The following is a 72089-nucleotide window of genomic DNA, read 5'->3' as shown; positions in this document are numbered from 1 at the left end:
CAATGTAAGATTCCTAATTGCAGATTCTGTCTTGGATTCAGCTGATACCAACTTGGAGTCATTCTTGTTTATTTCTAATAATGACCCACACTAGGAAAGAAATTGTCCAATTCTCTGTTTCTTGTGATAATAAAAGACATTTCCTGAGGCTGTTCAGATTTCAAGTGTACTTTGAAGGACACAGATGTCAACATGACCAGTATGTTCCCAGTTTGTCAGGCAGAACAAAAGCTGCTTCTTCTGATAAGGTGTTGAGGTCCTCTTTCAGGATGGTGACAACTGCAAAGAATTTAAACTCAGAAGCTGAGGCTGCCAGAAAGAGCAAAATCTTAGGGGCTGATTCATTAAAAATCACCAGAACTGAGAACAAAACAAAAGGGCACAATTTACATAGGAATATAAAACTTTTGTCCTGCTGAAACATTTTTAGTGCAATCTGATGGAGAGGGGTAATTAAGTGTGCACATGGTTAGTGGAGAGAAGGAACTGGTTCGGTCATGGCTGTGTGCTTCTGCTGGAGACAGAGGCCAAAAGCCAGTGGAAAAACTATAAAACCAAAACATAACAAATCTGAAAAGCTATGACACTGCTGTATTGGCACTTTTGGCACAAACAGAGGGAAACACCACATGGAAGGGAGAGGCTTCTTGATTTTGTTCCTGCAATGTTGTCATAAAGAGGGTTGTCTGGAATTTCTATAAATTCACAGGGCTCCATTCAAAAACAGCTACTTCTGCTCAGAATTATTTCATCCTCATGGAAATATTCCCTGAGCCCCTGAATTCTGTTAGAATTATAGGATCAAAGAAGGTAAATTACACAGACTTTCATACACTTCATATTTGTTGAAATGGCTACATTTTAGCTGTAATGTATTTTATTCTATAACTTAAGAAATGCAACAGATAATAGGATTTCTGAATCATTTCCTCTGTAAAAATTACTGTTACTTTTTAAAGCACAGTGAGGTCCAGGGCACTGTACTGTAACCTTTAAATTTCTTTAACACATTCAGATGGGAATTGGAAATGCTTTCATAGCTATGCATCCTATTAAACACTGACCTAATATTACATACAAGTAGCAAGAGTAGAGAGAATAAATTTTGACATGCTTTTTTCACAAGCACATGAGAGTAAGAAATAATTTGTTGTTTAGGTGCAGGCTTCATATTTTCAAAGTAGATTTGCTCAGATATTTATTTAGATCTCTTAAGAATAAAAATGCAATGTTGCATTATTCCCAGTTTACTATTTCTACAATTACACTATTTTACTTAGCCTTTCTTTAAAGTACTCTGAAGTAAGCAGATTCACAAACAGACACATATGCAGCAACATCTGGTTAGTTATTGCCCTTTTTTAATCTGGTACTGGTTAAAGGCCAAGATGAATGTTTTTTAAGCAGTTTAGTACAAATACACAGGCAAAAGCATCAAATTATATATTATGAGGATGTCTCAGGAAAGTTTCTGCTAAAATTCAACCAGGATAGTTCAGTCATCATACAAATTTGATGCAAAACTCTGTATTTAAAGCTAAAAGCACATTAGTTTCTGCTTTTGAGAGGCATTGGAATAGTAGGACTTTGTATTTTTGCTTTCTACATACTCCCTTGAAATTATAAAATCACCAGTGTCCAAACCATTGAACACACACACACCTTTGTTTGCTCAGAGGCTGAAAAGTAATGCAGGTCACGAAATAAGTTCTTCATTCTCCATTCCATTACATCTTTGACTATTTGGAGAAAAAACAACTTCATCCTTCTCCAAATCTGCCAAAAGAGCACTTCAGATTTAAAATACTTCAAGATGCTGGAAAATAGGCGCAGATTAAACTTGGTTTGACTATGTCCATCCTGCTTTTCCACCTCCTGGGAATTACCAAGCAAACACATCGTGTTTGATGCCACCTCAAGCTGCCAAGTGAGAAGCCTGGCATGGGCGCCTGCCACGTGCCACAGCAGACAAATGCTGCTCATCTGTGGCTTGGCTCCACACTGGTGCTGATATCCATAAAGCATGATTAACATCACTGCCTGCAAATCCAGGGATTTAGTCCAGGTAAGGCTGGGAAGTACAAATCTCTGTATCACTTCACAAGGTATGGTTAACCAAAAGCAATCCCTGCTTCCCTCATGCTGGAAGCATTGTGGTGGTGCTGTTGCACTTTGCTGGAAAAGCTCCTGTTTCTGGCTAAATTAGAATGCCTTACAAGGCATTTGTCATTCATGGTAACAGTAGGAGAGAAATCAATAGTACATTCACAGCTGATCCCCAGCAGCTCTTGTTCTTCCTATTCTTTAAAAAAAAAAAGAAAGTGCTGAGTTCCTCAGTCTGGATAACTTCATTATCTAATGCAAGCCCCAATTAGAGAAGATTTAAACGGTAAACAGAGCCCAGTCTCTCAAGGCACAGAAATTCTGTAACCCATTTTATGTCAGGAATGGTGAGCACCTCTCATCATTGCATTTTTAAGCTACAACTACCTTGAGGAAGTTGTGCACTCCTATCTTAGTACCTGTTGGTTATGCAGCTGGTCAAGGGATGCGAGGGTGTGGGAAACCTGCCCCAGCGTTCAGCCGGTGGGTGGCTGTGTGAAGGGACACCACAAATTGTGTCTATACTAGAATATCAATTTCCATTAGCTGATGTGTTTTGGTAAGGGCAGGACTTACTGCCCCATCCTGTTTCACAGTTTTTGTTGTTTTCCCACTATGGCAATTCTCTCTCATAGCCCATCTTCATCTTTAGGTATTCTGAAGCACATTAACACTCACCTCACCAACACTTCTGGGCATCAGTGCAAGAAAAATGTTACCACCTTTCTGTTTTCTAAAGAAATTGAGTTCTGCTAACTAATTACCAGTGTGTCCTCATCAGTGTGGGGTTTATTTTTCTTTTTGAACAAAGCAAACCTAGATGACTTTGCTCACCTTAGACAATGATTCTTAGATTTCTCTGCTTTCAGAGCATAGATAGATGTGAACTGTTACAGCACAGAGATTAGGCTGTAATTGTTCTTTTATACAATTGGATCCCAAAGTACTGTGTACTGCTATTCTTTATAGCAGCACCTAGAAACCCCAGTTGAACTTTTTTCTAGAGGATGTTTTATTCCTTGTCTTCTGAAGCTGATAATCTTCATGTCCAATGGAATGCTTTGTACTTAATTTATAAAGTAAGGACTAAGATATAGAGCACCTCAATGACTTCTTACTATCACCCTCAAGGACTGTGACAGCAGAAACACTAAACTTGGTTAAACTTTTTTAGAAAATTCATTTAAAGAAGACACATTGCTTTAATTGTGTATTTATTCACATTTGTCTGTACAAACATATGTAAAAAGTGTACAAATATGCATCATTATTTATCCATAGATACATCATATATATATATACACTTATATATGTGTATCCTAGCACACATGTATGAGGAAGGGCCATTAACAGGACTCTGCTGTGCTGCTGGGGCAGCCTCAGGGCTCTGCTCAGCACTGCCCTTCACGAGCAACACAGACCCATCAAAGTGAAAATCCAGGACAATGCCAACAGCAGAGGAACTTGTGGGATGTCAACAAGAAATAAACTTTACATTAGTCTTGTCATTGGTGGCTCAGGCAGCATTTTCCTTTATCTGTGTACCTGAATCATAAATTATACTGAGCTGCCACAGTCCTGCAAAGCAGAATTCTCTTATTGATCTGGCAGACATTGTTGGTCTCAATTTTTTTCCAGTCTGACGGGGTGCAAGAGATGTAACAGGAACATACACCCTAATATTAATCACATTTTAAGTATTTTTTATTTTATCTTTGTGCCAGCTTTAGTACCTGGAGCTGGATGCCACACCAGGGCAATTGAGGATAACATCAACCCTAGCCAAAACAAAGGCCTGCATAGGTCACCCTTTAGTGAGTGAATCTGTGTTTTAGCACACTTTTATTAGCAGAGTTTTATGATCATTCTAGTGACTCTGGAGCAGCTGTCCAAATTATTTAATGAGTCTGATGATAAAATATTGGAAGAGTTTCTTTCTTCATATTGTGAAATATTAGTCCTCCAGGTCTTACTAACAGAATGTGAGACTGAAGGTACAAACCTCATATAGCTGTTTAAAGCTGAATTTCAATGTTTAGCATGGTATGAGACCAACTCTGTGATGGAATCATGGAGAATATAACTTTCCTCTTACTAATATAAAGTTTTAAAAATGTCTGCCCTATTCCTGCTCACCTCAGTTTTCCTTGCCTTTCCTAGCAATAGATTTCTGAAACTGAATTCCATATTGCCTATCTGGCATTGAATGCTCCACTGCTAATGTCAGGAGAGAGTCACTTGCTGCTCCCAGCTGTAAAGGTGGCATTTGAACCTGGATCAAAATCTATATCTGATATTAAATGAAATTATTATTGCCAATAAATTTCTGATCAGCCAGTGGTGTGGCCCTTGATAATGCATAACAGAAGAGTTGTGACAGTGTATTATAACTCAGTGTTTCTTCCTCTTCTTCTCAAACTTTTTTCCTCAGTTTTTCTAGGATAAGAAGGTACTGCATGAGTAATGTGCAATGAGAAAGCACAGCACAGAATAAAGCTTATGAGAATCCAATAAACCAGATATCTATGAAGACAGGATAGGATAGAATTTATAGATAAAGTGATTTCATAGAAGGAAACTAATTTCAATATTCATTTGCAATTCTGCAGGAGAAAAATTGGAAGTTTTTCATAGAACACTGCTGTATTTTGAGGGGCAACATCACAGGCCTGTTGACTTAAGAAAACTTACAAACCACTAGAAGTAGCTGTCATTTTTAGTCAGCAGGTAGTAAGTATTAGGAAATAGAAGCCTGGGAATCTTCTAGGCCTGTGGAAAGCTATTGGAAACATTTTTATATTGATATGAGTGGAGAGAAAATGTGAACACATGGATGCAAAATACCAGCAGGAGAAGGATTGTAAAAATTACATGTGTTGGTGAGGTCTCCAGTGTCAGGTCACCAGCATCCCAGCACAAACTGTGACCCCTTGAACAAACAGGTATGAAGCAGAGACTGACTAAATGCTAGTGACTCACAGCAGTGGGACACAGTAGAAAGATTAATCACCACCAGCTTCCAAGGGGTACAACAAGACACATGCAAACCAGCATTCTCCCAAAGCCAGAGACTGCTGGGAAGGGTCAGAAATGGATGCTCATGGAGCTCACCAGAACAGGACAGGGTCTCAGCAGAAACAGGACATGCTGTGGGGCAGAAAACGATGGGGTGGGGAGGAATTCTGACCTCCTATGAAACATTTTTCATCATGTTTGTGACCATCACTACACCATCTGGGATTTTTCCCACTCCAGAGGTGTGAAGGCTTCTCCAGCAGCCTTTGAAGCTGAGAGCCCTACAGTAGCATTTTATTTTGTCGAATTACTTTCTATTCACTTTAAAATTTAACCATTCACTTTCTCTTATTAAAGCTGGCTTTTTTACTCAACTACACATTTAAGAATACATATTAAGTTAAAATATGTTCAAATATAGGTGTTATATATAAACATGTAAACATATTTTATATGCAGTTGTGTATATGCAAATAAAATATTTATTTACACTTATTTATACACTTTTGTATATAAATTTATATGTAATACATTATACATATAAAAATATCTGCTTATCTATGGAAGGAATGGTAGATGCATATTGTACATTTTTACATAGGATTGCTTCCTGGACAAAAGAAAACATGGAGCCAATCAATTGGTTTCAAAAATGGCAACTGGCCAATCACATGAATGAGAAAATACATGGGGTGTGAGGCAGTTGTGCACAGCAGCCACTGTGAGTGCTGGGATGGGGCTCCCACAGTGTCACACGTACCTGGCACCTCCAGTGGGACCTTGGGCTGTGCCCCTACAGCTCCATCCCAAGCTGCACCATGTCCAGCTCTGCCTCTTGGCTCTTCCCAGCCTGTGCTCCAGCAGCAGCAGCCCTTGGCAGCTTTGCAGCACCAAACAAACAGTCCCATTATTCAGTCATCTCAATAAATTTTCCCAAAGCTTTAACTTGCTTATTTTCACTTTGCAAATCATGACCCTATCTGTCTCTATTAATTGTTCCAGCATCAGACTAATTGCTGAAATTACTTCTGTCAACTGAACTGCTTTCTTCTTCAGCCACTGTGGGTGTCTGTGGGCTAACCCAGGATACCCCACCTCAGTTAATAGAAGCCTTTATTAATGCTCTGTGGTTGCTCTGTGTCATTTGCTTTCCAACTCTTGCCCAGGACAGGAATATTAAGAAACATGTCGTAGTCCCAGCTTGCATCCTTCATTGGACATACTGAACTGCAGAGCCTGTTCTACCTGAATGTTGTTGTGTTTTGTACAGACTACAACTCTGCCAAGAAGAAACATTATTTTTGTGGTCCAATGGTAATGAAACTTTCCAGTGAAATGAAGGAAGTGTGTTCAGATCAAACAGAAGATTATATGAAATTATTTGTTTGATGCATCTGTCCAGAGCAGGGATGCAGAGTCCTGGGTACAAACTGGGCTCTGCTTTTTTTTTTTTTTTGTAGTAGAGAAAGAATTCAAATTGGATTTGCAGCTTAAAACCTAGAAAGTAGGCACAGCTGATAATCCCCAAAAGGGGTAGATACTCATGTTCACCTAGCCCAGCTTTAGCAACCAGTGTTATTCCTAAGAGCAGTAATCATACTGCTGCTGTATTACACTGCTCCCTTTTTCTTCATGCAATGAATATGTTGGGGTTTTTTTTCAACTAGGATGTTGTTTGCTACTAAATATTTTCACATGTACCATGTGAAAATATTTAGTAGCCAACAAAAGAAAACCATGATTAAAAAGTAAAGAAATCCACTGAGAACTATGAAAATACAAAGATCCCTGAGGTACTAATTACTAGTGGCTGGGGAACTAGTTGCCCTGTTCTTATGCATTTTAGGACTGCTGCTGTCCAGAGTCAGAGAAAAGGCTAGGCAATAAGGTAATACAGTATTCATCATATCTCCATGACATTTATTTGCTTTGCAGTGCTGCATTCAGACGCGGCAGTGCTGTTTCACTGCAACACTTTCGTTTTCATTGCCATTGCAATCTGGTGAAGATGAGCTGTAACTCTTGATTTGCTTTGATTTATTGTGCTGAGCCATACTTTGTTTCTACAAGATCATGATGAAAAACTTGCTGAAGTGCAGAGGGCACAAAAGATGTGTACCAGGTAACCAGGGGGGTCTCACTGCCTCCTTGGAAGGTAGACCAATACTAACAGTCTCTGCAACAAATACAAGAGAGAGGTATGGTGACATATAACTCATGTGAGACTAATCAAATTCCAGTGAATTCCAGGTATCGAGAAGAAGGGATTCCAGGTATTGATTGAAGAAGGGAGCTTGAAAATCAAAGCAGAATTTGACAAGATGAACATATAAGCAGAAGATGATGTAAATAATTATATTAATTACTCTGTGCCTGAGCACAAGATTCTTCAATTTAGGGATTTGTGTCCATGCTTAAATAAAGATTTGCCTCATGTTTTACAGGTAAGAATCTCAAGTACATTCTCCTCTAACTGCACAGCCATCATTTCTTTTAGCGTGCAGGAAATTTTGAGTAGGTTTACTCTGCTATATTGATTTGGGCTTGACTTACCCACACAATATACTTCAGACTCAATTGTATGGCTTATGTTCTTTAATAAAAACAAATCTTTCATATATGACCAAAACCCAAGCATTATGGCCTCACTAGAAGTTTCATTTTTCTTAAATAAGTTTTATTGTTTCATCTCTCTACCAGATCTGTGATCCTTGTTCATCCTCAAACTTTCCTAACAGAAATCCTTAACCATGACACCCTCGTGTTGTGGCACCACCATGTGTGTATGTGTGTTGAACATTTCCATTTATAAGGGTGAAATGAGATTCAAATAAATGCAAGTTTCAGTAAAGCTATAGAAAAGGAGAAGCATCTTGTGATTACAGAGCTTTAAGGTCTCAGTGCATTCAGATATTTTTATTCTTTTAAATCTTTTATTGTTTCTTTGCTGCCGAGGTGGGAAATGAGGGCTCCTTATGATTCTGAAATGGAAAATCCTGAAAGCTTTCCAAACCAAAATTTTGTTTTAAGACTCCTTGCACACAGAAAGTCTGTATGCAAAGGTTGTAATATGAATGGGCATTTTCAATGCTGTTCTAATTTGCAAGGAATCAGGGAAGTCTCTAAGGCATGAATAGAAAGAGTAGAATCTTCAGAAAAATAGTCTCTGTTTTCCATATTTATTAAGTAATATAGATACTCATCATAAAAGTATAAAATATTAAAGAAATGGAATATTTCCAACAAGATAGGGAGAGGCTATTAAAGAAAATATCAAGGCAAATTGCTACTGTGATAGCTCTATCAGGAGAATCAGTATCATACATGTGCTGTCTCCTGCTGGGATGATTAGTAAAAAATAATTTTTAATTTATTTTATTTCATTTTTTATCTCCATACCTTAATTTTGCAGAACAGTTTGCATTTTTCAGCATGCCTAAAAAGTTACACTGACCATGTGTATTCCAAAGTATCTCAGAGTCTTTGAAATCCTAGTTTATTTCCATGGGAGTTATTTACATTTATATTATTTTAGTTCCTCCTTAAGAGAGAAGTTTTCTGTTGTATTTATTTTAAACCTACCAAACTGTCCTTTTCTTTCTCTGCAAGCTGGTTCTTTCTGGATGAGAACAATTAATTGCAGCTCTGAATTTGTCAGCTTGTAGGACTTTATGGGTGAGTATGACATTCATTTTTATCTCTCCTAGTACATTGCAGGCAATCAGTCTCAAGGAGTGCAGCTGTATTGTGAACATAGGGCAAGTGTAAATCCCCAGTAAGTAGTGGAGGATTTAAAATATAGGTCTGCCATTTTACATAAAATTAATATCAATTTATAGATATTTTCTAGCAGTGATATTTTTTTCCAAATGAATAAGTAAAGAAGAAAGACTTCAAGTGTCATTCTGATTTATCAGATTCTGCAAACATGAACCAACCCATGGAGAAGCAAATTCCCACACTAAGTGCTATTCTTTCCCACATCAATACTGATCTGTCCAAGACAGGGACATAATACAGCCTGAATCATCTGGGAATTCAGGTCGTAGGATCAACACAGCTAAGCATGTATGAACTTCTGGTTTGGTAAAATTAATAAAACTCTATGTGTATAAGTTAAAAAAAAAAATAACATCAGTTGCTTGAAAACCTGTAAGAAAATGGACTTGCTGAGCAGCTGTACACAAATCATTCCTCTGATTCTGCAGGCAATACACAAAATTACTTTCAAAATTCCTCTGACATTCCATACACAATTTATTAAAGCTAGCTCTGATTAATGATATTTCAGACATATGTCTTCCTTTAGCAGGCAGTGGAGGCTAGTGCTCCTCTCTTCAGGAGTTCTACTAGTTTGGTTCCTATATTTCATTTGTATTTATGTTTTGCCATTTGTAAGTTTACAAAAGTTAATAGCCCCCAAGTGGATTTGCTGGCTGGCATTTAGAAAGTTCATCAGAAGCACTTAAACTTTTTTATCTCTGATGGAATGGTACAACATTCCCACGGATTTACAAGAGTCATTTATCAAAGATGACACCGGCTGTGACACAAATATCAGCCAAGGCCATTTTTTGGTCTAACACATTTCCATGTCCATTGATTTTTTAACTCCTACTACCTTTCCACAGAATGCTCTAAAAATAGATTTTTTGAATTTCCTTTTTAATGTTCATAACCACACCTAATGCAGATTTCCAGGAGCATGACGGAGAAGAGGACCATTCACTTTCCACCTGCTTTACAAATGAGCAGGAAAATCTCCTGTCAATGCCTGGAGACAAAATACTTAATAACTTCCATTAGTATTAATAGAAGTTGCCAGCATGGATCCCTGTGCATTTTATTGAGAGCAGACTTCAAATTGGACTCTAAATGTTTTCATTTATTTTTAATTGTGTAAGTAAACCAATCTAAAAATCCAGTGGAGGATTTACTTCCTTTCTAAACTGTTTCTGGATGAAATGTTAGCACTTTTATAAGGGAATACATATTGAGTCGAAATTGCTGTTGAGAAGCCAGGTACTTTCCAGTAATAAGAACTACAAAAGCAAACTTCAATTAAAAAAAAAAAAAAAAGGAAAAAGAAAAAAGAAAGGGAAAATGCTGTTTTGACTATAGCAAACTTTTGCTTTTAAATTAGGAGATTAATTATTAAAGAGGAGCGGTCCATCCTTAATTTGCACCATTTCACACTTCAAGTACAATCTGACCTGCTGTAAAGAATATGTTTTTCTAGCAAATACAAAAGATTCTTGTCAAAAAAAATATTGCTACCCTGATGACTAAAGTGTATCACCTCAGTTAGGCCATCCAAACTGTATCTTCCTGGTGTCATTATCACACTCTCCACTTGCTTTGATTCATTCCGTGTCCCATGTTGTACACCAGTGTAGGATTGACAGGGGTAGCACGGTCAGGACGGACAGAGACGAGAGATCTCTGCAGCCAGGTCGTGGAACTTGAGGTTTATTGCAAAGGGCCTGGGTGCAGGGCCCTGCTGGGAGCTGCCAGCTGCAGCTTGGAGCAGGCCCGAGAGAAGAGAGGGGCAGAGAGGATGAGAGGGTAAGAGCCTAAAAGGCAAGAGCTAAGAGACAAGAGGTAAGAGCTAAGAGAGTAAGAGCTAAGAGACAAGAGGTAAGAGAGAGAAGTTCCCGTTACAATACAATAAATCATCTTCTGTGTTGAATATTCTGATTCTCACTTAACCAATCTAGGACAATATACAAATCCTACAGCATTTCCATACAGCCTATAAGAATCACTACATTACCATACTGTGGTATGGTAATGTGGTGTGGTCTGCAAGCAGAGGGTCTCGTTTCATCAAAAGGGGATTACCTTCAGCAGGCCACACCGTTGTTTTCCCATTGTTCAGTAACTAAGGGATCTCAAAACTTGCTTTCATTTTCATTTCAATCTCATTTATAGTTTCTATATTCTCAAAATCTTTTGCCAGGCAATCATATTTGTAAGGCTTTCCTGTTTCATCTTCCCCAACACACCAGAAGACAGCTGCCAACACTGAAATGGCTGGGGGGATACTGACAGCTTGTCAGAGATCAACATTCTGCAGACACAAGAATCAAGGAGATTCATTGAATGGTGTTGTTATGGGCAGTAGAAGAAAACTGATAGGGAGGGGTTACATACCCATTTATGCAAGGACTTCTGGAAATATCAAGTTATTGGTCAGAACAGTAAATTACCTGAATAATTTAAGACCTGCCTCTGAAGGGCCACACTATTTTCTGCATTTGAAAATTTTTCAGGAGAAGAGAAGCAGCAACATATATGATGCCATTGATGCATATCAGCAAATTACATGCCATTAGCAGAAAAGATTTAGACATTGACATGATATACAAACAATTTAAATCATTTACTCTCCCTTTTGCTTAGTAACATCAGCCCTCCTCACTGATCAGAGAGAAGTGTGGCTGTTTTCTGCTATGCTTTTTAAGAAGTAACCATGAGTGATGTTTGTGCAGGCAGATTGGTCGTTAAAGTCTTTGCAAGGGGCTCAGAATGAAAAAGCAAGCTAAAAATTTAATTCAAATAAGAACAAGAATCCCCATTATGGTCAACCCAAAAATGCATGAAATTAAGATGGGTTTGGCACAATGCTTTATAATTAAAGAGCTGTGGGCTTTCAATCAGAGACAAATGTCATCTCACTCTCTTATTAGGTGCCAGAGTAACTTAGCTTCATTTCATGGTTCTTGCACATAAATTGCCCTTAGATTGATCAGTGTGAAGCAGTTCCTCAGTGTTGTACATAGCAATTTATGTCATGGCAATTCCTTTGGGTTCTAAGGAGAAATAGAGCCATCCTAGCAGAAATATAATTATTAGATTTACCCTGGCTATGCTGCACTAGTCACCTTCATTTTCAGGTGCTGTATGGTTAGGAAGGGCCAGGGAACATAGGCAGGGGAATTGTTCACAAAGTTTCTTCCCTTTTCATGGTTCAGTGGGAAGCTCAGTCCCTACTGAGCTCTGGGAGACACCAAAATACTACTTATTGTTAGTGTTGTTGTGGGAAGAGGGAGACAAACAGATGAGTTTTGCTGGTTTGATGTGAGGCTCATTATATCTGGAAGAATTTTTCTGACTGAAGGAAGGTATCTCTGTGGTCAAAGCTAGTGGGCCAACAAAAGCTTTCATCAGGGTTGTCAGAGATACACACACCTAGATAAAAACTGGGATGTCACACAAAAAAATCTCTTCTCAAAGGAGATTCCAGGGTTGTTGTATCTATCTAAGCAAAGTCACTTATTCTGCTGTTCCTATATAAGCATTGAAGAAATTAAATTTAAACAATCAAGACTAAGAATTATGTACTAAAGCACCAGTTGTCTCAAATCCTTTTGACCCTTCTTGAACACCTCCAGTGCCTCATTCTGCAGTCACTGGTTATTACAAAGGTTTTGCTGTAACCACGTGCTATAACCTAGAAAATAAACCTAAAGCATAATGAAAATCTGTAATTCTAAAAGCAGGCAGAATAGCTAAGAGAAAATATGACATTTTAGTTATAGCTACAGATAACTTCTTATGTAGATTGATGCCACTTAGGGAGGGAAGTTGGTGCCAGTTCAGACACCTGCCTCAGGTGAAGTCAAGAGCACATAAAGTTGGAATCCAAACTTTCTGTAGAGTCAATATTTAAAAAAAAAAACCCAAAATACAATTGAGTCTACCCAAATCTGATTCTTAAATCTAAGCTGTGTCAATAACTGGTTATGATCTTCCAGCTATCAATGGGGTCAATGAGAGGTATTTGGACGTCTCAGTCCCAGATATAGATGGCATTTTATCTTTAACCCCCCCCAAAATATCCCAAATCAAGAAGAATAAGAGTATCTCAAATCAATACTGACTCCTGTGTAAGACCTCCCTGGTAATTGTGAAGATATACTTATGACATCTAACAAATCACTGGCATATTCTTTGTTAAAGTAGGTTCTGGAATAATACCCAATTTTAACCTGTATTCCTTTAGTTAATATTCCAACCAGATATTTTTATGGTTCATTATAAATCATTAATTTTATCCATATAGATTTTAAATGGCCAATATATTTCCCTAGTTGCTTAAACTCTAATTTTTTTTCTTCCATGTGTTGATCTTGGGATTGAGCTACTTCTTCAAAGAGCCAAACTACTGATTAAACAATGATTTATTATAAGATTATCATTTATTGATCCATGTTCTCCAAAAATTACACAAATTCAGTTCAAAGCCTGACACTTTTTTTTACAGTGAGATCGCTAAACTTACTTGCACATCTTTTGAATTAGCTACTTACCAGATTAAGTATCACTATTACAGCAAAGGTGTCACAATATCACTAATCATTTCCTGGTTGCTTTTTGTAAAATGAATACTTGATATTATTTTTTGTGAACAATACAATTCTATCCCATAGTTTCCACTTAGCTTCTTGATAAATTCTCTTCACATTATTTTGTGGAATTTTCTGCTTTGACAAAGTCTGTAACAGGGTTTCAAATCTTTTAGCCACTGAAATTTAAAAAAAATAAAAATAAAAAAAAGGTGCACTCACTTCAGAAAGTAAAATGGGAGAAATGAGAGCATTCCAGTATTAAAATACAGTCTAATCACAGGATTCACATTAATCATTTTTGCAGAGGAATCCAAGCATATAAACTGCTGAACTATGGGCAGGTATTCCTGCCTCTCTCATCATGTAGGGATAATCCTCCAACACCTGCCACATTGCCAGCATGCCTAAAAAAAAGAAAGCTTGGGAAATCTTTACTCCATGCTCAGCTTGATCACATTTAGAGATCCAGCAGCCAGTCTGGCTCAGAACAGCAGCAGAACAATAATCTTGCCAGAGAAGATCTAGAGTGAGGTGATGATTGGGTGAAATCCTGATTGCTGGGTAGGACTAAGAGGCACGACAGCCTCTCTCCCCTGGAAATGTTCTTTAAATAAGAGAAGAAAATTTGGGCTATTTGTACAGAATTTATTGATCTGCTTTTGCACTGTGAGTTCAACATATCTAGAGCACATCTGGCTCACTCTCCCACAGAAGCAACTGTGCAATATGTGTATGTGTGTATTTCAGTCCAGGAAATCCCAAGCAGAAACATGACAAACAGTTCCTGGCTTCTCCCATCAATTTACAAACATTATGGAGAAATTCACAGACTAACACGTTTCAAAAATCAGTGGTTTAAGAAGATGTCTTCCAGCTCTATATGTTATTTCAAAATGTGATGTGGGGTGATTTCTGTCTAGTTTTGAAACATCTCAGTGTCCCACATAGTGATGGACCACGGATCTGTATCCACATCTCCTCTTCAGAATTCTCTTGAAATATGTGGAGGAAGGACCACTGAACTTGGTATTACAAATTAGTGTGCTATGATTTAGAGCAGATGTGTCAGTGCAGAACTCCTGTCCCAATATTCCCATGTCTTTTCAAGACTCACACTTCAGGTCCTCCTAGAGCTGCACATGCTGGTTTTTATTTGCCCTTTATTCTAACTAGGCCCCTATGGAGAAAATGTGAGAGACATGTACAGCAGATCATTTTCATAAACAAGTTGTGTAATTTTGTGTAATTACATTGGTTTCCAGAGCCATCAGAAACAGAACTTCAACATAACCATCCCTCATTGCAAGCTTCTCTTGCATTTTTTTTCCCTGTAAAACTTCTCATAAAAAGCCTGTTCAAAAAAAGCTAAAAGAAATTACATTCCCAAGATGTATCAGATTATACCTAAAATAAGGAAATAAATATGACTCTGGTGCAGCATTTAAGTTTTTAAACAAAAACTACTAAAATCACTTACCTGCTACAGGAAACAGGACAAATACTTGTGGATACCTCCAGTGATAGTAGAGAAGGAATGGAGTGTGAACTGCAAAGCTTTGCTTATGGATAATTTCAACATAATTTTTGGATGGGTATTTGAGTTGCAAAGAACAGTGGTTAGTAGCAAACGGTATCTGTGACAACATATTCAAAGGATGATGCATGTTAGGGCTTGGTAGATAACTGATGTGTTTGTTCTCTCCCCAGTTCCAGGCAATGCAGACTTGGGCATACATATAAATACAGGTGAACATTTACCAGCTGCCTTGAGACTTCACCAGAAGAAATATGACTTTATCTTGTGTTATAGATCATAACTATCAGTGATTACATCTTCAGTTTGCATTCAGTAAATTTATGGTGGTCTGAGGTAATACTTCATGCCTAAAGGGAAGCATGGTCTAAAGTAGCAAACACCAGTTTAGGATGCAGGCTCTGTGATTTGGCAATATTGTTTGAACAATCAGATGTTATTTCTTTAATCCAGCTTTCAACAGATTGGAACAATATAATTGCACAGCCATTGCAAACATATCCCAGAGTTTTAAAAACAAATCACAAGACAGAAGATGAACAGATTTCATTAGGATCAAGGTAACACTGAAAAATGCATGTGCCTAGAGTCGTAGAGACAACAAATATTGCTAGAGGTAGTTATGAAATACTTGGAGATATAGAATTCACTGAAAAAATATTTTTTCTCCTTTGTCTTCTGTGTACTTGCTTCCTACCCCGCAAATAAATCTTTTAATAATAGTGATCTGTTTGAAGTGTCATTTGTTATGACTTGCAAGAGTACTCCAAAAGTCTCCAGGCAGGACAGGAATAAAACTTACATGTCACTAAAATGAGAAGAAGTAGCTGGAAAGAGTAGAAGATATGCTGTATAAAAATGTTTTACAGGTATCTGAATCTGCAATTAGTTTACTGTCTTGTTTCTTTTTAGAAAATTGTAAAGAGGAAACAGTTTCCACAATAGCAACCTTTAAAACAATGTTCCTGTTAAAACGAAATTAAATTTGAAATAGCCTTTCAGTGACTTCCACAGTAAACTGGTAAAGAATAGTATTATTCAGGGTTTACATGCTTTGGGCAAGTACATCTAGCACAATATTTCACCTATTAAATTTGAGCAATTCAATCAGCCTGCTTGATTGGATTGATGGCAACATCTGGTCTGCTTAAGACTGAGCAGTTTTGCTCTCAGTTCTATGTGTATCTGCCTTTTGTCTGTTGGGTGGGATGGATTTTTCTGTTTTAATTAGAGAGCTCTGGTAAGTTCTCAATTCCCTGATTAATATATTAATCACCTTGGCACAACTAAGTCCTTTTAAAACACTGTCAGGTAGGGAATGTTAAGCTTGTATCAAACTGTATCATGTAATTACACATTTCAGTTTCAGCTTTCATGAAGCCAGCAGCTCTACAATAGCCTCAGTACAATTTGTCTAGCCTGAGAAAGAATGTGCAACTCAGATTACACCAGGCAGTTTATGGCCAACATCTGAGAATTAAACTGAGTGCTTGAAGAATTTCTCCTTTGCTCTGTCCAGATCCCAGTGGAACAAGTGGGTCAAAGATAGGATTTCCAGGGGGAAAATGAAATTCTACTGTAAAGAGATTTTCTTGTCTTCCTTTTTTTTCTCTTTCTTGTGATATAAATACCTGAGATTTGCCTTGAAACAAATGACAAGGAGTGGAGTCAGCTGGTGCCTGTGGTAAAATCTCAGATAGTGGAGAATATTACTGTGATTTGGCTATTCAAATGTGAGATAGACAATAGATTTCCATCCCAACAGACATCTAGGGCAGATCTGTTGTTTGGAAAGAGTGGCTTGAAATTGGAAGTGGAAAGGCACAGGTAACCCTGGAAATTAATTCAGAATTAGGACATTTCCAACAAGAATCAAAGTTCATCCAAAATCACATCCTTCATATTGCTACAGGATTTAACTGCTTTCTGCATAAACTTAGATGAATAAGTCATGATGATGTTGAGTTCAATTAGATGTAAAACCAGCATTTACTCTTTTTGCTTTGTAGGGTACAACTTGTCCAGTGGTAATATAATGAGATCCAAGCTGCATATTGAAGTCTTACATATCTTCAGTGGACTACAGTGTGCTAATCATTAATTATAAATAAAGGGACAAGTAAAGCTGAACTGGGTGAAGAGTCTCACCAGCTTGCAGGCAAAAGATATCGTTGACACCCTTTTCATGACAGGATTACTGGTGATTACTGAGTATCACAGGTGGAAATCAAATCTTCTGGTTGTTATTGAAATATATCATAAACCAGGAGCTGGATTCTGTGAATAGAAAACAATCAATGAGAGGAGACCTACTTCTCATTTCACATTGTTTATTTTATGTTTCCTATTTCCAATTTCATATTTTTCTCTTTCTCAATTTCATGTACAGAGATGATCTTGAGAACCCCTAGAGTAACTCCATTAGTTTTGTGAAGATATACAAGGCATAAAAAGGCTCAGAACTCTGAGATAACGGAACAGAAAATGCACCACTGCAAAAGGGAGTTCTATTTCCCAATCAATTGGGTTGAAGATGTATAGTAGAGGAAATGTATTTAAATATTTGTATAGAGGCTTTGCCCCAGAGGTCCCGGTTGCCCTTGATGGGCTGCAGCTGTGATGTCCTTAATTGGGCTGCAGCTGTGACCAATGAAGATAACTGGGATAAAAGGGGGTGGGTTAGCCAGGCAGGGAGTGCCTTGGAGGAGCCCTGACCTGAGAGAGAACAGCATGCAGCAGAAGGAGTCAGTGAAGAGCTGCAGCCATGAGAATACACCAAAGAGGTATGGACTTTAGAAGTCTGATAAGAACAATATGGGACTCTAGAGAAATAATAGAAGAACAACAAGGATGGGTGGGGTGTAAGCTTTACCTGTCATTCAGTGTGAGTAAACCCTGTGAGGACAGGTCTCTGCTTCCATCTCAGCTTCTGCCTACCAGTAAATGAAATGTAAAGTTCTGACATCACCTTCTCATTGAACCTCTGTCATAAGGCAACTCAATTTGTTAAACAATGAGATTAAAACCAGAGCTGGACTAGATGAAGTTCAGCAGCTGAACTCCATTTAGCTCCTGGAAATGACTGTCATAATCACATCTAGCCCAATCCAGTAAGAACAAGTTATTCCAGTAATTTCCCTAAGAATTAGTGCTGGGTCAGATGCTCTCAGAAGCAGCAGGCATCCAAAGACAGGGCATGGCCTGACATTACAATGACAGCAGATTTTGGGTGCCCTGGGATGTCTGCTCAGACAGCCAGTGTGTCAGTGCCTGCACAGTGCAGACTGGCAGTGATTTCTGTAGGTGGCACACGTGGAGCTGCAGCTCTAAGCCAGGCAGCAAACATGTTGAATCCTACTACCTTTTGTCTTATGCCTATGCTTCATTGTCTAGCACAGGCAATATACTTTAATTTGCACATAACTCATATTTTGCTTTAATATCTATCTTCACACACCTAAAAAAATGGTATTGATTAATTTATTTGCAAGGCAAAAAAATTGTCAATAACCATTAAGCAAAAATCTTATTCCACAAAAAGGCAAGTAGATTCAGCTTTACTTTCATGGTCAGAAAATGTATTTATTCAGTGTCATTGGGGCATACGGTCAAAGGTAACAATATTTTTACTAACATCTTATATGCAGAGAAGTTTTAGAACATTTGGTTTATTCTTTTTGGATTTTTGTGCATCTGTGCATTCCAAATTAATTTCATTGCCTATAAAATTTTAATGATTTTTCAGTTCCTCCAGGTAGTTTGCTAAATGTATGAAATATAAGAAGTATTTGGATTTTTAATTTATTTATGGTTACTAAGCACTATAAAGACAAGATAGAACTAAAACCAACTATTTAGGTATATGTTGAAAAAAACAGTCATCTTGGATAAAGAAAAATTTTAGATGCAAAATTTCTTTCCATTCTGTGATGATTGAAATTGTTTTTTCATTCTTTCTGAATATCCTGTAACACATTTTAAGAAATATTTATCCTTTTTTTGTAAAAATATGTAAAGTAAAATTTTGAGGATACCTTTTTTAGTTTTGTTTAGAAAGGAGTTGAGAAAAAAAATTTAAGTCAGAATTTTTATTAGGTTGGCTGCTTTTCCATTAACTATTAATTTAAAATAAAGCATATGGCTTCTCTTCAATTTTCATTCATCTGTCGGAAACATTTAGTATAAGTAGCAAAAGGCAAACTATCCACTTGCTGTTAGTTCATTTTAGAGCTGAGCAAATATTTGGTGTTTCTATCTGAAAAATCAGATAGAAAATCAGAGAATATTTTCATTCAAGTACTTGCTCACTTTCGTCACCTTCATAAGTTCAAACACTTAGATTTTGTAAAACAGAATAATTCCATTTCATGAAATACAGTCAGTAAGTTAACTGGAAGCAGGAGAAAGGGATGTTTTAATTGTCTGAGAACAGAAGATCACATAGATCACTTGATGGGACAGATGGTGGCCATGGCACTTCCTGAGGCTGAGGGGTGGATGGAGTTACAGAAGAGTTCCAGAGCAGAGACTCCTGAAGTGCAGAAGACAGCATTTCCAGGGGATTGAAACGCCTCCAGGGAATGCTGAGCCCAGTGTGAAAAAGACCGAGGTTCTCAACACTTTCTTCACCTCTGACTTTCCAGCACTGTTGGGCCCCAGGTCTTGGGAACAGAAGTCCAGGCTGATGTGAACACAGACCCACTGTCAGTGAAGGAAGGATTGGTGTCAACTATTACAGAGCCCTACAAATCAAGGGGCCCTGGCAGTATCTGCTGAGGGTGTTGAAAGAGCTGTCTGACCCCACAGCAAGGCCACTTTCCATAAACTCTGAGAAGCCATGGAGACTGGGTGATGTCCCAGAAGACTGGAAGAAAGCTAATGTTGAATCCACCCACAAGAGGGGCTTAAAGGAGAATCCAGAAAATGATAGGCACATCAGTCTAGTTCAGTCCCTGGGATAGTTATGGAATAAAGCCTCCTGCAAGACATCAGAGTCAAATGAAGTGTGTGATTAGGAAAATACAGTATGGATTTGCCATGGACATGTCATGCTTAAAAAACCTTCTATGACAAAGTAGGAGTTTGTTCAGTTGATGGGGCACCTGTTTGAACCCTGAATGCTGAGAATTTTAAACTTTCTGTGCTTAAAGGCACAGACCTACAAGAGAACACTGCAATTGACCTGAGGCTGTGGAGAAGGCTTCCAAAAATGATTAACAGCACTGGGATTACGGGTGTGTAGGTGATTAGAAATGTGTAATATCACAGGATGGAAAACTTTGAGTTTGGGGTTTTAGAATATAGAATTAAATATGAAGAAAGAGGGAGGTTTTAGGGCAGAGACAAGTTGTTCTTCTTTACCTTCTTTCTCCTTCATGGGTTGGGGTGATGTTTTGTAATTGGACAGAAAAGTCCATATTGGAGGCTTTGACAGATCAGTTATTGGTTTAAAAAGGAAAATAATCTAGGTGTCATTTCTTAATTGGATAGTTTAGTCTTAAAAGACTGTAACAAAAGATAGTTAGCCATTTTGTGCCTTCTAATGAAAGGCTGCAGAACTCATGGCTGTGAGACTGTTTCACTGATAAGAAATATAAACACCTGAGTCCAAATATGAACTACTGTCTCAAGTGCCTTCAATTCTGACCTCGAGAAACCGATAGGGACCAGCAGGAGACATTGTCTACATAGATTTCTCCAAGGCTTCTGATGTGGTTTCCCAAGGTCTCTGCCTATGTTATGTTCTGGACAAGAGACCTGTGCAGTAGATGGGAACTGGCTGATGAGCTGCACCCAGAGTGTGGTGCTAAATAACTTCCTTCAAATTGGCAGTTTGTCACATTTGGGTCCCCAGGGATCAATATTGAGTCCAACACTGGTTAATATCTTGGACCAGAGGACCCCTGAGGCCATTCTACTCTGATATTCTATGATTCTACAATAGTGACATGGGTAAGTAGAGGAGCTCAAGGACAGCACATTAATATTAAACTTGACAGTGCAGCAGAGGATAAGTTAATTAAAGAATAAAGAAGCAAGATTCAATCTTCCCAACTCAGAGCTGCTGTCAGCCTTTGTAAGTTGAGCAGAGGCATGCCTGTAAGGATGTCAGATCTCCAACGAAAAACTCTCTGCTTCTGGAAGTGATGTTAGCATTTTAGTCCTTAATGTCGCTGTCTGGGGACCTGGCAGATAAGGTCAGTTCTGCAGAGCAATAGAAGCATAAGAAACATTCACCTGAAAATTCACATTACATTCACACCTGCAGGAAGAAGGATTGAATTTTAAAAGACAGTGAATCAGAAAAACATTTTGATCATCAAAATGGCATATGTTCTCAGTGTGATGTAGTGGCTAATACAGTCTCTGGATGCATGGACATGTAGGGCTGTCTACCCATTAAGGCATGCCTGAGTTATCATTCAGAGCTGGAAGCATCAAGTCTGTCTCAGGGCAGTGCTCCACACAAGACTAATCGGTCCTGCTGAGAGGTGACACAGCCCTGAACTGTGCCAGGAAAAACCCACAGGAAAACAAGTCTTGGAAAAAAAACCCCAACTCACTGCTCTTGTACACAACATTAGAGAAATCTGATGAAATATCATACATGTTCAGTGACTTCTGCTCAACTTAGTGAAGATTAAGACGAATGATTCAGTCATGGTGCACCAGCACAAACTCCCAGCCAGCATTGCTCACTGCTGCTGGGCAGCTGTCGGACCCAATAAGATTGCTGTGCTGTTTTGACTGTAGCTGGACACACTCATGAGAAGCAAATATAAACCCAGGATGGTAACAGTCTCCACATAATCTTTTTAAGTGTCTACAGTGCAGGTGTTTACAGACCAGTCAGATTTTTTTGGCCCTCAGCACAGCTCATGAACATCTGGTCAGTGAAGTCAACGAGTAAGAACTCAGTTGCCTGAATACAGATAGTGGATGCCATTTGAGATGCCCTGGAGGATGTCATACATCTTTACAGAGATGGGCTATATGACCCCATTCCAGAGGAAAACCAGGGTTCTGCTGCAGCAGGAAGATGCACAGGTTAGCCCACAGTATCTTACTGGCACTAGGCAATGATGATTTGGCAGCTGAATATTGCTACTAATTTTTCTTTTCTGAGAATAGGCATCTATATTGGGAGTCCAAAAATCTCTTTGAATTCACCATTTATTAAATTTCTATTGTCTATAATTGCCTAAACTTATCACACACACAGGCATTATACAACTCTGTAACACCTAAATTTGGTGTCTAAATCAGGAGGCTCATTTATGACAATCAAGAAGACACAGAAATATGTACTGGATGTTCCAGCCTATGCATAGCTGAAGCACAGTGCTACTACTGTTTTCCAAAGCACTACCTCACTTCCAGAAATTAATTTTTGGAACACAAACATGGATTTTCTCAGACTTTCCCAAATACTGATTTTCAAAGGATGATACGGGGATGAAAAATTTGTAAAATAAAGAATTTGCAGGTGTGTGAAGGCAGGGTACAAACACAGCAAGCTTTGCTGCAGTCTCCCTTTGAAACTCCTGATTTTATGTACATTTTCACTTTGACTCACACCTGCAAAACTAATCTGTCTAATCCCAGTTCCAGAGGCAAATGACCTGAGACATGTCAAATGAAATTTATCAATCACAATTGCTAAGGCTGTTTCATGCAGTGGAGCAGTGTGCAGAGATTTAAGGTAGCATAGGCCCAAGTTAGTAACTACAGGAATGTGTAAAGACAGCTTGGACCAGGAATTAATTTTTTATTTATGTGTAGCCACTGGCAGGGTTTATCTAAGGCAAAGACAAGGAGTAGTTCTGAGCAAGGTTTGCTGTACAGATTAAAGCCTTCCCTGCACTATTCAACACTCCTGAATCCAGACCTGATGTCCCTGTCCCTCTTTGGAGTGAGCCAGAAACAGAACTGAGGAAGCCCAAGCTGAAACCTCCTCATCCCTTTTCCATGGAGAGCTACAAACTCCCATTAAAATATGAGAGAGATAACAGGAAAATCTGATCACTTGCATACAGAAAGATGAAAATGTCACTGTCACAAATAGTCACTGTAACAGGAAATGGATTATCAGGTATTTTGAGTTCCCTCTGGCAATGTGCTGATAAAAAAAGGCAAAGAATTCCAACTTATCTCAAATAACTGGACTCTTCCCCCTATGTATTTAAGTTTGTTTCATCAGACAAGCAAGAAAAATATAATTTTAAATTTATAAAATGCTGAGCTCACGATTAAAAGTAATGGGTATGAGGTCTTCTCAGGGGTTCTTTTTTCAGTTCAGTTTAATGTGGTTTTTTGCATCTGTTTTAAGTTAGGAAAAGGAAATACACTTATTTTATTCAATAAAAACTGTAAAATAAAGTACAAATAAACCCTCCTATTAACAGATGCTTCAAACAGGCAAATTAGAAAAAAAAAACAATAGTAGAAACACTCAGAGGAATCTAAATTACATTTTCTATCAAAAATGGAGATTTGGTGTCAAGTGAAAAGACACAGTAACCAATCCAAGCTATCAAATATTAATACAGTCAACATAGAACACACTTATATTCGTAGTCCTCTTAGACTAATGACAGGAAATTTTACATGTTTCCTCTATTTAATTCCCTTTACTCTTGTTCTTGTCACCTGAAACATCACTGACAACCTACACCATTTGGTTAAAATATTTTCCTTTCATTTTTCACAGAAAAAACCCATCTGCAACAGATGACTCAAGCAAGTCTCGGTAGGTTGCAAGGCTGCACCAGACATTACATGGTTCCAGGCGAGCTCAGAGAAATCTGCCATGCACTGGGTCTGTTTTAGGCCAATAGCCAGGAGATCTCTTGGCCCAGGCACCAGGCAGAGATAACATAGAAGCTTCACACAGCAAGCCCTCAGAAATGGCACACAGGGGCTTACATGCCTTGGCAGGCTTTGCAGTGGAATGTGAAGGGAGGAGATAGCTTTTACATTTGGATACACTGAGACACAGTGATAAAAATTATAATCAGATCATTATCACATTGCCAGAATATCCAATTCAATTATAAATCTTGGATGTATAATAAATACATCTGTGTAGCCTTAGGCCCATATTCTTTTCCCTGCACTAAAATTTCTTTTGGCTACAGTACAAGTTTCAGTCAAGCAGTAAATTTCAGGGCCAGAAGAACATCATGGCCACAAGATGAAACTGTGTCTGAGTGAATTTTGGCTTGACAGAGCAGAGGAGGAGGAGAATTGGGGCACTAGGCATGTCTCCAACACAGGCTCCAGCCTCACACAGCAAAAGGTTCCTGGCTTGCTTCTGCCTCATGGCTGTCCCTGGTACTGAGTGGCAACAGGGTGCTGAGGAGCATGGTGAGGAGCTCGTCCTTCTTGGCCTCAGGCAAGTCTCACACAAACTCTTGCCTCTGAACCTCCCCCTCTGAAACTACATTTAGCTTCACTGACACAGTTTGTGATAACTCTGGCCTCAAGCTTCACAAAACTCTTTACACCCTGCTGATCCGACAACCTGTTCTTAAACGCATGATTAGATTTTGAAGGCAGTAAAGTTGTACTCCAGATAAGAAAAAGTTGTGGTTTGTCTACTGCTGAAGGCATTTTCACCTAAAAGTTTCCTTGGTCAATTATCACACTTCAGCTGTCACACTGCTTGGCCAGGTCTCCAGTGAGCAGCAGTTAGAGACACAGAAGCCTTAACCTCTTTTGGGTTCATGTCAAAGGTCTCAGCACTGTGTTGGTGCTACCAAAGTTGCCATACAGTTTTGTAGTATAAACTAAGTTTACATGTTGGGTACTGGAGAGACTGGCATGGTATGAATAATTGTTTCAGTGAGCAAGTCCTGTTGGACTAACACTGGATAGGGCAGAAATCAACCATCACTGGCATCAATGTCTGAAAAGAGCAACAGGAGGTGCAATGAAAACCCTATTAATAGATGCATTTTAACAAGCTTGCTACGGTGTGTGTGCACCACTTGTAGCAGTGAGAGCAGAATCCTCATATGTAAACACAGACACATACACAAATCAAAAATCTGTTATTACTTGCTGGAACAGAGCTTGCTTCGAAACATCTTTCTTTCAGTTGTTGCAAGTACATTTATTAACTCCACGGGAGTTGTGAGCTGTCCTTTCCTCCAGCAGAGAGTCTGCTGAAAAAGCCTGTATTTCTGTGATGGAATGGTCTTTTCTGACCAGACTGATTAGCAAGACAGAGCAATTTATTTGCAAGCAGAGAATCCATGATAATGCCATTTTTCATACCAGCCATAGAGGTCAACTATATTTCCTCCAGAGTCCTCAGCATGTTAACACTGAAACATATCACAGGATCAAACTCTCAGCTTATCAACCACTGCTTTCTGAGCTGAGTATTTTGTTTTGAAAGAATCTGCTCTGATCCATGCTTTTGGACATTTTCCCCTGTTCGTTGTCATTTGGGCCTTGTGCTAACTCCCACACGGAGGTAATCAAGCAGCTCAGCCACCATAATTGTGCAGATATGGAAAAAAGAATTTACTTTTTCCCTTATATCTCACTAACAGAAGTATTTATCATCCCAAGGACTGTTTTTGTGAGAGGAAATCTTCTTCAGCATTGCATGAATTCCCTAAGGATTATTAGGTATATCACAGCAATTTTCTAATTTATGGATGCAAGTTTTAGGGTGACTTATAAAGAGAAAAAAACAAGTAGACTCTTCTTTGCACTTATGTGAGGAATAAAGAAAGACTAGAAAGTTTCTGCTAAAAATAATTTCCTCTATTGTGAATATTAACTGTACTTTCCTGTTTTGTGGGATCTTCCAGAATCAATCAAAGTACTGGATATATGAAAAAAACTCTAATTCAAATATAACTGTCTAAGGTGGGAAAGGTGTTTAGTCAGACTTTTGTGTCATTAAAAATTACATAAATCAAAGTTTAGCTGCAATCTTGATAGAAATTGGCTAATAGAATTAAATTCTCATGCTTATTGCATGAGATAACACGGAAAAAAATTAAGGGTCTATGTTCCTGAAAGCACCTCTCTTTCTGTCTTGACAAGATACCAGTCAGTTCCTGAGAATTTTTTAACCAATTGACCAATTTCAAACAAATGAGACTTTGGTGCCTGTGGCACCAAAGGTACTACATTCATGTAAACTTCGTGGGAATTGGTAGTTCTGCCGCGGAGAAAAATCCAAATCAGCAACCTCCTGGTGGAATATCTGGATTATTTGGTAGCATTGTAGACCTCCATGGCAGCCCTTTGGTCAAGACATCTGTAGGTTCAAGTGTGAGCTGGTAAACAGAGATCATTGGAAAACACTGAGGGTGCTTTATGGGACATGTTGGAAAAGAGAGGTGTTGTATGGGTTGTAGGGAACATGCAGCTCCCCAAATGTTGTGGAAGAGATCCTTATTTCCTTCACAAATTATCCTCAAAAGAAAAGAATCTGGGGCAGTTACTTCTGGATATAGACTACCAAGAACTTAATAATAGTTGTTGATTGTCTGACCAGAGCTGCAGTGCTAATGGAAAGGAAGACTGAGGTCATGAAGGAGATTCTACAGACAGAGAATAGCATATCTTAATTGTCCACTCTATTTCTGTCAAAAGCTCCAAGAAAAGTTACACATTCAGAACAGACTGGATATTGACAGAGTTCAAATATAAATTTATGACATGCCAGAGTACCCCACTGAATGTTGCATGAATTCCAAAAAAGAATGGTAATGATAATTGGGTGGGGCAGGCTGAAGAACAGAAATTTCCTTTCGGAAAGGGAAACGTGATCTTGCTATATCAGTGTAGACCAATTAGGCATATTAGGCATTCTGTGGTCGATCTCCCTGCACATGATGACATCCCATGCCTTTTGATGGTTTTCACTTTGGTGAAGATTATTCTTTCTTTTTTTTTTTTTTTACGCATCCATGGCATGTCCATGATATCTCCCCCTCCAAGTTGTCTTCCTCTACCTCCTTGACTTTTCCCCCTGCTTTTGCAACAGTTTTGAGGTTACTTTTGGCAAGTTTTTTTCCACTGCACCTCACGTAATCCCAGTCAATATCCTTGTAGTAAACACATTTCAGCATTTTATATTTCTTTCCCGTGAATTGCATTTCCTTTCATGGTGACTCCATTCCAGAGAGTTTGTAAGTCCCTCTTTTCTATTTCCAGCATTTTCATGGGGATCAGTTTTCGGAAGCTTTGATGCATGCGCCTATACGTCATGGCACACCATGAAATTCGATGGCTTAGATTTTAGGAAAAATTTACTTCATGGGTTATTGATTTTTTAGAAGTATCCATGTCATGTCCTTCATATCTTCCCCTACAAGTTGAAAATTCCTCCTACCTCCTCCTATATTCCCCAACATTTGCAACATCTGTGAGCTTAGTTATGGACTCTTTTACTCCTTTGGACTGCACCTGAGATAATCCTGGTCCATTTTCTCGTAGTCACTAAAATTACAAAATTTCCAGAATTTTTTATTCTTTTCCAGGTCCAATTCCTTCCACGGTATCTCCATTCCACAGTCTTGTAAGTCCTCCTTTTCTATTTTCGCCTATAGCGAGTATCAATTTTGGGAAGCGTTGCTGCATGTGCAGGCACCTGATGGAAAATGGCCTGCCTTATGATGGCTATGACTATGGGAAAAATAATTATTTTGGTGTGTATTTTTTTATAAGTATCCATGCCATGTGCCTCATAATTTCTCCTCCAAGTTTAGTCTTCCTCCATGCCATTCCACCTATTTTTCCATCGTCTGTGAGGTTCGATTTAGCCTCTTTTAATATAAAAAAAACTTCAGGGAGATGCAGCAAAGCTTGCCAAAATTGACCCCTGCTGAAGGCCAAAACAGAAAAGAAGGACTTAAAACACGCTGGAAAGGAGACAGCATCAAAGGAATTGCAATTGGAGGAGAAAAAAAAAAAAAAGTAGGAAATTTGGGCCATTTAGTGACTATGAGAAAATGGACAGGGATTATATCAGAGCAGTACAAAAAAGCACAACAAGCCAAAACTAAGCTCACAGAAGTTGCAAAATCTGGGCAAAAAGTAAAGGAGGAAGACAAAACTTAGAGGAGAAGATATAAGGGACACGCTATGGACATTTGAAAAAAATTTACAAAAAATTGAAAAAAATCTTTCCAAAGTCAACGACATCAAAAGGCATGGCATGTCATCAAGTCCAGGGACATGCACCAAAGATTCCTCTCTTGGTCCCCATTGAAATCGCAAGATTCCGTTTCCCTTCCCGAAAGGAAATGAAATTTCCTTTCGGGAAGGGAAACGGAATCTTGCGCATCCCAAAAGAAAGGCTTACAAACACTCTGGAAAGGAGATAGGATCAAATGAAATGCAACTGAAAAAAAGCCAAAAAAACCAGAAAATCGGGAGTTTTAGTGTCTTCAAGAAATGGTCTCTGAGGGAAACAGTTGCATTGCAAAGGACCAAAACATGTCAAAACTAAGCTCAGAGATGTTGCAAAAGCTGGGCAAAAAGGCAAGGAGGAAGACAAAACTATGAGGGGAAAATATAATAGACATGGCATGGCTGCTTTAACAAAATAAAAAAAAAAAACAAACAAAAAAATTCCCATATGCTATCAAGTGCAGGCAGATGCAGCAAAGCTTGCCAAAACTGATCCCTGCTGAAGGCCAAAACAGAGAAGAAGGACTTAGAAACACGCTGGAAAGGAGATAGCATCAAAGGAATTGCAATTGGAGGAGAAAAAAAAAAAAAACTGGGAAATTTGGGCAACTTGGTGCCTATGAGAAAATGGACCGCGATACTACCAGAGCAGTGCAAAAATCTAAAACATGCCAAAACTAAGCTCACAAATGTTGCAAAAGCAGGGGAAAAAGTCAAGGAGGAAGACTAAACTTGGAGGGGAAGATATGAGGGACATGGCATGGACTCTAAAACAAACTAGAAAAAAAAGAAAAAAAATGTTTGAAAAAGTTCAAGGCATCAAAAGGCATGGCATGTCATCAAGTCCAGGGACATGCACCAAAGATTCCTCTCTTGGTCCCCATTGAAATCGCAAGATTCCGTTTCCCTTCCCGAAAGGAAATGAAATTTCCTTTCGGGAAGGGAAACGGAATCTTGCGCATCCCAAAAGAAAGGCTTACAAACACTCTGGAAAGGAGATAGGATCAAATGAAATGCAACTGAAAAAAAGCCGAAAAAACCAGAAAATCGGGAGTTTTAGTGTCTTCAAGAAATGGTCTCTGAGGGAAACAGTTGCATTGCAAAGGACCAAAACATGTCAAAACTAAGCTCAGAGATGTTGCAAAAGCTGGGCAAAAAGGCAAGGAGGAAGACAAAACTATGGGGGGAAAATATAATAGGCATGGCATGGCTGCTTTAACAAAAAAAAAAAAAAAAACAAAAAAAAAATTCCCATATGCTATCAAGTGCAGGCAGATGCAGCAAAGCTTGCCAAAACTGATCCCCGCTGAAGGCCAAAACACAGAAGAAGGACTTAGAAACACGCTGGAAAGGAGATAGCATCAAAGGAATTGCAATTGGAGGAGAAAAAAAAAAAAAGTGGGAAATTTGGGCAACTTGGTGACTATGAGAAAATGGACCGGGATACTACCAGAGCAGTGCAAAAATCTAAAACATGCCAAAACTAAGCTCACAAATGTTGCAAAAGCAGGGGAAAAAGTCAAGGAGGAAGACTAAACTTGGAGGGGAAGAGATGAGGGACATGGCATGGACTCTAAAAAAAACTAGAAAAAAAAGAAAAAAAAAGTTTGAAAAAGTTCAAGGCATCAAAAGGCATGGCATGTCATCAAGTCCAGGGACATGCACCAAAGATTCCTCTCTTGGTCCCCATTGAAATCGCAAGATTCCGTTTCCCTTCCCGAAAGGAAATGAAATTTCCTTTCGGGAAGGGAAACGGAATCTTGCGCATCCCAAAAGAAAGGCTTACAAACACTCTGGAAAGGAGATAGGATCAAATGAAATGCAACTGAAAAAAAGCCGAAAAAACCAGAAAATCGGGAGTTTTAGTGTCTTCAAGAAATGGTCTCTGAGGGAAACAGTTGCATTGCAAAGGACCAAAACATGTCAAAACTAAGCTCAGAGATGTTGCAAAAGCAGGGCAAAAAGGCAAGGAGGAAGACAAAACTATGAGGGGAAAATATAATAGACATGGCATGGCTGCTTTACAAAAAAAAAAAAAAAAAAAAAAAAAAAATTTCCCATATGCTATCAAGTGCAGGCAGATGCAGCAAAGCTTGCCAAAACTGATCCCCGCTGAAGGCCAAAATAGAGAAGAAGGACTTAGAAACACGCTGGAAAGGAGATAGCATCAAAGGAATTGCTATTGGAGGAGAAAAAAAAATAAAGTGGGAAATTTGGGCCATTTAATGACTATGAGAAAATGGACCGGGATTCTATCAGAGCAGTGCAAAAAACTTAAATATGCCAAAACTAAGCTCAGTTTCCCTTGCAAAAGCTGGGCAAAAAGGCAAGGAGGAAGACAAAACTATGAGGGGAAAATATAATAGGCATGGCATGGCTGCTTTAACAAAAAAAAAAAAAAAAAACAAAAAAAAAATTCCCATATGCTATCAAGTGCAGGCAGATGCAGCAAAGCTTGCCAAAACTGATCCCCGCTGAAGGCCAAAACAGAGAAGAAGGACTTAGAAACACGCTGGAAAGGAGATAGCATCAAAGGCATTGCAATTGGAGGAGAAAAAAAAAAAAAACTGGGAAATTTGGGCAACTTGGTGACTAGGAGAAAATGGACCGGGATTCTATCAGAGCAGTGCAAAAATCTAAAACATGCCAAAACTAAGCTCACAAATGTTGCAAAAGCAGGGGAAAAAGTCAAGGAGGAAGACTAAACTTGGAGGGGAAGATATGAGGGACATGGCATGGACTCTAAAACAAACTAGAAAAAAAAGAAAAAAAATGTTTGAAAAAGTTCAAGGCATCAAAAGGCATGGCATGTCATCAAGTCCAGGGACATGCACCAAAGATTCCTCTCTTGGTCCCCATTGAAATCGCAAGATTCCGTTTCCCTTCCCGAAAGGAAATGAAATTTCCTTTCGGGAAGGGAAACGGAATCTTGCGCATCCCAAAAGAAAGGCTTACAAACACTCTGGAAAGGAGATAGGATCAAATGAAATGCAACTGAAAAAAAGCCGAAAAAACCAGAAAATCGGGAGTTTTAGTGTCTTCAAGAAATGGTCTCTGAGGGAAACAGTTGCATTGCAAAGGACCAAAACATGTCAAAACTAAGCTCAGAGATGTTGCAAAAGCAGGGCAAAAAGGCAAGGAGGAAGACAAAACTATGAGGGGAAAATATAATAGACATGGCATGGCTGCTTTACAAAAAAAAAAAAAAAAAAAAATGCCCATATGCTATCAAGTGCAGGCAGATGCAGCAAAGCTTCCCAAAACTGATCCCCGCTGAAGGCCAAAACACAGAAGAAGGACTTAGAAACACGCTGGAAAGGAGATAGCATCAAAGGAATTGCTATTGGAGGAGAAAAAAAAAAAAAGTGGGAAATTTGGGCCATTTAATGACTATGAGAAAATGGACCGGGATTCTATCAGAGCAGTGCAAAAAACCTAAATATGCCAAAACTAAGCTCAGTTTCCCTTGCAAAAGCTGGGCAAAAAGGCAAGGAGGAAGACAAAACTATGAGGGGAAAATATAATAGACATGGCATGGCTGCTTTAACAAAATAAAAAAAAAAAACAAACAAAAAAATTCCCATATGCTATCAAGTGCAGGCAGATGCAGCAAAGCTTGCCAAAACTGATCCCTGCTGAAGGCCAAAACAGAGAAGAAGGACTTAGAAACACGCTGGAAAGGAGATAGCATCAAAGGAATTGCAATTGGAGGAGAAAAAAAAAAAAAAACTGGGAAATTTGGGCAACTTGGTGCCTATGAGAAAATGGACCGCGATACTACCAGAGCAGTGCAAAAATCTAAAACATGCCAAAACTAAGCTCACAAATGTTGCAAAAGCAGGGGAAAAAGTCAAGGAGGAAGACTAAACTTGGAGGGGAAGATATGAGGGACATGGCATGGACTCTAAAAAAAACTAGAAAAAAAAGAAAAAAAATGTTTGAAAAAGTTCAAGGCATCAAAAGGCATGGCATGTCATCAAGTCCAGGGACATGCACCAAAGATTCCTCTCTTGGTCCCCATTGAAATCGCAAGATTCCGTTTCCCTTCCCGAAAGGAAATGAAATTTCCTTTCGGGAAGGGAAACGGAATCTTGCGCATCCCAAAAGAAAGGCTTACAAACACTCTGGAAAGGAGATAGGATCAAATGAAATGCAACTGAAAAAAAGCCGAAAAAACCAGAAAATCGGGAGTTTTAGTGTCTTCAAGAAATGGTCTCTGAGGGAAACAGTTGCATTGCAAAGGACCAAAACATGTCAAAACTAAGCTCAGAGATGTTGCAAAAGCTGGGCAAAAAGGCAAGGAGGAAGACAAAACTATGAGGGGAAAATATAATAGACATGGCATGGCTGCTTTAACAAAAAAAAAAAAAAGAAAAAAAAATTCCCATATGCTATCAAGTGCAGGCAGATGCAGCAAAGCTTGCCAAAACGGATCCCCGCTGAAGGCCAAAACACAGAAGAAGGACTTAGAAACACGCTGGAAAGGAGATAGCATCAAAGGAATTGCTATTGGAGGAGAAAAAAAAAAAAAGTGGGAAATTTGGGCCATTTAATGACTATGAGAAAATGGACCGGGATTCTATCAGAGCAGTGCAAAAAACCTAAATATGCCAAAACTAAGCTCAGTTTCCCTTGCAAAAGCTGGGCAAAAAGGCAAGGAGGAAGACAAAACTATGAGGGGAAAATATAATAGACATGGCATGGCTGCTTTAACAAAATAAAAAAAAAAAACAAACAAAAAAATTCCCATATGCTATCAAGTGCAGGCAGATGCAGCAAAGCTTGCCAAAACTGATCCCTGCTGAAGGCCAAAACAGAGAAGAAGGACTTAGAAACACGCTGGAAAGGAGATAGCATCAAAGGAATTGCAATTGGAGGAGAAAAAAAAAAAAAACTGGGAAATTTGGGCAACTTGGTGCCTATGAGAAAATGGACCGCGATACTACCAGAGCAGTGCAAAAATCTAAAACATGCCAAAACTAAGCTCACAAATGTTGCAAAAGCAGGGGAAAAAGTCAAGGAGGAAGACTAAACTTGGAGGGGAAGATATGAGGGACATGGCATGGACTCTAAAAAAAACTAGAAAAAAAAGAAAAAAAATGTTTGAAAAAGTTCAAGGCATCAAAAGGCATGGCATGTCATCAAGTCCAGGGACATGCACCAAAGATTCCTCTCTTGGTCCCCATTGAAATCGCAAGATTCCGTTTCCCTTCCCGAAAGGAAATGAAATTTCCTTTCGGGAAGGGAAACGGAATCTTGCGCATCCCAAAAGAAAGGCTTACAAACACTCTGGAAAGGAGATAGGATCAAATGAAATGCAACTGAAAAAAAGCCGAAAAAACCAGAAAATCGGGAGTTTTAGTGTCTTCAAGAAATGGTCTCTGAGGGAAACAGTTGCATTGCAAAGGACCAAAACATGTCAAAACTAAGCTCAGAGATGTTGCAAAAGCTGGGCAAAAAGGCAAGGAGGAAGACAAAACTATGAGGGGAAAATATAATAGACATGGCATGGCTGCTTTAACAAAAAAAAAAAAAAGAAAAAAAAATTCCCATATGCTATCAAGTGCAGGCAGATGCAGCAAAGCTTGCCAAAACGGATCCCCGCTGAAGGCCAAAACACAGAAGAAGGACTTAGAAACACGCTGGAAAGGAGATAGCATCAAAGGAATTGCTATTGGAGGAGAAAAAAAAAAAAAGTGGGAAATTTGGGCCATTTAATGACTATGAGAAAATGGACCGGGATTCTATCAGAGCAGTGCAAAAAACCTAAATATGCCAAAACTAAGCTCAGTTTCCCTTGCAAAAGCTGGGCAAAAAGGCAAGGAGGAAGACAAAACTATGAGGGGAAAATATAATAGACATGGCATGGCTGCTTTAACAAAATAAAAAAAAAAAACAAACAAAAAAATTCCCATATGCTATCAAGTGCAGGCAGATGCAGCAAAGCTTGCCAAAACTGATCCCTGCTGAAGGCCAAAACAGAGAAGAAGGACTTAGAAACACGCTGGAAAGGAGATAGCATCAAAGGAATTGCAATTGGAGGAGAAAAAAAAAAAAAACTGGGAAATTTGGGCAACTTGGTGCCTATGAGAAAATGGACCGCGATACTACCAGAGCAGTGCAAAAATCTAAAACATGCCAAAACTAAGCTCACAAATGTTGCAAAAGCAGGGGAAAAAGTCAAGGAGGAAGACTAAACTTGGAGGGGAAGATATGAGGGACATGGCATGGACTCTAAAAAAAACTAGAAAAAAAAGAAAAAAAATGTTTGAAAAAGTTCAAGGCATCAAAAGGCATGGCATGTCATCAAGTCCAGGGACATGCACCAAAGATTCCTCTCTTGGTCCCCATTGAAATCGCAAGATTCCGTTTCCCTTCCCGAAAGGAAATGAAATTTCCTTTCGGGAAGGGAAACGGAATCTTGCGCATCCCAAAAGAAAGGCTTACAAACACTCTGGAAAGGAGATAGGATCAAATGAAATGCAACTGAAAAAAAGCCGAAAAAACCAGAAAATCGGGAGTTTTAGTGTCTTCAAGAAATGGTCTCTGAGGGAAACAGTTGCATTGCAAAGGACCAAAACATGTCAAAACTAAGCTCAGAGATGTTGCAAAAGCAGGGCAAAAAGGCAAGGAGGAAGACAAAACTATGAGGGGAAAATATAATAGACATGGCATGGCTGCTTTAACAAAAAAAAAAAAAAGAAAAAAAAAATTCCCATATGCTATCAAGTGCAGGCAGATGCAGCAAAGCTTGCCAAAACGGATCCCCGCTGAAGGCCAAAACACAGAAGAAGGACTTAGAAACACGCTGGAAAGGAGATAGCATCAAAGGCATTGCAATTGGAGGAGAAAAAAAAAAAAAGTGGGAAATTTGGGCAACTTGGTGACTATGAGAAAATGGACCGCGATACTACCAGAGCAGTGCAAAAATCTAAAACATGCCAAAACTAAGCTCACAAATGTTGCAAAAGCAGGGGAAAAAGTCAAGGAGGAAGACTAAACTTGGAGGGGAAGAGATGAGGGACATGGCATGGACTCTAAAAAAAACTAGAAAAAAAAGAAAAAAAAAGTTTGAAAAAGTTCAAGGCATCAAAAGGCATGGCATGTCATCAAGTCCAGGGACATGCACCAAAGATTCCTCTCTTGGTCCCCATTGAAATCGCAAGATTCCGTTTCCCTTCCCGAAAGGAAATGAAATTTCCTTTCGGGAAGGGAAACGGAATCTTGCGCATCCCAAAAGAAAGGCTTACAAACACTCTGGAAAGGAGATAGGATCAAATGAAATGCAACTGAAAAAAAGCCGAAAAAACCAGAAAATCGGGAGTTTTAGTGTCTTCAAGAAATGGTCTCTGAGGGAAACAGTTGCATTGCAAAGGACCAAAACATGTCAAAACTAAGCTCAGAGATGTTGCAAAAGCAGGGCAAAAAGGCAAGGAGGAAGACAAAACTATGAGGGGAAAATATAATAGACATGGCATGGCTGCTTTACAAAAAAAAAAAAAAAAAAAAAAAAAAATTTCCCATATGCTATCAAGTGCAGGCAGATGCAGCAAAGCTTGCCAAAACTGATCCCCGCTGAAGGCCAAAACACAGAAGAAGGACTTAGAAACACGCTGGAAAGGAGATAGCATCAAAGGAATTGCTATTGGAGGAGAAAAAAAAAAAAACTGGGAAATTTGGGCAACTTGGTGCCTATGAGAAAATGGACCGCGATACTACCAGAGCAGTGCAAAAATCTAAAACATGCCAAAACTAAGCTCACAAATGTTGCAAAAGCAGGGGAAAAAGTCAAGGAGGAAGACTAAACTTGGAGGGGAAGATATGAGGGACATGGCATGGACTCTAAAACAAACTAGAAAAAAAAGAAAAAAAATGTTTGAAAAAGTTCAAGGCATCAAAAGGCATGGCATGTCATCAAGTCCAGGGACATGCACCAAAGATTCCTCTCTTGGTCCCCATTGAAATCGCAAGATTCCGTTTCCCTTCCCGAAAGGAAATGAAATTTCCTTTCGGGAAGGGAAACGGAATCTTGCGCATCCCAAAAGAAAGGCTTACAAACACTCTGGAAAGGAGATAGGATCAAATGAAATGCAACTGAAAAAAAGCCGAAAAAAACAGAAAATCGGGAGTTTTAGTGTCTTCAAGAAATGGTCTCTGAGGGAAACAGTTGCATTGCAAAGGACCAAAACATGTCAAAACTAAGCTCAGAGATGTTGCAAAGCAGGGCAAAAAGACAAGGAGGAAGACAAAACTATGAGGGGAAAATATAATAGACATGGCATGGCTGCTTTACAAAAAAAAAAAAAAAAAAAAATTCCCATATGCTATCAAGTGCAGGCAGATGCAGCAAAGCTTCCCAAAACTGATCCCCGCTGAAGGCCAAAACACAGAAGAAGGACTTAGAAACACGCTGGAAAGGAGATAGCATCAAAGGAATTGCAATTGGAGGAGAAAAAAAAAAAAAACTGGGAAATTTGGGCCATTTAATGACTATGAGAAAATGGACCGGGATTCTATCAGAGCAGTGCAAAAAACCTAAATATGCCAAAACTAAGCTCAGTTTCCCTTGCAAAAGCTGGGCAAAAAGGCAAGGAGGAAGACAAAACTATGGGGGGAAAATATAATAGGCATGGCATGGGTGCTTTAACAAAAAAAAAAAAAAAACAAAAAAAAAATTCCCCTATGCTATCAAGTGCAGGCAGATGCAGCAAAGCTTGCCAAAACTGATCCCCGCTGAAGGCCAAAACAGAGAAGAAGGACTTAGAAACACGCTGGAAAGGAGATAGCATCAAAGGCATTGCAATTGGAGGAGAAAAAAAAAAAAAGTGGGAAATTTGGGCAACTTGGTGACTATGAGAAAATGGACCGCGATACTACCAGAGCAGTGCAAAAATCTAAAACATGCCAAAACTAAGCTCACAAATGTTGCAAAAGCAGGGGAAAAAGGCAAGGAGGAAGACTAAACTTGGAGGGGAAGATATGAGGGACATGGCATGGACTCTAAAACAAACTAGAAAAAAAAGAAAAAAAATGTTTGAAAAAGTTCAAGGCATCAAAAGGCATGGCATGTCATCAAGTCCAGGGACATGCACCAAAGATTCCTCTCTTGGTCCCCATTGAAATCGCAAGATTCCGTTTCCCTTCCCGAAAGGAAATGAAATTTCCTTTCGAGAAGGGAAACGGAATCTTGCGCATCCCAAAAGAAAGGCTTACAAACACTCTGGAAAGGAGATAGGATCAAATGAAATGCAACTGAAAAAAAGCCGAAAAAACCAGAAAATCGGGAGTTTTAGTGTCTTCAAGAAATGGTCTCTGAGGGAAACAGTTGCATTGCAAAGGACCAAAACATGTCAAAACTAAGCTCAGAGATGTTGCAAAAGCAGGGCAAAAAGGCAAGGAGGAAGACAAAACTATGAGGGGAAAATATAATAGACATGGCATGGCTGCTTTACAAAAAAAAAAAAAAAAAAAAAAAAAAATTTCCCATATGCTATCAAGTGCAGGCAGATGCAGCAAAGCTTGCCAAAACTGATCCCCGCTGAAGGCCAAAATAGAGAAGAAGGACTTAGAAACACGCTGGAAAGGAGATAGCATCAAAGGAATTGCAATTGGAGGAGAAAAAAAAAAAAGTGGGAAATTTGGGCCATTTAATGACTATGAGAAAATGGACCGGGATTCTATCAGAGCAGTGCAAAAAACCTAAATATGCCAAAACTAAGCTCAGTTTCCCTTGCAAAAGCTGGGCAAAAAGGCAAGGAGGAAGACAAAACTATGAGGGGAAAATATAATAGGCATGGCATGGCTGCTTTAACAAAAAAAAAAAAAAAAAACAAAAAAAAAATTCCCATATGCTATCAAGTGCAGGCAGATGCAGCAAAGCTTGCCAAAACTGATCCCCGCTGAAGGCCAAAACAGAGAAGAAGGACTTAGAAACACGCTGGAAAGGAGATAGCATCAAAGGAATTGCAATTGGAGGAGAAAAAAAAAAAAAACTGGGAAATTTGGGCAACTTGGTGACTAGGAGAAAATGGACCGGGATTCTATCAGAGCAGTGCAAAAATCTAAAACATGCCAAAACTAAGCTCACAAATGTTGCAAAAGCAGGGGAAAAAGTCAAGGAGGAAGACTAAACTTGGAGGGGAAGATATGAGGGACATGGCATGGACTCTAAAACAAACTAGAAAAAAAAGAAAAAAAATGTTTGAAAAAGTTCAAGGCATCAAAAGGCATGGCATGTCATCAAGTCCAGGGACATGCACCAAAGATTCCTCTCTTGGTCCCCATTGAAATCGCAAGATTCCGTTTCCCTTCCCGAAAGGAAATGAAATTTCCTTTCGGGAAGGGAAACGGAATCTTGCGCATCCCAAAAGAAAGGCTTACAAACACTCTGGAAAGGAGATAGGATCAAATGAAATGCAACTGAAAAAAAGCCGAAAAAACCAGAAAATCGGGAGTTTTAGTGTCTTCAAGAAATGGTCTCTGAGGGAAACAGTTGCATTGCAAAGGACCAAAACATGTCAAAACTAAGCTCAGAGATGTTGCAAAAGCAGGGCAAAAAGGCAAGGAGGAAGACAAAACTATGAGGGGAAAATAAAATAGACATGGCATGGCTGCTTTACAAAAAAAAAAAAAAAAAAAAATTCCCATATGCTATCAAGTGCAGGCAGATGCAGCAAAGCTTCCCAAAACTGATCCCCGCTGAAGGCCAAAACACAGAAGAAGGACTTAGAAACACGCTGGAAAGGAGATAGCATCAAAGGAATTGCTATTGGAGGAGAAAAAAAAAAAAAGTGGGAAATTTGGGCCATTTAATGACTATGAGAAAATGGACCGGGATTCTATCAGAGCAGTGCAAAAAACCTAAATATGCCAAAACTAAGCTCAGTTTCCCTTGCAAAAGCTGGGCAAAAAGGCAAGGAGGAAGACAAAACTATGGGGGGAAAATATAATAGGCATGGCATGGCTGCTTTAACAAAAAAAAAAAAAAACAAAAAAAAAATTCCCATATGCTATCAAGTGCAGGCAGATGCAGCAAAGCTTGCCAAAACTGATCCCCGCTGAAGGCCAAAACAGAGAAGAAGGACTTAGAAACACGCTGGAAAGGAGATAGCATCAAAGGCATTGCAATTGGAGGAGAAAAAAAAAAAAAGTGGGAAATTTGGGCAACTTGGTGACTATGAGAAAATGGACCGCGATACTACCAGAGCAGTGCAAAAATCTAAAACATGCCAAAACTAAACTCACAAATGTTGCAAAACCAGGGGAAAAAGTCAAGGAGGAAGACTAAACTCGGAGGGGAAGATATGAGGGACATGGCATGGACTCTAAAAAAAACTAGAAAAAAAAGAAAAAAAATGTTTGAAAAAGTTCAAGGCATCAAAAGGCATGGCATGTCATCAAGTCCAGGGACATGCACCAAAGATTCCTCTCTTGGTCCCCATTGAAATCGCAAGATTCCGTTTCCCTTCCCGAAAGGAAATGAAATTTCCTTTCGGGAAGGGAAACGGAATCTTGCGCATCCCAAAAGAAAGGCTTACAAACACTCTGGAAAGGAGATAGGATCAAATGAAATGCAACTGAAAAAAAGCCGAAAAAACCAGAAAATCGGGAGTTTTAGTGTCTTCAAGAAATGGTCTCTGAGGGAAACAGTTGCATTGCAAAGGACCAAAACATGTCAAAACTAAGCTCAGAGATGTTGCAAAAGCAGGGCAAAAAGGCAAGGAGGAAGACAAAACTATGAGGGGAAAATATAATAGACATGGCATGGCTGCTTTGCAAAAAAAAAAAAAAAAAAAAAAAAATTTCGCATATGCTATCAAGTGCAGGCAGATGCAGCAAAGCTTGCCAAAACTGATCCCCGCTGAAGGCCAAAATAGAGAAGAAGGACTTAGAAACACGCTGGAAAGGAGATAGCATCAAAGGAATTGCTATTGGAGGAGAAAAAAAAAAAAAAGTGGGAAATTTGGGCCATTTAATGACTATGAGAAAATGGACCGGGATTCTATCAGAGCAGTGAAAAAACCTAAATATGCCAAAACTAAGCTCAGTTTCCCTTGCAAAAGCTGGGCAAAAAGGCAAGGAGGAAGACAAAACTATGAGGGGAAAATATAATAGACATGGCAGGGCTGCTTTAACAAAAAAAAAAAAAAAAAAAAAGAAAAATTCCCATATGCTATCAAGTGCAGGCAGATGCAGCAAAGCTTGCCAAAACTGATCCCCGCTGAAGGCCAAAACAGAGAAGAAGGACTTAGAAACACGCTGGAAAGGAGATAGCATCAAAGGAATTGCTATTGGAGGAGAAAAAAAAAAAAAAGTGGGAAATTTGGGCAACTTGGTGACTATGAGAAAATGGAGCGGGATACTACCAGAGCAGTGCAAAAATCTAAAACATGCCAAAACTAAGCTCACAAATGTTGCAAAAGCAGGGGAAAAAGGCAAGGAGGAAGACTAAACTCGGAGGGGAAGATATGAGGGACATGGCATGGACTCTAAAAAAAACTAGAAAAAAAAGAAAAAAAATGTTTGAAAAAGTTCAAGGCATCAAAAGGCATGGCATGTCATCAAGTCCAGGGACACGCACCAAAGATTCCTCTCTTGGTCCCCATTGAAATCGCAAGATTCCGTTTCCCTTCCCGAAAGGAAATGAAATTTCCTTTCGGGAAGGGAAACGGAATCTTGCGCATCCCAAAAGAAAGGCTTACAAACACTCTGGAAAGGAGATAGGATCAAATGAAATGCAACTGAAAAAAAGCCGAAAAAACCAGAAAATCGAGAGTTTTAGTGTCTTCAAGAAATGGTCTCTGAGGGAAACAGTTGCATTGCAAAGGACCAAAACATGTCAAAACTAAGCTCAGAGATGTTGCAAAAGCAGGGCAAAAAGGCAAGGAGGAAGACAAAACTATGAGGGGAAAATATAATAGACATGGCATGGCTGCTTTGCAAAAAAAAAAAAAAAAAAAAAAAAAATTTCCCATATGCTATCAAGTGCAGGCAGATGCAGCAAAGCTTGCCAAAACTGATCCCCGCTGAAGGCCAAAATAGAGAAGAAGGACTTAGAAACACGCTGGAAAGGAGATAGCATCAAAGGAATTGCTATTGGAGGAGAAAAAAAAAAAAAGTGGGAAATTTGGGCCATTTAATGACTATGAGAAAATGGACCGGGATTCTATCAGAGCAGTGCAAAAAACCTAAATATGCCAAAACTAAGCTCAGTTTCCCTTGCAAAAGCTGGGCAAAAAGGCAAGGAGGAAGACAAAACTATGGGGGGAAAATATAATAGACATGGCATGGCTGCTTTAACAAAAAAAAAAAAAAAACAAAAAAAAAATTCCCATATGCTATCAAGTTCAGGCAGATGCAGCAAAGCTTGCCAAAACTGATCCCCGCTGAAGGCCAAAACACAGAAGAAGGACTTAGAAACACGCTGGAAAGGAGATAGCATCAAAGGAATTGCAATTGGAGGAGAAAAAAAAACAAGTGGGAAATTTGGGCAACTTGGTGACTATGAGAAAATGGAGCGGGATACTACCAGAGCAGTGCAAAAATCTAAAACATGCCAAAACTAAGCTGACAAATGTTGCAAAAGCAGGGGAAAAAGGCAAGGAGGAAGACTAAACTTGGAGGGGAAGATATGAGGGACATGGCATGGACTCTAAAAAAAACTAGAAAAAAAAGAAAAAAAATGTTTGAAAAAGTTCAAGGCATCAAAAGGCATGGCATGTCATCAAGTCCAGGGACACGCACCAAAGATTCCTCTCTTGGTCCCCATTGAAATCGCAAGATTCCGTTTCCCTTCCCGAAAGGAAATGAAATTTCCTTTCGGGAAGGGAAACGGAATCTTGCGCATCCCAAAAGAAAGGCTTACAAACACTCTGGAAAGGAGATAGGATCAAATGAAATGCAACTGAAAAAAAGCCGAAAAAACCAGAAAATCGGGAGTTTTAGTGTCTTCAAGAAATGGTCTCTGAGGGAAACAGTTGCATTGCAAAGGACCAAAACATGTCAAAACTAAGCTCAGAGATGTTGCAAAAGCAGGGCAAAAAGGCAAGGAGGAAGACAAAACTATGAGGGGAAAATATAATAGACATGGCATGGCTGCTTTGCAAAAAAAAAAAAAAAAAAAAAAAAATTTCGCATATGCTATCAAGTGCAGGCAGATGCAGCAAAGCTTGCCAAAACTGATCCCCGCTGAAGGCCAAAATAGAGAAGAAGGACTTAGAAACACGCTGGAAAGGAGATAGCATCAAAGGAATTGCTATTGGAGGAGAAAAAAAAAAAAAGTGGGAAATTTGGGCCATTTAATGACTATGAGAAAATGGACCGGGATTCTATCAGAGCAGTGAAAAAACCTAAATATGCCAAAACTAAGCTCAGTTTCCCTTGCAAAAGCTGGGCAAAAAGGCAAGGAGGAAGACAAAACTATGAGGGGAAAATATAATAGACATGGCAGGGCTGCTTTAACAAAAAAAAAAAAAAAAAAAAAAGAAAAATTCCCATATGCTATCAAGTGCAGGCAGATGCAGCAAAGCTTGCCAAAACTGATCCCCGCTGAAGGCCAAAACAGAGAAGAAGGACTTAGAAACACGCTGGAAAGGAGATAGCATCAAAGGAATTGCTATTGGAGGAGAAAAAAAAAAAAAAGTGGGAAATTTGGGCCATTTAATGACTATGAGAAAATGGACCGGGATTCTATCAGAGCAGTGCAAAAAACCTAAATATGCCAAAACTAAGCTCACAAATGTTGCAAAAGCAGGGGAAAAAGGCAAGGAGGAAGACTAAACTTGGAGGGGAAGATATGAGGGACATGGCATGGACTCTAAAAAAAACTAGAAAAAAAAGAAAAAAAATGTTTGAAAAAGTTCAAGGCATCAAAAGGCATGGCATGTCATCAAGTCCAGGGACATGCACCAAAGATTCCTCTCTTGGTCCCCATTGAAATCGCAAGATTCCGTTTCCCTTCCCGAAAGGAAATGAAATTTCCTTTCGAGAAGGGAAACGGAATCTTGCGCATCCCAAAAGAAAGGCTTACAAACACTCTGGAAAGGAGATAGGATCAAATGAAATGCAACTGAAAAAAAGCCGAAAAAACCAGAAAATCGGGAGTTTTAGTGTCTTCAAGAAATGGTCTCTGAGGGAAACAGTTGCATTGCAAAGGACCAAAACATGTCAAAACTAAGCTCAGAGATGTTGCAAAAGCAGGGCAAAAAGGCAAGGAGGAAGACAAAACTATGAGGGGAAAATATAATAGACATGGCATGGCTGCTTTACAAAAAAAAAAAAAAAAAAAAATTCCCATATGCTATCAAGTGCAGGCAGATGCAGCAAAGCTTGCCAAAACTGATCCCCTCTTAAGGCCAAAACAGAGAAGAAGGACTTAGAAACACGCTGGAAAGGAGATAGCATCAAAGGAATTGCAATTGGAGGAGAAAAAAAAAAAAAAGTGGGAAATTTGGGCCATTTAATGACTATGAGAAAATGGACCGGGATTCTATCAGAGCAGTGCAAAAAACCTAAATATGCCAAAACTAAGCTCAGTTTCCCTTGCAAAAGCTGGGCAAAAAGGCAAGGAGGAAGACAAAACTATGAGGGGAAATTATAATAGACATGGCATGGGTTCTTTAACAAAAAAAAAAAAAAAAAAAAAAATTCCCATATGCTATCAAGTGCAGGCAGATGCAGCAAAGCTTGCCAAAACTGATCCCCGCTGAAGGCCAAAACACAGAAGAAGGACTTAGAAACACGCTGGAAAGGAGATAGCATCAAAGGAATTGCAATTGGAGGAGAAAAAAAAAACAAGTGGGAAATTTGGGCAACTTGGTGACTATGAGAAAATGGAGCGGGATACTACCAGAGCAGTGCAAAAATCTAAAACATGCCAAAACTAAACTCACAAATGTTGCAAAACCAGGGGAAAAAGTCAAGGAGGAAGACTAAACTCGGAGGGGAAGATATGAGGGACATGGCATGGACTCTAAAAAAAACTAGAAAAAAAAGAAAAAAAATGTTTGAAAAAGTTCAAGGCATCAAAAGGCATGGCATGTCATCAAGTCCAGGGACATGCACCAAAGATTCCTCTCTTGGTCCCCATTGAAATCGCAAGATTCCGTTTCCCTTCCCGAAAGGAAATGAAATTTCCTTTCGGGAAGGGAAACGGAATCTTGCGCATCCCAAAAGAAAGGCTTACAAACACTCTGGAAAGGAGATAGGATCAAATGAAATGCAACTGAAAAAAAGCCGAAAAAACCAGAAAATCGGGAGTTTTAGTGTCTTCAAGAAATGGTCTCTGAGGGAAACAGTTGCATTGCAAAGGACCAAAACATGTCAAAACTAAGCTCAGAGATGTTGCAAAAGCAGGGCAAAAAGGCAAGGAGGAAGACAAAACTATGAGGGGAAAATATAATAGACATGGCATGGCTGCTTTGCAAAAAAAAAAAAAAAAAAAAAAAATTTCGCATATGCTATCAAGTGCAGGCAGATGCAGCAAAGCTTGCCAAAACGGATCCCCGCTGAAGGCCAAAACAGAGAAGAAGGACTTAGAAACACGCTGGAAAGGAGATAGCATCAAAGGAATTGCTATTGGAGGAGAAAAAAAAATAAAGTGGGAAATTTGGGCCATTTAATGACTATGAGAAAATGGACCGGGATTCTATCAGAGCAGTGCAAAAAACCTAAATATGCCAAAACTAAGCTCAGTTTCCCTTGCAAAAGCTGGGCAAAAAGGCAAGGAGGAAGACAAAACTATGAGGGGAAATTATAATAGACATGGCATGGGTTCTTTAACAAAAAAAAAAAAAAAAAAAAAAATTCCCATATGCTATCAAGTGCAGGCAGATGCAGCAAAGCTTGCCAAAACTGATCCCCGCTGAAGGCCAAAACACAGAAGAAGGACTTAGAAACACGCTGGAAAGGAGATAGCATCAAAGGAATTGCAATTGGAGGAGAAAAAAAAAACAAGTGGGAAATTTGGGCAACTTGGTGACTATGAGAAAATGGAGCGGGATACTACCAGAGCAGTGCAAAAATCTAAAACATGCCAAAACTAAACTCACAAATGTTGCAAAACCAGGGGAAAAAGTCAAGGAGGAAGACTAAACTCGGAGGGGAAGATATGAGGGACATGGCATGGACTCTAAAAAAAACTAGAAAAAAAAGAAAAAAAATGTTTGAAAAAGTTCAAGGCATCAAAAGGCATGGCATGTCATCAAGTCCAGGGACATGCACCAAAGATTCCTCTCTTGGTCCCCATTGAAATCGCAAGATTCCGTTTCCCTTCCCGAAAGGAAATTTCATTTCCTTTCGGGAAGGGAAACGGAATCTTGCGCATCCCAAAAGAAAGGCTTACAAACACTCTGGAAAGGAGATAGGATCAAATGAAATGCAACTGAAAAAAAGCCGAAAAAACCAGAAAATCGGGAGTTTTAGTGTCTTCAAGAAATGGTCTCTGAGGGAAACAGTTGCATTGCAAAGGACCAAAACATGTCAAAACTAAGCTCAGAGATGTTGCAAAAGCAGGGCAAAAAGGCAAGGAGGAAGACAAAACTATGAGGGGAAAATATAATAGACATGGCATGGCTGCTTTGCAAAAAAAAAAAAAAAAAAAAAAAATTTCGCATATGCTATCAAGTGCAGGCAGATGCAGCAAAGCTTGCCAAAACGGATCCCCGCTGAAGGCCAAAACAGAGAAGAAGGACTTAGAAACACGCTGGAAAGGAGATAGCATCAAAGGAATTGCTATTGGAGGAGAAAAAAAAATAAAGTGGGAAATTTGGGCCATTTAATGACTATGAGAAAATGGACCGGGATTCTATCAGAGCAGTGCAAAAAACCTAAATATGCCAAAACTAAGCTCAGTTTCCCTTGCAAAAGCTGGGCAAAAAGGCAAGGAGGAAGACAAAACTATGGGGGGAAAATATAATAGGCATGGCATGGCTGCTTTAACAAAAAAAAAAAAAAAACAAAAAAAAAATTCCCATATGCTATCAAGTGCAGGCAGATGCAGCAAAGCTTGCCAAAACTGATCCCCGCTGAAGGCCAAAACACAGAAGAAGGACTTAGAAACACGCTGGAAAGGAGATAGCATCAAAGGCATTGCAATTGGAGGAGAAAAAAAAAAAAAGTGGGAAATTTGGGCAACTTGGTGACTATGAGAAAATGGAGCGGGATACTACCAGAGCAGTGCAAAAATCTAAAACATGCCAAAACTAAACTCACAAATGTTGCAAAACCAGGGGAAAAAGTCAAGGAGGAAGACTAAACTCGGAGGGGAAGATATGAGGGACATGGCATGGACTCTAAAAAAAACTAGAAAAAAAAGAAAAAAAATGTTTGAAAAAGTTCAAGGCATCAAAAGGCATGGCATGTCATCAAGTCCAGGGACATGCACCAAAGATTCCTCTCTTGGTCCCCATTGAAATCGCAAGATTCCGTTTCCCTTCCCGAAAGGAAATTTCATTTCCTTTCGGGAAGGGAAACGGAATCTTGCGCATCCCAAAAGAAAGGCTTACAAACACTCTGGAAAGGAGATAGGATCAAATGAAATGCAACTGAAAAAAAGCCGAAAAAACCAGAAAATCGGGAGTTTTAGTGTCTTCAAGAAATGGTCTCTGAGGGAAACAGTTGCATTGCAAAGGACCAAAACATGTCAAAACTAAGCTCAGAGATGTTGCAAAAGCAGGGCAAAAAGGCAAGGAGGAAGACAAAACTATGAGGGGAAAATATAATAGACATGGCATGGCTGCTTTGCAAAAAAAAAAAAAAAAAAAAAAAATTTCGCATATGCTATCAAGTGCAGGCAGATGCAGCAAAGCTTGCTAAAACGGATCCCCGCTGAAGGCCAAAACAGAGAAGAAGGACTTAGAAACACGCTGGAAAGGAGATAGCATCAAAGGAATTGCTATTGGAGGAGAAAAAAAAATAAAGTGGGAAATTTGGGCCATTTAATGACTATGAGAAAATGGACCGGGATTCTATCAGAGCAGTGCAAAAAACCTAAATATGCCAAAACTAAGCTCAGTTTCCCTTGCAAAAGCTGGGCAAAAAGGCAAGGAGGAAGACAAAACTATGGGGGGAAAATATAATAGGCATGGCATGGGTGCTTTAACAAAAAAAAAAAAAAAACAAAAAAAAAATTCCCATATGCTATCAAGTGCAGGCAGATGCAGCAAAGCTTGCCAAAACTGATCCCCGCTGAAGGCCAAAACAGAGAAGAAGGACTTAGAAACACGCTGGAAAGGAGATAGCATCAAAGGCATTGCAATTGGAGGAGAAAAAAAAAAAAAGTGGGAAATTTGGGCAACTTGGTGACTATGAGAAAATGGAGCGGGATACTACCAGAGCAGTGCAAAAATCTAAAACATGCCAAAACTAAGCTCACAAATGTTGCAAAAGCAGGGGAAAAAGGCAAGGAGGAAGACTAAACTCGGAGGGGAAGATATGAGGGACATGGCATGGACTCTAAAAAAAACTAGAAAAAAAAGAAAAAAAATGTTTGAAAAAGTTCAAGGCATCAAAAGGCATGGCATGTCATCAAGTCCAGGGACATGCACCAAAGATTCCTCTCTTGGTCCCCATTGAAATCGCAAGATTCCGTTTCCCTTCCCGAAAGGAAATGAAATTTCCTTTCGGGAAGGGAAACGGAATCTTGCGCATCCCAAAAGAAAGGCTTACAAACACTCTGGAAAGGAGATAGGATCAAATGAAATGCAATTGAAAAAAACCCGAAAAAACCAGAAAATCGAGAGTTTTAGTGTCTTCAAGAAATGGTCTCTGAGGGAAACAGTTGCATTGCAAAGGACCAAAACATGTCAAAACTAAGCTCAGAGATGTTGCAAAAGCAGGGCAAAAAGGCAAGGAGGAAGACAAAACTATGGGGGGAAAATATAATAGACATGGCATGGCTGCTTTAACAAAAAAAAAAAAAAAAAAAAAAATTCCCATATACTATCAAGTGCAGGCAGATGCAGCAAAGCTTGCCAAAACTGATCCCCGCTGAAGGCCAAAACAGAGAAGAAGGACTTAGAAACACGCTGGAAAGGAGATAGCATCAAAGGAATTGCTATTGGAGGAGAAAAAAAAATAAAGTGGGAAATTTGGGCCATTTAATGACTATGAGAAAATGGACCGGGATTCTATCAGAGCAGTGCAAAAAACCTAAATATGCCAAAACTAAGCTCAGTTTCCCTTGCAAAAGCTGGGCAAAAAGGCAAGGAGGAAGACAAAACTATGGGGGGAAAATATAATAGGCATGGCATGGCTGCTTTAACAAAAAAAAAAAAAAAACAAAAAAAAAATTCCCATATGCTATCAAGTGCAGGCAGATGCAGCAAAGCTTGCCAAAACTGATCCCCGCTGAAGGCCAAAACACAGAAGAAGGACTTAGAAACACGCTGGAAAGGAGATAGCATCAAAGGCATTGCAATTGGAGGAGAAAAAAAAAAAAAGTGGGAAATTTGGGCAACTTGGTGACTATGAGAAAATGGACTGCGATACTACCAGAGCAGTGCAAAAATCTAAAACATGCCAAAACTAAACTCACAAATGTTGCAAAACCAGGGGAAAAAGTCAAGGAGGAAGACTAAACTCGGAGGGGAAGATATGAGGGACATGGCATGGACTCTAAAAAAAACTAGAAAAAAAAGAAAAAAAATGTTTGAAAAAGTTCAAGGCATCAAAAGGCATGGCATGTCATCAAGTCCAGGGACATGCACCAAAGATTCCTCTCTTGGTCCCCATTGAAATCGCAAGATTCCGTTTCCCTTCCCGAAAGGAAATGAAATTTCCTTTCGGGAAGGGAAACGGAATCTTGCGCATCCCAAAAGAAAGGCTTACAAACACTCTGGAAAGGAGATAGGATCAAATGAAATGCAACTGAAAAAAAGCCGAAAAAACCAGAAAATCGGGAGTTTTAGTGTCTTCAAGAAATGGTCTCTGAGGGAAACAGTTGCATTGCAAAGGACCAAAACATGTCAAAACTAAGCTCAGAGATGTTGCAAAAGCAGGGCAAAAAGGCAAGGAGGAAGACAAAACTATGAGGGGAAAATATAATAGACATGGCATGGCTGCTTTGCAAAAAAAAAAAAAAAAAAAAAAAAATTTCGCATATGCTATCAAGTGCAGGCAGATGCAGCAAAGCTTGCCAAAACTGATCCCCGCTGAAGGCCAAAATAGAGAAGAAGGACTTAGAAACACGCTGGAAAGGAGATAGCATCAAAGGAATTGCTATTGGAGGAGAAAAAAAAAAAAAAGTGGGAAATTTGGGCCATTTAATGACTATGAGAAAATGGACCGGGATTCTATCAGAGCAGTGAAAAAACCTAAATATGCCAAAACTAAGCTCAGTTTCCCTTGCAAAAGCTGGGCAAAAAGGCAAGGAGGAAGACAAAACTATGAGGGGAAAATATAATAGACATGGCAGGGCTGCTTTAACAAAAAAAAAAAAAAAAAAAAAAAAAAATTCCCATATGCTATCAAGTGCAGGCAGATGCAGCAAAGCTTGCCAAAACTGATCCCCGCTGAAGGCCAAAACAGAGAAGAAGGACTTAGAAACACGCTGGAAAGGAGATAGCATCAAAGGAATTGCTATTGGAGGAGAAAAAAAAAAAAAAGTGGGAAATTTGGGCAACTTGGTGACTATGAGAAAATGGAGCGGGATACTACCAGAGCAGTGCAAAAATCTAAAACATGCCAAAACTAAGCTCACAAATGTTGCAAAAGCAGGGGAAAAAGGCAAGGAGGAAGACTAAACTCGGAGGGGAAGATATGAGGGACATGGCATGGACTCTAAAAAAAACTAGAAAAAAAAGAAAAAAAATGTTTGAAAAAGTTCAAGGCATCAAAAGGCATGGCATGTCATCAAGTCCAGGGACATGCACCAAAGATTCCTCTCTTGGTCCCCATTGAAATCGCAAGATTCCGTTTCCCTTCCCGAAAGGAAATGAAATTTCCTTTCGGGAAGGGAAACGGAATCTTGCGCATCCCAAAAGAAAGGCTTACAAACACTCTGGAAAGGAGATAGGATCAAATGAAATGCAATTGAAAAAAACCCGAAAAAACCAGAAAATCGAGAGTTTTAGTGTCTTCAAGAAATGGTCTCTGAGGGAAACAGTTGCATTGCAAAGGACCAAAACATGTCAAAACTAAGCTCAGAGATGTTGCAAAAGCAGGGCAAAAAGGCAAGGAGGAAGACAAAACTATGGGGGGAAAATATAATAGACATGGCATGGCTGCTTTAACAAAAAAAAAAAAAAAAAAAAAAATTCCCATATACTATCAAGTGCAGGCAGATGCAGCAAAGCTTGCCAAAACTGATCCCCGCTGAAGGCCAAAACAGAGAAGAAGGACTTAGAAACACGCTGGAAAGGAGATAGCATCAAAGGAATTGCTATTGGAGGAGAAAAAAAAATAAAGTGGGAAATTTGGGCCATTTAATGACTATGAGAAAATGGACCGGGATTCTATCAGAGCAGTGCAAAAAACCTAAATATGCCAAAACTAAGCTCAGTTTCCCTTGCAAAAGCTGGGCAAAAAGGCAAGGAGGAAGACAAAACTATGGGGGGAAAATATAATAGGCATGGCATGGCTGCTTTAACAAAAAAAAAAAAAAAACAAAAAAAAAATTCCCATATGCTATCAAGTGCAGGCAGATGCAGCAAAGCTTGCCAAAACTGATCCCCGCTGAAGGCCAAAACACAGAAGAAGGACTTAGAAACACGCTGGAAAGGAGATAGCATCAAAGGCATTGCAATTGGAGGAGAAAAAAAAAAAAAGTGGGAAATTTGGGCAACTTGGTGACTATGAGAAAATGGACCGCGATACTACCAGAGCAGTGCAAAAATCTAAAACATGCCAAAACTAAACTCACAAATGTTGCAAAACCAGGGGAAAAAGTCAAGGAGGAAGACTAAACTCGGAGGGGAAGATATGAGGGACATGGCATGGACTCTAAAAAAAACTAGAAAAAAAAGAAAAAAAATGTTTGAAAAAGTTCAAGGCATCAAAAGGCATGGCATGTCATCAAGTCCAGGGACATGCACCAAAGATTCCTCTCTTGGTCCCCATTGAAATCGCAAGATTCCGTTTCCCTTCCCGAAAGGAAATTTCATTTCCTTTCGGGAAGGGAAACGGAATCTTGCGCATCCCAAAAGAAAGGCTTACAAACACTCTGGAAAGGAGATAGGATCAAATGAAATGCAACTGAAAAAAAGCCGAAAAAACCAGAAAATCGGGAGTTTTAGTGTCTTCAAGAAATGGTCTCTGAGGGAAACAGTTGCATTGCAAAGGACCAAAACATGTCAAAACTAAGCTCAGAGATGTTGCAAAAGCAGGGCAAAAAGGCAAGGAGGAAGACAAAACTATGAGGGGAAAATATAATAGACATGGCATGGCTGCTTTGCAAAAAAAAAAAAAAAAAAAAAAAAATTTCGCATATGCTATCAAGTGCAGGCAGATGCAGCAAAGCTTGCCAAAACTGATCCCCGCTGAAGGCCAAAATAGAGAAGAAGGACTTAGAAACACGCTGGAAAGGAGATAGCATCAAAGGAATTGCTATTGGAGGAGAAAAAAAAAAAAAAGTGGGAAATTTGGGCCATTTAATGACTATGAGAAAATGGACCGGGATTCTATCAGAGCAGTGCAAAAAACCTAAATATGCCAAAACTAAGCTCAGTTTCCCTTGCAAAAGCTGGGCAAAAAGGCAAGGAGGAAGACAAAACTATGAGGGGAAAATATAATAGACATGGCAGGGCTGCTTTAACAAAAAAAAAAAAAAAAAAAAAAAAAAATTCCCATATGCTATCAAGTGCAGGCAGATGCAGCAAAGCTTGCCAAAACTGATCCCCGCTGAAGGCCAAAACAGAGAAGAAGGACTTAGAAACACGCTGGAAAGGAGATAGCATCAAAGGAATTGCTATTGGAGGAGAAAAAAAAAAAAAAGTGGGAAATTTGGGCAACTTGGTGACTATGAGAAAATGGAGCGGGATACTACCAGAGCAGTGCAAAAATCTAAAACATGCCAAAACTAAGCTCACAAATGTTGCAAAAGCAGGGGAAAAAGGCAAGGAGGAAGACTAAACTCGGAGGGGAAGATATGAGGGACATGGCATGGACTCTAAAAAAAACTAGGAAAAAAAAGAAAAAAAATGTTTGAAAAAGTTCAAGGCATCAAAAGGCATGGCATGTCATCAAGTCCAGGGACATGCACCAAAGATTCCTCTCTTGGTCCCCATTGAAATCGCAAGATTCCGTTTCCCTTCCCGAAAGGAAATGAAATTTCCTTTCGGGAAGGGAAACGGAATCTTGCGCATCCCAAAAGAAAGGCTTACAAACACTCTGGAAAGGAGATAGGATCAAATGAAATGCAATTGAAAAAAACCCGAAAAAACCAGAAAATCGAGAGTTTTAGTGTCTTCAAGAAATGGTCTCTGAGGGAAACAGTTGCATTGCAAAGGACCAAAACATGTCAAAACTAAGCTCAGAGATGTTGCAAAAGCAGGGCAAAAAGGCAAGGAGGAAGACAAAACTATGGGGGGAAAATATAATAGACATGGCATGGCTGCTTTAACAAAAAAAAAAAAAAAAAAAAAAATTCCCATATACTATCAAGTGCAGGCAGATGCAGCAAAGCTTGCCAAAACTGATCCCCGCTGAAGGCCAAAACAGAGAAGAAGGACTTAGAAACACGCTGGAAAGGAGATAGCATCAAAGGAATTGCTATTGGAGGAGAAAAAAAAAAAAAAGTGGGAAATTTGGGCCATTTAATGACTATGAGAAAATGGACCGGGATTCTATCAGAGCAGTGAAAAAACCTAAATATGCCAAAACTAAGCTCAGTTTCCCTTGCAAAAGCTGGGCAAAAAGGCAAGGAGGAAGACAAAACTATGGGGGGAAAATATAATAGGCATGGCATGGCTGCTTTAACAAAAAAAAAAAAAAAACAAAAAAAAAATTCCCATATGCTATCAAGTGCAGGCAGATGCAGCAAAGCTTGCCAAAACTGATCCCCGCTGAAGGCCAAAACAGAGAAGAAGGACTTAGAAACACGCTGGAAAGGAGATAGCATCAAAGGCATTGCAATTGGAGGAGAAAAAAAAAAAAAGTGGGAAATTTGGGCAACTTGGTGACTATGAGAAAATGGACCGCGATACTACCAGAGCAGTGCAAAAATCTAAAACATGCCAAAACTAAACTCACAAATGTTGCAAAACCAGGGGAAAAAGTCAAGGAGGAAGACTAAACTCGGAGGGGAAGATATGAGGGACATGGCATGGACTCTAAAAAAAACTAGAAAAAAAAGAAAAAAAATGTTTGAAAAAGTTCAAGGCATCAAAAGGCATGGCATGTCATCAAGTCCAGGGACATGCACCAAAGATTCCTCTCTTGGTCCCCATTGAAATCGCAAGATTCCGTTTCCCTTCCCGAAAGGAAATGAAATTTCCTTTCGGGAAGGGAAACGGAATCTTGCGCATCCCAAAAGAAAGGCTTACAAACACTCTGGAAAGGAGATAGGATCAAATGAAATGCAACTGAAAAAAAGCCGAAAAAACCAGAAAATCGGGAGTTTTAGTGTCTTCAAGAAATGGTCTCTGAGGGAAACAGTTGCATTGCAAAGGACCAAAACATGTCAAAACTAAGCTCAGAGATGTTGCAAAAGCAGGGCAAAAAGGCAAGGAGGAAGACAAAACTATGAGGGGAAAATATAATAGACATGGCATGGCTGCTTTGCAAAAAAAAAAAAAAAAAAAAAAAAATTTCGCATATGCTATCAAGTGCAGGCAGATGCAGCAAAGCTTGCCAAAACTGATCCCCGCTGAAGGCCAAAATAGAGAAGAAGGACTTAGAAACACGCTGGAAAGGAGATAGCATCAAAGGAATTGCTATTGGAGGAGAAAAAAAAAAAAAAGTGGGAAATTTGGGCCATTTAATGACTATGAGAAAATGGACCGGGATTCTATCAGAGCAGTGAAAAAACCTAAATATGCCAAAACTAAGCTCAGTTTCCCTTGCAAAAGCTGGGCAAAAAGGCAAGGAGGAAGACAAAACTATGAGGGGAAAATATAATAGACATGGCAGGGCTGCTTTAACAAAAAAAAAAAAAAAAAAAAAAAAAAATTCCCATATGCTATCAAGTGCAGGCAGATGCAGCAAAGCTTGCCAAAACTGATCCCCGCTGAAGGCCAAAACAGAGAAGAAGGACTTAGAAACACGCTGGAAAGGAGATAGCATCAAAGGAATTGCTATTGGAGGAGAAAAAAAAAAAAAAGTGGGAAATTTGGGCAACTTGGTGACTATGAGAAAATGGAGCGGGATACTACCAGAGCAGTGCAAAAATCTAAAACATGCCAAAACTAAGCTCACAAATGTTGCAAAAGCAGGGGAAAAAGTCAAGGAGGAAGACTAAACTTGGAGGGGAAGAGATGAGGGACATGGCATGGACTCTAAAAAAAACTAGAAAAAAAAGAAAAAAAATGTTTGAAAAAGTTCAAGGCATCAAAAGGCATGGCATGTCATCAAGTCCAGGGACATGCACCAAAGATTCCTCTCTTGGTCCCCATTGAAATCGCAAGATTCCGTTTCCCTTCCCGAAAGGAAATGAAATTTCCTTTCGGGAAGGGAAACGGAATCTTGCGCATCCCAAAAGAAAGGCTTACAAACACTCTGGAAAGGAGATAGGATCAAATGAAATGCAATTGAAAAAAACCCGAAAAAACCAGAAAATCGAGAGTTTTAGTGTCTTCAAGAAATGGTCTCTGAGGGAAACAGTTGCATTGCAAAGGACCAAAACATGTCAAAACTAAGCTCAGAGATGTTGCAAAAGCAGGGCAAAAAGGCAAGGAGGAAGACAAAACTATGAGGGGAAAATATAATAGACATGGCATGGCTGCTTTACAAAAAAAAAAAAAAAAAAAAAATTTCCCATATGCTATCAAGTGCAGGCAGATGCAGCAAAGCTTGCCAAAACTGATCCCCGCTGAAGGCCAAAACAGAGAAGAAGGACTTAGAAACACGCTGGAAAGGAGATAGCATCAAAGGAATTGCTATTGGAGGAGAAAAAAAAAAAAAGTGGGAAATTTGGGCCATTTAATGACTATGAGAAAATGGACCGGGATTCTATCAGAGCAGTGCAAAAAACCTAAATATGCCAAAACTAAGCTCAGAGATGTTGCAAAAGCTGGGCAAAAAGGCAAGGAGGAAGACAAAACTATGGGGGGAAAATATAATAGACATGGCATGGCTGCTTTAACAAAAAAAAAAAAAACAAAAAAAAATTTCCCATATGCTATCAAGTGCAGGCAGATGCAGCAAAGCTTGCCAAAACTGATCCCCGCTGAAGGCCAAAACACAGAAGAAGGACTTAGAAACACGCTGGAAAGGAGATAGCATCAAAGGAATTGCTATTGGAGGAGAAAAAAAAAAAAAGTGGGAAATTTGGGCAACTTGGTGACTATGAGAAAATGGACCGGGATACTACCAGAGCAGTGCAAAAATCTAAAACATGCCAAAACTAAGCTCACAAATGTTGCAAAAGCAGGGGAAAAAGGCAAGGAGGAAGACTAAACTCGGAGGGGAAGATATGAGGGACATGGCATGGACTCTAAAAAAAACTAGAAAAAAAAGAAAAAAAATGTTTGAAAAAGTTCAAGGCATCAAAAGGCATGGCATGTCATCAAGTCCAGGGACATGCACCAAAGATTCCTCTCTTGGTCCCCATTGAAATCGCAAGATTCCGTTTCCCTTCCCGAAAGGAAATGAAATTTCCTTTCGGGAAGGGAAACGGAATCTTGCGCATCCCAAAAGAAAGGCTTACAAACACTCTGGAAAGGAGATAGGATCAAATGAAATGCAATTGAAAAAAACCCGAAAAAACCAGAAAATCGAGAGTTTTAGTGTCTTCAAGAAATGGTCTCTGAGGGAAACAGTTGCATTGCAAAGGACCAAAACATGTCAAAACTAAGCTCAGAGATGTTGCAAAAGCAGGGCAAAAAGGCAAGGAGGAAGACAAAACTATGGGGGGAAAATATAATAGACATGGCATGGCTGCTTTAACAAAAAAAAAAAAAAAAAAAAAAATTCCCATATACTATCAAGTGCAGGCAGATGCAGCAAAGCTTGCCAAAACTGATCCCCGCTGAAGGCCAAAACAGAGAAGAAGGACTTAGAAACACGCTGGAAAGGAGATAGCATCAAAGGAATTGCTATTGGAGGAGAAAAAAAAATAAAGTGGGAAATTTGGGCCATTTAATGACTATGAGAAAATGGACCGGGATTCTATCAGAGCAGTGCAAAAAACCTAAATATGCCAAAACTAAGCTCAGTTTCCCTTGCAAAAGCTGGGCAAAAAGGCAAGGAGGAAGACAAAACTATGGGGGGAAAATATAATAGACATGGCATGGCTGCTTTAACAAAAAAAAAAAAAAAAAAAAAAAAAAATTCCCATATGCTATCAAGTGCAGGCAGATGCAGCAAAGCTTGCCAAAACTGATCCCCGCTGAAGGCCAAAACACAGAAGAAGGACTTAGAAACACGCTGGAAAGGAGATAGCATCAAAGGAATTGCAATTGGAGGAGAAAAAAAAACAAGTGGGAAATTTGGGCAACTTGGTGACTATGAGAAAATGGAGCGGGATACTACCAGAGCAGTGCAAAAATCTAAAACATGCCAAAACTAAGCTCACAAATGTTGCAAAAGCAGGGGAAAAAGGCAAGGAGGAAGACTAAACTTGGAGGGGAAGATATGAGGGACATGGCATGGACTCTAAAAAAAACTAGAAAAAAAAGAAAAAAAATGTTTGAAAAAGTTCAAGGCATCAAAAGGCATGGCATGTCATCAAGTCCAGGGACACGCACCAAAGATTCCTCTCTTGGTCCCCATTGAAATCGCAAGATTCCGTTTCCCTTCCCGAAAGGAAATGAAATTTCCTTTCGGGAAGGGAAACGGAATCTTGCGCATCCCAAAAGAAAGGCTTACAAACATTCTGGAAAGGAGATAGGATCAAATGAAATGCAATTGAAAAAAAGCTGAAAAAACCAGAAAATCGAGAGTTTTAGTGTCTTCAAGAAATGGTCTCTGAGGGAAACAGTTGCATTGCAAAGGACCAAAACATGTCAAAACTAAGCTCAGAGATGTTGCAAAAGCAGGGCAAAAAGGCAAGGAGGAAGACAAAACTATGAGGGGAAAATATAATAGACATGGCATGGCTGCTTTACAAAAAAAAAAAAAAAAAAAAAATTTCCCATATGCTATCAAGTGCAGGCAGATGCAGCAAAGCTTGCCAAAACTGATCCCCGCTGAAGGCCAAAACAGAGAAGAAGGACTTAGAAACACGCTGGAAAGGAGATAGCATCAAAGGAATTGCTATTGGAGGAGAAAAAAAAAAAAAGTGGGAAATTTGGGCCATTTAATGACTATGAGAAAATGGACCGGGATTCTATCAGAGCAGTGCAAAAAACCTAAATATGCCAAAACTAAGCTCAGAGATGTTGCAAAAGCTGGGCAAAAAGGCAAGGAGGAAGACAAAACTATGGGGGGAAAATATAATAGACATGGCATGGCTGCTTTAACAAAAAAAAAAAAAACAAAAAAAAATTTCCCATATGCTATCAAGTGCAGGCAGATGCAGCAAAGCTTGCCAAAACTGATCCCCGCTGAAGGCCAAAACACAGAAGAAGGACTTAGAAACACGCTGGAAAGGAGATAGCATCAAAGGAATTGCTATTGGAGGAGAAAAAAAAAAAAAGTGGGAAATTTGGGCAACTTGGTGACTATGAGAAAATGGACCGGGATACTACCAGAGCAGTGCAAAAATCTAAAACATGCCAAAACTAAGCTCACAAATGTTGCAAAAGCAGGGGAAAAAGGCAAGGAGGAAGACTAAACTTGGAGGGGAAGATATGAGGGACATGGCATGGACTCTAAAAAAAACTAGAAAAAAAAGAAAAAAAATGTTTGAAAAAGTTCAAGGCATCAAAAGGCATGGCATGTCATCAAGTCCAGGGACACGCACCAAAGATTCCTCTCTTGGTCCCCATTGAAATCGCAAGATTCCGTTTCCCTTCCCGAAAGGAAATGAAATTTCCTTTCGGGAAGGGAAACGGAATCTTGCGCATCCCAAAAGAAAGGCTTACAAACACTCTGGAAAGGAGATAGGATCATATGAAATGCAACTGAAAAAAAGCCGAAAAAACCAGAAAATCGGGAGTTTTAGTGTCTTCAAGAAATGGTCTCTGAGGGAAACAGTTGCATTGCAAAGGACCAAAACATGTCAAAACTAAGCTCAGAGATGTTGCAAAAGCAGGGCAAAAAGGCAAGGAGGAAGACAAAACTATGAGGGGAAAATATAATAGACATGGCATGGCTGCTTTGCAAAAAAAAAAAAAAAAAAAAAAAAAATTTCCCATATGCTATCAAGTGCAGGCAGATGCAGCAAAGCTTGCCAAAACTGATCCCCGCTGAAGGCCAAAATAGAGAAGAAGGACTTAGAAACACGCTGGAAAGGAGATAGCATCAAAGGAATTGCTATTGGAGGAGAAAAAAAAATAAAGTGGGAAATTTGGGCCATTTAATGACTATGAGAAAATGGACCGGGATTCTATCAGAGCAGTGCAAAAAACCTAAATATGCCAAAACTAAGCTCAGTTTCCCTTGCAAAAGCTGGGCAAAAAGGCAAGGAGGAAGACAAAACTATGGGGGGAAAATATAATAGACATGGCATGGCTGCTTTAACAAAAAAAAAAAAAAAACAAAAAAAAAATTCCCATATGCTATCAAGTGCAGGCAGATGCAGCAAAGCTTGCCAAAACTGATCCCCGCTGAAGGCCAAAACACAGAAGAAGGACTTAGAAACACGCTGGAAAGGAGATAGCATCAAAGGAATTGCAATTGGAGGAGAAAAAAAAACAAGTGGGAAATTTGGGCAACTTGGTGACTATGAGAAAATGGAGCGGGATACTACCAGAGCAGTGCAAAAATCTAAAACATGCCAAAACTAAGCTCACAAATGTTGCAAAACCAGGGGAAAAAGTCAAGGAGGAAGACTTAACTCGGAGGGGAAGATATGAGGGACATGGCATGGACTCTAAAAAAAACTAGAAAAAAAAGAAAAAAAATGTTTGAAAAAGTTCAAGGCATCAAAAGGCATGGCATGTCATCAAGTCCAGGGACATGCACCAAAGATTCCTCTCTTGGTCCCCATTGAAATCGCAAGATTCCGTTTCCCTTCCCGAAAGGAAATTTCATTTCCTTTCGGGAAGGGAAACGGAATCTTGCGCATCCCAAAAGAAAGGCTTACAAACACTCTGGAAAGGAGATAGGATCAAATGAAATGCAACTGAAAAAAAGCCGAAAAAACCAGAAAATCGGGAGTTTTAGTGTCTTCAAGAAATGGTCTCTGAGGGAAACAGTTGCATTGCAAAGGACCAAAACATGTCAAAACTAAGCTCAGAGATGTTGCAAAAGCAGGGCAAAAAGGCAAGGAGGAAGACAAAACTATGAGGGGAAAATATAATAGACATGGCATGGCTGCTTTGCAAAAAAAAAAAAAAAAAAAAAAAATTTCGCATATGCTATCAAGTGCAGGCAGATGCAGCAAAGCTTGCCAAAACTGATCCCCGCTGAAGGCCAAAATAGAGAAGAAGGACTTAGAAACACGCTGGAAAGGAGATAGCATCAAAGGAATTGCTATTGGAGGAGAAAAAAAAAAAAAGTGGGAAATTTGGGCCATTTAATGACTATGAGAAAATGGACCGGGATTCTATCAGAGCAGTGAAAAAACCTAAATATGCCAAAACTAAGCTCAGTTTCCCTTGCAAAAGCTGGGCAAAAAGGCAAGGAGGAAGACAAAACTATGAGGGGAAAATATAATAGACATGGCATGGCTGCTTTAACAAAAAAAAAAAAAAACAAAAAAAAATTTCCCATATGCTATCAAGTGCAGGCAGATGCAGCAAAGCTTGCCAAAACGGATCCCCGCTGAAGGCCAAAACAGAGAAGAAGGACTTAGAAACACGCTGGAAAGGAGATAGCATCTAAGGAATTGCTATTGGAGGAGAAAAAAAAAAAAAGTGGGAAATTTGGGCAACTTGGTGACTATGAGAAAATGGACCGCGATACTACCAGAGCAGTGCAAAAATCTAAAACATGCCAAAACTAAGCTCACAAATGTTGCAAAAGCAGGGGAAAAAGGCAAGGAGGAAGACTAAACTTGGAGGGGAAGATATGAGGGACATGGCATGGACTCTAAAAAAAACTAGAAAAAAAAGAAAAAAAATGTTTGAAAAAGTTCAAGGCATCAAAAGGCATGGCATGTCATCAAGTCCAGGGACATGCACCAAAGATTCCTCTCTTGGTCCCCATTGAAATCGCAAGATTCCGTTTCCCTTCCCGAAAGGAAATGAAATTTCCTTTCGGGAAGGGAAACGGAATCTTGCGCATCCCAAAAGAAAGGCTTACAAACACTCTGGAAAGGAGATAGGATCAAATGAAATGCAATTGAAAAAAACCCGAAAAAAACAGAAAATCGAGAGTTTTAGTGTCTTCAAGAAATGGTCTCTGAGGGAAACAGTTGCATTGCAAAGGACCAAAACATGTCAAAACTAAGCTCAGAGATGTTGCAAAAGCAGGGCAAAAAGGCAAGGAGGAAGACAAAACTATGAGGGGAAAATATAATAGACATGGCATGGCTGCTTTGCAAAAAAAAAAAAAAAAAAAAAAAAAAAAATTTCCCATATGCTATCAAGTGCAGGCAGATGCAGCAAAGCTTGCCAAAACGGATCCCCGCTGAAGGCCAAAACAGAGAAGAAGGACTTAGAAACACGCTGGAAAGGAGATAGCATCAAAGGAATTGCAATTGGAGGAGAAAAAAAAAAAAAGTGGGAAATTTGGGCCATTTAATGACTATGAGAAAATGGACCGGGATTCTATCAGAGCAGTGCAAAAAACCTAAATATGACAAAACTAAGCTCAGTTTCCCTTGCAAAAGCTGGGCAAAAAGGCAAGGAGGAAGACAAAACTATGAGGGGAAATTATAATAGACATGGCATGGGTTCTTTAACAAAAAAAAAAAAAAAAAAAAATTCCCCTATGCTATCAAGTGCAGGCAGATGCAGCAAAGCTTGCCAAAACTGATCCCCGCTGAAGGCCAAAACACAGAAGAAGGACTTAGAAACACGCTGGAAAGGAGATAGCATCAAAGGAATTGCAATTGGAGGAGAAAAAAAAAAAAAAAGTGGGAAATTTGGGCAACTTGGTGACTATGAGAAAATGGACCGCGATACTACCAGAGCAGTGCAAAAATCTAAAACATGCCAAAACTAAACTCACAAATGTTGCAAAACCAGGGGAAAAAGTCAAGGAGGAAGACTAAACTCGGAGGGGAAGATATGAGGGACATGGCATGGACTCTAAAAAAAACTAGAAAAAAAAGAAAAAAAATGTTTGAAAAAGTTCAAGGCATCAAAAGGCATGGCATGTCATCAAGTCCAGGGACATGCACCAAAGATTCCTCTCTTGGTCCCCATTGAAATCGCAAGATTCCGTTTCCCTTCCCGAAAGGAAATGAAATTTCCTTTCGGGAAGGGAAACGGAATCTTGCGCATCCCAAAAGAAAGGCTTACAAACACTCTGGAAAGGAGATAGGATCAAATGAAATGCAACTGAAAAAAAGCCGAAAAAACCAGAAAATCGGGAGTTTTAGTGTCTTCAAGAAATGGTCTCTGAGGGAAACAGTTGCATTGCAAAGGACCAAAACATGTCAAAACTAAGCTCAGAGATGTTGCAAAAGCAGGGCAAAAAGGCAAGGAGGAAGACAAAACTATGAGGGGAAAATATAATAGACATGGCATGGCTGCTTTGCAAAAAAAAAAAAAAAAAAAAAAAAATTTCGCATATGCTATCAAGTGCAGGCAGATGCAGCAAAGCTTGCCAAAACTGATCCCCGCTGAAGGCCAAAATAGAGAAGAAGGACTTAGAAACACGCTGGAAAGGAGATAGCATCAAAGGAATTGCTATTGGAGGAGAAAAAAAAAAAAAGTGGGAAATTTGGGCCATTTAATGACTATGAGAAAATGGACCGGGATTCTATCAGAGCAGTGAAAAAACCTAAATATGCCAAAACTAAGCTCAGTTTCCCTTGCAAAAGCTGGGCAAAAAGGCAAGGAGGAAGACAAAACTATGAGGGGAAAATATAATAGACATGGCAGGGCTGCTTTAACAAAAAAAAAAAAAAAAAAAAAAAAAATTCCCATATGCTATCAAGTGCAGGCAGATGCAGCAAAGCTTGCCAAAACTGATCCCCGCTGAAGGCCAAAACAGAGAAGAAGGACTTAGAAACACGCTGGAAAGGAGATAGCATCAAAGGAATTGCTATTGGAGGAGAAAAAAAAAAAAAAGTAGGAAATTTGGGCCATTTAATGACTATGAGAAAATGGACCGGGATTCTATCAGAGCAGTGCAAAAAACCTAAATATGCCAAAACTAAGCTCACAAATGTTGCAAAAGCAGGGGAAAAAGGCAAGGAGGAAGACTAAACTTGGAGGGGAAGATATGAGGGACATGGCATGGACTCTAAAAAAAACTAGAAAAAAAAGAAAAAAAAAGTTTGAAAAAGTTCAAGGCATCAAAAGGCATGGCATGTCATCAAGTCCAGGGACATGCACCAAAGATTCCTCTCTTGGTCCCCATTGAAATCGCAAGATTCCGTTTCCCTTCCCGAAAGGAAATGAAATTTCCTTTCGGGAAGGGAAACGGAATCTTGCGCATCCCAAAAGAAAGGCTTACAAACACTCTGGAAAGGAGATAGGATCAAATGAAATGCAACTGAAAAAAAGCCGAAAAAACCAGAAAATCGGGAGTTTTAGTGTCTTCAAGAAATGGTCTCTGAGGGAAACAGTTGCATTGCAAAGGACCAAAACATGTCAAAACTAAGCTCAGAGATGTTGCAAAAGCAGGGCAAAAAGGCAAGGAGGAAGACAAAACTATGAGGGGAAAATATAATAGACATGGCATGGCTGCTTTACAAAAAAAAAAAAAAAAAAAAAAATTTCCCATATGCTATCAAGTGCAGGCAGATGCAGCAAAGCTTGCCAAAACTGATCCCCTCTTAAGGCCAAAACAGAGAAGAAGGACTTAGAAACACGCTGGAAAGGAGATAGCATCAAAGGAATTGCTATTGGAGGAGAAAAAAAAAAAAGTGGGAAATTTGGGCCATTTAATGACTATGAGAAAATGGACCGGGATTCTATCAGAGCAGTGCAAAAAACCTAAATATGCCAAAACTAAGCTCAGTTTCTCTTGCAAAAGCTGGGCAAAAAGGCAAGGAGGAAGACAAAACTATGGGGGGAAAATATAATAGACATGGCATGGCTGCTTTAACAAAAAAAAAAAAAAAAAAAAAAATTTCCCATATGCTATCAAGTGCAGGCAGATGCAGCAAAGCTTGCCAAAACTGATCCCCGCTGAAGGCCAAAACAGAGAAGAAGGACTTAGAAACACGCTGGAAAGGAGATAGCATCAAAGGAATTGCTATTGGAGGAGAAAAAAAAAAAAAGTGGGAAATTTGGGCAACTTGGTGACTATGAGAAAATGGACCGGGATACTACCAGAGCAGTGCAAAAATCTAAAACATGCCAAAACTAAGCTCACAAATGTTGCAAAAGCAGGGGAAAAAGGCAAGGAGGAAGACTAAACTCGGAGGGGAAGATATGAGGGACATGGCATGGACTCTAAAAAAAACTAGAAAAAAAAGAAAAAAAATGTTTGAAAAAGTTCAAGGCATCAAAAGGCATGGCATGTCATCAAGTCCAGGGACATGCACCAAAGATTCCTCTCTTGGTCCCCATTGAAATCGCAAGATTCCGTTTCCCTTCCCGAAAGGAAATGAAATTTCCTTTCGGGAAGGGAAACGGAATCTTGCGCATCCCAAAAGAAAGGCTTACAAACACTCTGGAAAGGAGATAGGATCAAATGAAATGCAATTGAAAAAAACCCGAAAAAACCAGAAAATCGAGAGTTTTAGTGTCTTCAAGAAATGGTCTCTGAGGGAAACAGTTGCATTGCAAAGGACCAAAACATGTCAAAACTAAGCTCAGAGATGTTGCAAAAGCAGGGCAAAAAGGCAAGGAGGAAGACAAAACTATGGGGGGAAAATATAATAGACATGGCATGGCTGCTTTAACAAAAAAAAAAAAAAAAAAAAAATTCCCATATACTATCAAGTGCAGGCAGATGCAGCAAAGCTTGCCAAAACGGATCCCCGCTGAAGGCCAAAACAGAGAAGAAGGACTTAGAAACACGCTGGAAAGGAGATAGCATCAAAGGAATTGCTATTGGAGGAGAAAAAAAAATAAAGTGGGAAATTTGGGCCATTTAATGACTATGAGAAAATGGACCGGGATTCTATCAGAGCAGTGCAAAAAACCTAAATATGCCAAAACTAAGCTCAGTTTCCCTTGCAAAAGCTGGGCAAAAAGGCAAGGAGGAAGACAAAACTATGGGGGGAAAATATAATAGGCATGGCATGGCTGCTTTAACAAAAAAAAAAAAAAACAAAAAAAAAATTCCCATATGCTATCAAGTGCAGGCAGATGCAGCAAAGCTTGCCAAAACTGATCCCCGCTGAAGGCCAAAACAGAGAAGAAGGACTTAGAAACACGCTGGAAAGGAGATAGCATCAAAGGAATTGCAATTGGAGGAGAAAAAAAAAAAAAGTGGGAAATTTGGGCAACTTGGTGACTATGAGAAAATGGACCGCGATACTACCAGAGCAGTGCAAAAATCTAAAACATGCCAAAACTAAGCTCACAAATGTTGCAAAAGCAGGGGAAAAAGGCAAGGAGGAAGACTAAACTATGAGGGGAAAATATAATAGACATGGCAGGGCTGCTTTAACAAAAAAAAAAAAAAAAAAAAAAAAAATTCCCATATGCTATCAAGTGCAGGCAGATGCAGCAAAGCTTGCCAAAACTGATCCCCGCTGAAGGCCAAAACAGAGAAGAAGGACTTAGAAACACGCTGGAAAGGAGATAGCATCAAAGGAATTGCTATTGGAGGAGAAAAAAAAAAAAAAAGTGGGAAATTTGGGCCATTTAATGACTATGAGAAAATGGACCGGGATTCTATCAGAGCAGTGCAAAAAACCTAAATATGCCAAAACTATGCTCACAAATGTTGCAAAAGCAGGGGAAAAAGGCAAGGAGGAAGACTTAACTCGGAGGGGAAGATATGAGGGACATGGCATGGACTCTAAAAAAAACTAGAAAAAAAAGAAAAAAAAAGTTTGAAAAAGTTCAAGGCATCAAAAGGCATGGCATGTCATCAAGTCCAGGGACATGCACCAAAGATTCCTCTCTTGGTCCCCATTGAAATCGCAAGATTCCGTTTCCCTTCCCGAAAGGAAATGAAATTTCCTTTCGAGAAGGGAAACGGAATCTTGCGCATCCCAAAAGAAAGGCTTACAAACACTCTGGAAAGGAGATAGGATCAAATGAAATGCAACTGAAAAAAAGCCGAAAAAACCAGAAAATCGGGAGTTTTAGTGTCTTCAAGAAATGGTCTCTGAGGGAAACAGTTGCATTGCAAAGGACCAAAACATGTCAAAACTAAGCTCAGAGATGTTGCAAAAGCAGGGCAAAAAGGCAAGGAGGAAGACAAAACTATGAGGGGAAAATATAATAGACATGGCATGGCTGCTTTACAAAAAAAAAAAAAAAAAAAAAAAATTTCCCATATGCTATCAAGTGCAGGCAGATGCAGCAAAGCTTGCCAAAACTGATCCCCTCTTAAGGCCAAAACAGAGAAGAAGGACTTAGAAACACGCTGGAAAGGAGATAGCATCAAAGGAATTGCTATTGGAGGAGAAAAAAAAAAAAGTGGGAAATTTGGGCCATTTAATGACTATGAGAAAATGGACCGGGATTCTATCAGAGCAGTGCAAAAAACCTAAATATGCCAAAACTAAGCTCAGTTTCTCTTGCAAAAGCTGGGCAAAAAGGCAAGGAGGAAGACAAAACTATGGGGGGAAAATATAATAGACATGGCATGGCTGCTTTAACAAAAAAAAAAAAAAAAAAAAAAATTTCCCATATGCTATCAAGTGCAGGCAGATGCAGCAAAGCTTGCCAAAACTGATCCCCGCTGAAGGCCAAAACAGAGAAGAAGGACTTAGAAACACGCTGGAAAGGAGATAGCATCAAAGGAATTGCTATTGGAGGAGAAAAAAAAAAAAAGTGGGAAATTTGGGCAACTTGGTGACTATGAGAAAATGGACCGGGATACTACCAGAGCAGTGCAAAAATCTAAAACATGCCAAAACTAAGCTCACAAATGTTGCAAAAGCAGGGGAAAAAGGCAAGGAGGAAGACTAAACTCGGAGGGGAAGATATGAGGGACATGGCATGGACTCTAAAAAAAACTAGAAAAAAAAGAAAAAAAATGTTTGAAAAAGTTCAAGGCATCAAAAGGCATGGCATGTCATCAAGTCCAGGGACATGCACCAAAGATTCCTCTCTTGGTCCCCATTGAAATCGCAAGATTCCGTTTCCCTTCCCGAAAGGAAATGAAATTTCCTTTCGGGAAGGGAAACGGAATCTTGCGCATCCCAAAAGAAAGGCTTACAAACACTCTGGAAAGGAGATAGGATCAAATGAAATGCAATTGAAAAAAACCCGAAAAAACCAGAAAATCGAGAGTTTTAGTGTCTTCAAGAAATGGTCTCTGAGGGAAACAGTTGCATTGCAAAGGACCAAAACATGTCAAAACTAAGCTCAGAGATGTTGCAAAAGCAGGGCAAAAAGGCAAGGAGGAAGACAAAACTATGGGGGGAAAATATAATAGACATGGCATGGCTGCTTTAACAAAAAAAAAAAAAAAAAAAAAATTCCCATATACTATCAAGTGCAGGCAGATGCAGCAAAGCTTGCCAAAACGGATCCCCGCTGAAGGCCAAAACAGAGAAGAAGGACTTAGAAACACGCTGGAAAGGAGATAGCATCAAAGGAATTGCTATTGGAGGAGAAAAAAAAATAAAGTGGGAAATTTGGGCCATTTAATGACTATGAGAAAATGGACCGGGATTCTATCAGAGCAGTGCAAAAAACCTAAATATGCCAAAACTAAGCTCAGTTTCCCTTGCAAAAGCTGGGCAAAAAGGCAAGGAGGAAGACAAAACTATGGGGGGAAAATATAATAGGCATGGCATGGCTGCTTTAACAAAAAAAAAAAAAAACAAAAAAAAAATTCCCATATGCTATCAAGTGCAGGCAGATGCAGCAAAGCTTGCCAAAACTGATCCCCGCTGAAGGCCAAAACAGAGAAGAAGGACTTAGAAACACGCTGGAAAGGAGATAGCATCAAAGGCATTGCAATTGGAGGAGAAAAAAAAAAAAAGTGGGAAATTTGGGCAACTTGGTGACTATGAGAAAATGGACCGCGATACTACCAGAGCAGTGCAAAAATCTAAAACATGCCAAAACTAAACTCACAAATGTTGCAAAACCAGGGGAAAAAGTCAAGGAGGAAGACTAAACTCGGAGGGGAAGATATGAGGGACATGGCATGGACTCTAAAAAAAACTAGAAAAAAAAGAAAAAAAATGTTTGAAAAAGTTCAAGGCATCAAAAGGCATGGCATGTCATCAAGTCCAGGGACATGCACCAAAGATTCCTCTCTTGGTCCCCATTGAAATCGCAAGATTCCGTTTCCCTTCCCGAAAGGAAATGAAATTTCCTTTCGGGAAGGGAAACGGAATCTTGCGCATCCCAAAAGAAAGGCTTACAAACACTCTGGAAAGGAGATAGGATCAAATGAAATGCAACTGAAAAAAAGCCGAAAAAACCAGAAAATCGGGAGTTTTAGTGTCTTCAAGAAATGGTCTCTGAGGGAAACAGTTGCATTGCAAAGGACCAAAACATGTCAAAACTAAGCTCAGAGATGTTGCAAAAGCAGGGCAAAAAGGCAAGGAGGAAGACAAAACTATGAGGGGAAAATATAATAGACATGGCATGGCTGCTTTACAAAAAAAAAAAAAAAAAACAAAAAATTTCCCATATGCTATCAAGTGCAGGCAGATGCAGCAAAGCTTGCCAAAACTGATCCCCTCTTAAGGCCAAAACAGAGAAGAAGGACTTAGAAACACGCTGGAAAGGAGATAGCATCAAAGGAATTGCAATTGGAGGAGAAAAAAAAAAAAAGTGGGAAATTTGGGCAACTTGGTGACTATGAGAAAATGGACCGCGATACTACCAGAGCAGTGCAAAAATCTAAAACATGCCAAAACTAAGCTCACAAATGTTGCAAAAGCAGGGGAAAAAGGCAAGGAGGAAGACTAAACTCGGAGGGGAAGATATGAGGGACATGGCATGGACTCTAAAAAAAACTAGAAATAAAAGAAAAAAAATGTTTGAAAAAGTTCAAGGCATCAAAAGGCATGGCATGTCATCAAGTCCAGGGACATGCACCAAAGATTCCTCTCTTGGTCCCCATTGAAATCGCAAGATTCCGTTTCCCTTCCCGAAAGGAAATGAAATTTCCTTTCGGGAAGGGAAACGGAATCTTGCGCATCCCAAAAGAAAGGCTTACAAACACTCTGGAAAGGAGATAGGATCAAATGAAATGCAACTGAAAAAAAGCCGAAAAAACCAGAAAATCGGGAGTTTTAGTGTCTTCAAGAAATGGTCTCTGAGGGAAACAGTTGCATTGCAAAGGACCAAAACATGTCAAAACTAAGCTCAGAGATGTTGCAAAAGCAGGGCAAAAAGGCAAGGAGGAAGACAAAACTATGAGGGGAAAATATAATAGACATGGCATGGCTGCTTTGCAAAAAAAAAAAAAAAAAAAAAAAATTTCGCATATGCTATCAAGTGCAGGCAGATGCAGCAAAGCTTGCCAAAACTGATCCCCGCTGAAGGCCAAAATAGAGAAGAAGGACTTAGAAACACGCTGGAAAGGAGATAGCATCAAAGGAATTGCTATTGGAGGAGAAAAAAAAAAAAAGTGGGAAATTTGGGCCATTTAATGACTATGAGAAAATGGACCGGGATTCTATCAGAGCAGTGAAAAAACCTAAATATGCCAAAACTAAGCTCAGTTTCCCTTGCAAAAGCTGGGCAAAAAGGCAAGGAGGAAGACAAAACTATGAGGGGAAAATATAATAGACATGGCAGGGCTGCTTTAACAAAAAAAAAAAAAAAAAAAAAAAAAATTCCCATATGCTATCAAGTGCAGGCAGATGCAGCAAAGCTTGCCAAAACTGATCCCCGCTGAAGGCCAAAACAGAGAAGAAGGACTTAGAAACACGCTGGAAAGGAGATAGCATCAAAGGAATTGCTATTGGAGGAGAAAAAAAAAAAAAAGTGGGAAATTTGGGCCATTTAATGACTATGAGAAAATGGACCGGGATTCTATCAGAGCAGTGCAAAAAACCTAAATATGCCAAAACTAAGCTCACAAATGTTGCAAAAGCAGGGGAAAAAGGCAAGGAGGAAGACTAAACTTGGAGGGGAAGATATGAGGGACATGGCATGGACTCTAAAAAAAACTAGAAAAAAAAGAAAAAAAAAGTTTGAAAAAGTTCAAGGCATCAAAAGGCATGGCATGTCATCAAGTCCAGGGACATGCACCAAAGATTCCTCTCTTGGTCCCCATTGAAATCGCAAGATTCCGTTTCCCTTCCCGAAAGGAAATGAAATTTCCTTTCGAGAAGGGAAACGGAATCTTGCGCATCCCAAAAGAAAGGCTTACAAACACTCTGGAAAGGAGATAGGATCAAATGAAATGCAACTGAAAAAAAGCCGAAAAAACCAGAAAATCGGGAGTTTTAGTGTCTTCAAGAAATGGTCTCTGAGGGAAACAGTTGCATTGCAAAGGACCAAAACATGTCAAAACTAAGCTCAGAGATGTTGCAAAAGCAGGGCAAAAAGGCAAGGAGGAAGACAAAACTATGAGGGGAAAATATAATAGACATGGCATGGCTGCTTTACAAAAAAAAAAAAAAAAAAAAAAAATTTCCCATATGCTATCAAGTGCAGGCAGATGCAGCAAAGCTTGCCAAAACTGATCCCCTCTTAAGGCCAAAACAGAGAAGAAGGACTTAGAAACACGCTGGAAAGGAGATAGCATCAAAGGAATTGCTATTGGAGGAGAAAAAAAAAAAAGTGGGAAATTTGGGCCATTTAATGACTATGAGAAAATGGACCGGGATTCTATCAGAGCAGTGCAAAAAACCTAAATATGCCAAAACTAAGCTCAGTTTCTCTTGCAAAAGCTGGGCAAAAAGGCAAGGAGGAAGACAAAACTATGGGGGGAAAATATAATAGACATGGCATGGCTGCTTTAACAAAAAAAAAAAAAAAAAAAAAAATTTCCCATATGCTATCAAGTGCAGGCAGATGCAGCAAAGCTTGCCAAAACTGATCCCCGCTGAAGGCCAAAACAGAGAAGAAGGACTTAGAAACACGCTGGAAAGGAGATAGCATCAAAGGAATTGCTATTGGAGGAGAAAAAAAAAAAAAGTGGGAAATTTGGGCAACTTGGTGACTATGAGAAAATGGACCGGGATACTACCAGAGCAGTGCAAAAATCTAAAACATGCCAAAACTAAGCTCACAAATGTTGCAAAAGCAGGGGAAAAAGGCAAGGAGGAAGACTAAACTCGGAGGGGAAGATATGAGGGACATGGCATGGACTCTAAAAAAAACTAGAAAAAAAAGAAAAAAAATGTTTGAAAAAGTTCAAGGCATCAAAAGGCATGGCATGTCATCAAGTCCAGGGACATGCACCAAAGATTCCTCTCTTGGTCCCCATTGAAATCGCAAGATTCCGTTTCCCTTCCCGAAAGGAAATGAAATTTCCTTTCGGGAAGGGAAACGGAATCTTGCGCATCCCAAAAGAAAGGCTTACAAACACTCTGGAAAGGAGATAGGATCAAATGAAATGCAACTGAAAAAAAGCCGAAAAAACCAGAAAATCGGGAGTTTTAGTGTCTTCAAGAAATGGTCTCTGAGGGAAACAGTTGCATTGCAAAGGACCAAAACATGTCAAAACTAAGCTCAGAGATGTTGCAAAAGCAGGGCAAAAAGGCAAGGAGGAAGACAAAACTATGAGGGGAAAATATAATAGACATGGCATGGCTGCTTTACAAAAAAAAAAAAAAAAAAAAAAATTTCCCATATGCTATCAAGTGCAGGCAGATGCAGCAAAGCTTGCCAAAACTGATCCCCTCTTAAGGCCAAAACAGAGAAGAAGGACTTAGAAACACGCTGGAAAGGAGATAGCATCAAAGGAATTGCTATTGGAGGAGAAAAAAAAAAAAGTGGGAAATTTGGGCCATTTAATGACTATGAGAAAATGGACCGGGATTCTATCAGAGCAGTGCAAAAAACCTAAATATGCCAAAACTAAGCTCAGTTTCTCTTGCAAAAGCTGGGCAAAAAGGCAAGGAGGAAGACAAAACTATGGGGGGAAAATATAATAGACATGGCATGGCTGCTTTAACAAAAAAAAAAAAAAAAAAAAAAATTTCCCATATGCTATCAAGTGCAGGCAGATGCAGCAAAGCTTGCCAAAACTGATCCCCGCTGAAGGCCAAAACAGAGAAGAAGGACTTAGAAACACGCTGGAAAGGAGATAGCATCAAAGGAATTGCTATTGGAGGAGAAAAAAAAAAAAAGTGGGAAATTTGGGCAACTTGGTGACTATGAGAAAATGGACCGGGATACTACCAGAGCAGTGCAAAAATCTAAAACATGCCAAAACTAAGCTCACAAATGTTGCAAAAGCAGGGGAAAAAGGCAAGGAGGAAGACTAAACTCGGAGGGGAAGATATGAGGGACATGGCATGGACTCTAAAAAAAACTAGAAAAAAAAGAAAAAAAATGTTTGAAAAAGTTCAAGGCATCAAAAGGCATGGCATGTCATCAAGTCCAGGGACATGCACCAAAGATTCCTCT

The sequence above is a fragment of the Agelaius tricolor genome, unplaced genomic scaffold (assembly GCF_023055355.1).
Source record: "Agelaius tricolor isolate 1412-34295 unplaced genomic scaffold, bAgeTri1.0.p SCAF_3, whole genome shotgun sequence".
NCBI lineage: Eukaryota > Metazoa > Chordata > Aves > Passeriformes > Icteridae > Agelaius > Agelaius tricolor.
This window is presented reverse-complemented; position numbering follows the sequence as displayed.